At 50.6% G+C, this 71,816-nt stretch overlaps 1 protein-coding gene across 1 annotated transcript; it reads left to right on the forward strand.

Annotated features, from left to right (window-relative positions):
• The first annotated feature begins 3,463 nt into the window (after positions 1 to 3,463).
• Positions 3,464 to 41,386, forward strand: LOC144511111 (zinc finger protein neuro-d4-like). The gene is made up of 5 exons (XM_078241086.1): positions 3,464 to 3,635; positions 8,844 to 8,972; positions 29,435 to 29,547; positions 39,683 to 39,764; positions 41,316 to 41,386. The coding sequence occupies exons 1-5, from the start codon at positions 3,464 to 3,466 to the stop codon at positions 41,384 to 41,386; spliced, it is 567 nt and encodes a 188-aa protein (XP_078097212.1).
• Positions 41,387 to 71,816: the final 30,430 nt, after the last annotated feature.

Below are 71,816 nucleotides of genomic sequence, written 5' to 3' on the forward strand. Positions count from 1 at the left end.
GTGTGTCGGAGGGTGTGTGTGTGTGTGTCGGAGGGTGTGTGTGTGTGTGTCGGAGGGTGTGTGTGTGTGTGTGTGTCGGAGGGTGTGTGTGTGTGTCGGAGGGTGTGTGTGTGTCGGAGGGTGTGTGTGTGTGTCGGAGGGTGTGTGTGTGTGTGTGTCGGAGGGTGTGTGTGTGTGTGTCGGAGGGTGTGTGTGTGTGTCGGAGGGTGTGTGTGTGTGTCGGAGGGTGTGTGTGTGTGTCGGAGGGTGTGTGTGTGCGTGTCGGAGGGTGTGTGTGTGTGTGTCGGAGGGTGTGTGTGTGTGTGTGTCGGAGGGTGTGTGTATGTGTCGGAGGGTGTGTGTATGTGTCGGAGGGTGTGTGTGTGTGCGTGTCGGAGGGTGTGTGTATGTGTCGGAGGGTGTGTGTGTGTGTGTGTCGGAGGGTGTGTGTGTGTGTCGGAGGGTGTGTGTGTGTGTGTCGGAGGGTGTGTGTGTGTGTCGGAGGATGTGTGTGTGTGTGTGTCGGAGGGTGTGTGTGTGTGTGTCGGAGGGTGTGTGTGTGTGTGTCGGAGGGGGTGTGTGTGTGTGTCGGAGGGTGTGTGTTTGTCGGAGGGGGTGTGTATGTGTCGGAGGGTGTGTGTGTGTGTGTGTGTCGGAGGGTGTGTGTGTGTGTGTCGGAGGGTGTGTGTGTGTGTGTGTCGGAGGGGGTGTGTATGTGTCAGAGGGTGTGTGTGTGTGTGTCGGAGGGTGTGTGTGTGTTTCGGAGGGTGTGTGTGTGTGTCGGAGGGTGTCTGTGTGTGTGTCGGAGGGTGTGTGTGTGTGTGTCGGAGGGTGTGTGTGTGTTTCGGAGTGGGTGTGTGTGTGTCGGAGGGTGTGTGTGTGTTTCGGAGGGTGTGTGTGTGTGTCGGAGGGTGTGTGTGTATGTGTCGGAGGGTGTGTGTGTGTGTGTCGGAGGGGGTGTGTGTGTGTGTGTCGGAGGGGGTGTGTATGTGTCGGAGGGTGTGTGTGTGTGTGTCGGAGGGTGTGTGTGTGTGTGTGTGTGTCGGAGGGTGTGTGTGTGTGTGTGTCGGAGGGTGTGTGTGTGTGTGTGTCGGAGGGTGTGTGTGTGTGTGTGTCGGAGGGTGTGTGTGTGTGTGTCGGAGGGTGTGTGTGTGTGTCTCTTTGAAGGGATTCCCATGTGGTTTGGAAGGTCCAATGCATGTAGGAATTATACAGTAAATGATAGGACCCTTAGGAGTATTGACAGGCAGAGGGATCTGGGTGACCATGTCCACCGATCACTGAAAGTGGCAACGCAGGTGGATAAGGTAGTCAAGAAGGCGTACAGCATGCTTACCCTTCATCAGCCAGGGCATTGAATTGGGAGGTCATGCTGCAGCTGTACAGAACCTTAGTTAGGCCTCATTTAGAATATTGTGTACAATTCTGGTCGCCACACGACCAGAAGGATGTGGATGCTTTGGAGAGGGTACAGAAGAGGTTTACCAGGATGTTGCCTGGTCTGGAGGGTATTAGCTATGAGGAGAGGTTGGAGAAACTCGGTTTGTTCTCACTGGAGCGACGGAGGTTGAGGGGCGACCTGATAGAGGTTTACAAGATTATGAGGGGCATGGACAGAATGGAGAGTCAGATGCTCTTTCCCAGGGTAGAAAAGTCAAGTACTCGGGGACATAGGTTTAAGGTGCGTGAGGAAAAGTTTAGAGGGGATGTGCGAGGCAAGTTTTTTACACAGAGGGTGGTAACTGTCTGGAACGCGCTGCCCGGGGAGGGGGTGGGAGCAGGTACGATAGCGGCATTTAAGGGGCAGCTAGATGAATACATGAATAGGATGGGAATGGAAGGATACGGACTCTGTAAGTGCATACGGTTTTAGTTTAGGCAGGCATCATGATCGGCGCAGGCTTGGAGGGCCGAAGGGCCTGTTTCCTGTGCTGGACTGCTCTTTGTGTGTGTGTGTGTGTGTGTGTGTGTGTGTGTGTGCGTATGAGTCTGAGGGTGTGTGAGTGTGTCTTTGGAGGGATTCCCATGTGGTTTGTACCCGTGACTCCCTGCTGTGGGTGACGGGTGTGTATTTGAACCATGAGACAGGAAACACAGTAAGAAGTTTAACAACACCAGGTTAAAGTCCAACAGGTTTATTTGATAGCAAAAGCCACACAAGCTTTCGGAGCTCTAAGCCCCTTCTTCAGACTCACCTGAAGAAGGGGCTTAGAGCTTCGAAAGCTTGTGTGGCTTTTGCTACCAAATAAACCTGTTGGACTTTAACCTGGTGTTGTTAAACTTCTTACTGTGTTTACCCCAGTCCAACACCGGCATCTCCACAACAGGAAACACACCCAGTCCTGAGCTGCTGTTTTAAAAATTCCGGGATGTCCACAGTGCTTTCCAGCCAATGATATCCCGGTGAAGTGACGGGCAGTGTAGGATTTTGTCGCGTTTTTGGCTTCTTGCACAGGGCGGCTGTTTATATCCCATCCTTCCAATCCTGATTAGCCAGCGAGTGGGTTTGGAAGGAGCTTTTTATATTTGAAACTTTCTGTTAAATGGAACGCGGGGGGGAAAAAACTAACAGAAGCAGCAATGAAACGGCGCAACCTGCCCTTCATTCGCCGCAGGGGTGTTCCTGATTTGGGCCTGGCTCCCTCTCCCGTTCCGCACCCCTCCCTCCTCCACCCCCCCCCACCACATTAACCTGATCAATAAACACCGACATTTACATGAATGAAGTGGTCCCTGTGTGATTTATTCCGCGATTGCCACGGTGCTGCTGTGTCAGAACGGAGAGAAAGGCTTCCATTCTTTCCTCTGTGTTGCAAAGGGATGTCAGGGTCATTTTAAATTGACCCAGGCGAGCGGCACGGGCCTTTGAGTAATGCAGAGTAGAGTGGGAGCTGCGTGTGACTGAGATACCCAGCCTGACAGTGAGTGTGTGTGTGTGTTTATAAAGTGGAAATAAGATATAGGAGCAGAATTAGGCCACTCGGCCCATCGAGTCTCCTCCGTCATTCAATCATGGTGATACTTTTCTCATCTCCATTCCTTTTCCCCATAACCCCTGACCCTCTTATTAATCAAGAACCTATCTATCTCTGTCTTAAAGACACTCAATGACCCGACCTCCACAGCCTTCTGCGGCAAAGAGTTCCACAAGTCCAATTTGAGACAACCGGGATCTGACCCACGCCTCGTTCTTCTCCTTGGTGCTGGGCTTTGCGAGGGTGTCTGTAACACTCTCCAAACTCGCCAGAGCGGAGCCTGTAACCTTTTGGACTCGCTCCAAATAAACAAAATCAAATTAACCGAGGGCCAAACTAAAAGGGGCGACTCCCCAAAAACAGAAGGGAACCGCCCGAAACTTAAAAGCAAATCAGAAAGGAGACTTAGAACGTCAAATCAAAATGCGGCTAAAGGGGTTGATAATGCACCCCAGCCCCTGCGGTGCCCAGGGGGCACGGAAGGCCTCACTGGTGCCCTCGGGCACTGCATGCTCCTTCTCCAGGGACACCCAGCCGCGAATATAGCCGAGGTAGAGGAGCAGACAACCCCCTCGGTCGCCCTGGACCCGTTGATGGCGAGTTTTGCCAGGACCAGGTTCACGGGGAGGTTCTCTGGATCCAAGCAACTAGGACTGGGGCTAACAATCCATGATGGGAAAGGCAAACCAAGATTTGGCCTCAGTGGGGTTCGAGTGCGCCCCTTCCCCTCGCCTCCGCCCCCTCCGAAGATTCACGCAGAGCTATGGCACCCTGGGGCACCTCCAGTGCCTCACATAGAAATGGACATTCCCATCCTTTCCCCCCCACTCCACACCCCCGCCCGTGTCTGCTATCTGGTGGGTATCCATGGGCTATTGCACTGCAGAGGCGTCACACAACGCCCTGTACGCAGCGGAAAGCACGCGAAGCAGAGATCCACTCTCTGATTGGCTATCCACATAGATGCACATAGCCCAGAATAAATCTCACAAAATCCACCCCAGAAGAGGGTGACTCCCAGTTCAATTCCACCTCCAACCCTTAACTGACTCCACAACAGCAAAGGAGGCGATGGCCTAGTGGTATTATCACTAGACTATTAATCCAGAAACTCAGCTAATGTTCTGGGGACCCGGGTTCGAATCCCCGCCACGGCAGATGGTGGAATTTGAATTCAATAAAAAAAATCTGGAATTAAGAATCTACTGATGACCATGAAACCATTGTTGGAAAAACCCATCTGGTTCACTAATGCCCCTTTAGGGAAGGAAATCTGCCGTCCTTACCCGGTCTGGCCTACATGTGGCTCCAGAGCCACAGCAATGTGGTTGACTCTCAACTGCCCCTCCAAGGGCAACTAGGGATGGGCAATGAATACTGGCCCAGCCACATCCCGTAAATGAACCCAAAAAATGTATAGGAGTGCTGAGGCCAACTATGGCTCCTCTTGACAAAACAGAATGTACAAACACTGGAGAGGGCGCAGAAATAACAGATCAGCAAGGATGGTATGAGACCTGAGGTGGTGGAATATCAGGAAAGGTTGAATAGGCTGTGGCTTTTCTCATTGTGGTCAAATCATAGAATCCCGACAGTGCAGTAGGAGGCCATTCAGCCCATCGAGAACAATCCCACCCAGGCCCTATCCCCGTAAACCCAGTCTATTTACCCCAGTAATCCACACATCTTGGGACACTAAGGGGCAATTTAGCATGGCCAATCCACCTAACCTGCACATCTTGGGACTCTAAGGGACATTTAGCATGGCCAATCCGCCTAACCTGCACATCTTGGGACTCTAAGGGACATTTAGCATGGCCAATCCACCTAACCTGCACATCTTGGGACTCTAAGGGACAATTTAGCACGGCCAATCCACCTAACCCGTACGCCTTTGGAGTGTGGGAGGAAACCAGAGCACCCGGAGGAAACCCACACAGACACGGGGAGAACGTGCAGACTCCGCACAGACAGGGACCCAAGCCGGGAATCGAACCCGGGTCTCTGGCGCTGAGAGGCAGCAGTGCTAACCACTGTGCCACCGTGCCGCCATCATAAATTATGAAGCAGTTTGATAGGGTAAACGTAGAGAAGATGTTTCCACTTGTGGGGTTAAAGCAGAACTTAGGGGACCATCAGTGTAAGAGAATCAGGAATAAATCCAATCGGAGATTCAGGAGAAACATCTTTACCCAGAGTATGGGAAGAATGTGGGATCCACTCCCACAGGGAGAGGGGAGAATGTGGAACTCGTTTCCATGGGGAGTGGGGAGAATGTGGGACTCGCTCCCCACAGGGAGTGGGGAGAATATGGGACTGGCTCCCATGGGGAGTGGGGAGAATGTGGGACTCGCTCCCACAGGGAGTGGGGAGAATGTGGGACTCGCTCCCACAGGGACTGGGGAGAATGTGGGACTCGCTCCCCATGGGGAGTGGGGAGAATGTGGAACTCGCTTCCACAGGGAGTGGGGAGAATGTGGGACTCGCTCCCACAGGGAGTGGGGGGAATGTGGGACTCGCTCCCACAGGGAGTGGGGGGAATGTGGGACTCGCTCCCACAGGGAGTGGGGAGAATGTGGGACTTAAATGTGGAACACGCTCCCATGGGGAGTGGGGAGAATGTGGGACTCGCTCCCCCAGGGAGTGAGGAGAATGTGGAACTCGCTCCCACAGGGAGTGGGGAGAATGTGGGACTCGCTCCCACAGGGAGTGGGGAGAATGTGGGACTCGCTCCCACAGGGAGTGGGGAGAATGTGGGACTCGCTCCCACAGGGAGTGGGGAGAATGTGGGACTTAAATGTGGAACTCGCTCCCATGGGGAGTGGGGAGAATGTGGGACTCGCTTCCACAGGGAGTGGGGAGAATGTGGGACTCGCTCCCACAGGGAGTGGGGGGAATGTGGGACTCGCTCCCACAGGGAGTGGGGAGAATGTGGGACTTAAATGTGGAACTCGCTCCCATGGGGAGTGGGGAGAATGTGGGACTCGGTCCCATGGGGAGTGGGGAGAATGTGGGACTCGGTCCCATGGGGAGTGGGGAGAATGTGGGACTCGCTCCCACAGGGAGTGAGGAGAATGTGGAACTCGCTCCCACAGGGAGTGGGGAGAATGTGGGACTCGCTCCCACAGGGAGTGGGGAGAATGTGGGACTCGGTCCCATGGGGAGTGGGGAGAATGTGGGACTCGCTCCCACAGGGAGTGGGGAGAATGTGGGACTCGCTCCCACAGGGAGTGGGGAGAATGTGGGACTCACTCCCACAGGGAGTGGGGAGAATGTGGGACTTAAATGTGGAACTCGCTCCCATGGGGAGTGGGGAGAATGTGGGACTCGCTCCCCCAGGGAGTGAGGAGAATGTGGAACTCGCTCCCATGGGAAGTGGGGAAAATGTGGGACTCGCTCCTCCAGGGAGTGGGGAGAATGTGGGACTTGCTCCCACGTGGAGTGGGAAAGAATGTGCAACCCGCTCCAATGGGGAGTGGGGAGAATGTGGGACTCGCTCCCACGGGATGTGGTTGGGGTGAATGGTGTTGAGATGTCTCAGTAGAAACTGGATAAAGATGAGGAATAGAAGGATTTGGGGATAGAGTGAGATAAAGACTCCTGGAGGAGACTTGATTGGTGCAGGAAACACCAACACAGACAGGGTGGGCCGAATGGCCTGTGTTTGTGCTGTGAATTCGATGTGATAGGGGGAGAACATTGTTCCTCATGAACTCTGGAGTTAGGATCTGGGATCGATGTAATGGCTGCACGACCCGGCGATGTGGGATTTAAACTCTGGGTGGGCACTAACACTGCAAGGGGTGGCATGGTGGCACAGCGGTTACCACTGCTGCCTCACGGCACCAGAGACCCGGGTTCAAATCCGGCTTAGGTCACTGTCTGTGTGGAGTCTGCACATTCTCCCTGTGTCTGCGTGGGTTTCCTCCGGGTGCTCCGGTTTCCTCCCACAGTCCAAAGATGTGCGGGTTGGATGGATTGGCCATGCTAAATTGACCCTTAGGGGGGGCTAGCTAGGGTGAATGCATGGGGTTATGGGAATAGGGTTTGGGTGGGATTGTGGTCGGTGCAGACTCGATGGGCCAAGTGGTCTCCTTCTGCACTGTAGGGTTTCTATGAACGCTTTATCCCCCCCCCAATGAGGATATACAAACATAAGAAATAGGAGTAGGCCACTCGGCCCTCTCCAGCCTGCTACCCCACCAATAAGGTCATGGCTGATCTGATTGCAACCATAACCCCACATTCTCACCCACCCCTCGATAACCTTTCACCCTCGATAACCTTTCACCCCCGATAACCTTTCACCCTCTCGTGAATCAAGAATCTTTCCACCCCGCCTTAATAATGTTCAAAGACTCTACTCCAACTGCCTTTAGAGGAAGATGGTCGCAGAGTTTTCCTTATCTCCGTCCTAAACGAGTGACTCCTTATTATTAAACACTGACCCTCCCCAAGTTCCAGATTCTCTCACAAGAGGAAATCTCCTCTCCACACCCACCCTGTCCAGGCCCGCCCTCAGGATCTGAAAGCTTTTGATCACCCTTCTAACCTCCAGCAGATACAAGCCCAACCTCTCAAACCCGTCCTCATAAGACAACCCCCACATTCCGGGTTTAGCCCAGCCAGTCATCACAGGTTGATGAACTGAACTTAAATTCCACCAGCGGCAGTGGTGGGATTTGAATCCAGGTCCTCCAGAGCCTTAACCCGGGGCCTCGGGGTTTCGAGCCCAGGGACAGCCCCACGGCACCCCCATCTCTGTCCCTCGAGAGCAAAGCCAGCAGGAGTGCGAGCAGTCAGTGACTCGGAGAGCCTGTCGCAAAAAAACATGGCATCCTTGGGTCCTGCCCCACTGCCAGCCCTAACCCCTGCCCCTCCCACACTGCCAGCCCCCCAGCTCCTCCTCAGTCACCCCCTCCCCTCCCCTCCCCCACACCACCTCCTTTCCCCCCCCCCCCCCCCACCCAACCCCCACCCTGGCGGAATTTGCATTTATATAGCACCTTTCACAACCTCGGGATGTCCCGGGGCAGGTTGCAGTCACCGGAGGGCTTTTTTCTGAAGTGTAGTCACCGTTGCGATGTAGGCGGCGCGGAAGCTAATTTGCGCACTGCAAGATCCCACAATCCGCAATGACCCAATCACCCCCCCCCCCCCCCTTCATCGAATCATGGAATCCCTACAGTGCAGAAGGAGGCCATTCGGCCCATCGAGTCTGCACTGACCATAATCCCACCCAGGCCCTATCCCCGTAACCCCACCTATTTACCCTGCTAGTCCCCCTGACACTAAGGGGCAATTTAGCATGGCCAATCCACCTAACCCGCACATCTTTGGACACTAAGGGGCAATTTAGCATGGCCAATCCCCTTAACCTGCACATCTTTGGACACTAAGGGGCAATTTAGCATGGCCAATCCACTAATCTACACATCTTTGGACACTAACAACATAAGAACTAGGAGCAGGAGTCGGCCATCTGGCCCCTCGAGCCTGCTCCGCCATTCAATAAGATCATGGCTGATCTTTTCGTGGACTCAGCTCCACTTACCCGCCCGCTCACCATAACCCTTAATTCCTTTACTGTTCAAAAATTTATCTATCCTTGCCTTAAAAACATTCAATGAGGTAGCCTCAACTGCTTCACTGGGCAGGGAATTCCACACATTCACAACCCTTTGTGTGAAGAATTCCTCCTCAACTCAGTCCTAAATCTGCTCCCCCTTATTTTGAGGCCATGCCCCCCCTAGTTCCTTTCCCGGAACATGTGGCCGGGAATCTCCCGAGGACATTCCATCGGGCTGGGGATTGACAGGAAGCTTTTTGCATCTCTCTCTCTCTCTCTCTCTCTCGCCGCCATATTGACTCTTGCGTAATGTCCTTTAGCACGGAAAGCTCCCGACGGATCCATCATCCCGAACACGTATTGCGATTTCTGCCTGGGTGGGATTTCGGGGAACAAGAAGACAGGGTCTCCCGAAGATTTGATATCCTGCGCAGACTGTGGCCGCTCTGGTGAGTTTGTTTCCCCGTTTACTCCAGAGCTGTGAAGTCATTTTGTTTTCCTGTCCTTCCCCCCCCCCCCTCCCCCACCCCCCGCCATCACCGTCTCCTTCAACCCCCCCACCCCACCTCCCACCCCCCCCCCCCTCACCGTTGGACCACGCCATTTCCCCACCTCCTTCTCCTAACTGGAGGTGGTTTCCCGTACATCCCCTTGGGATGCGAAGGACTTATCTCAGAAACCCCCGAGGAGTCAACCCCAGAAATAAGACTTTAAACCTCCCCCCCACCCCACCCCCCCAACCCCTCAGCCAGTGCCAGAAGCCCCTCCCTCACCGGAACCAGTCTCTCCGGAGAAAGGCGGAGGAACCAAATTCGAGGAGACGCATCGGTTCATTGGAACGTGGGAATTAGGAGCAGAAGTAGGCAAATCCAGCCCTTCCGATCCTCGGTCGGAGGCTTGCGGCCTGTTCTGGGCACCGCAACTTGGGAAAGATATGAAGGCATTGGAGAGGGAGCGCAGGGGAGATTCGCAGGGGAGATTCACGAGAACGCTTCCAGGGATGAGGAACTTCAGTAAGGAGGACAGATTGGAGAGGTTGGGACTGTTCTCCTTGGGGAAGAGAAGGGTGAGAGGAGATTTGATCGAGGTGTTCAAAATCACGAGGGGGTCTGGACAGAGCGGATAGGGAGGAACCGTTCCCATTGGTGGGACAATGGAGACCAGGGGGCGCAGGTTTAATCCGATTGAGAAAAAAAGCAATGGGGACACGAGGAGAAGCTTCCCCCCGCAGCGAGTGGTTAGGATCTGGAATGCGCTGCCTGAGAGAGCGGTGGAGGCAGATTTGATCAATGTATTCAAGAGGGAGTTGGCTATGTATCTTATGATTTGATTTGATTTGATTTATTATTGTCACATGTATTAGCATACAGTGAAAAGTATTGTTTCTTGCGCACTATACAGACAAAGCATACCGTTCATAGAGAAGGAAAGGAGAGAGTGCAGAATGTAGTGTTACAGTCATAGCTAGGGTGTAGAGAAAGATCAACTTAATGCGAGGTAGGTCTATTCAAAAGTCTGATGGCAGCAGGGAAGAAGCTGTTCTTGAGTCGGTTGGTACGTGACCTCAGACTTTTGTATCTTTTTCCCGACAGAAGAAGGTGGAAGAGAGAATGTCCGGGGTGCGTGGGGTCCTTAATTATGCCGGCTGCTTTTCCGAGGCAGCGGGAAGTGTAGACGGAGTCAATGGATGGGAGGCTGGTTTGCGTGATGGATTGGGCTACATTCACGACCTTTTGTAGTTCCTTGCGGTCTTGGGCAGAGCAGGGGCCCATACCAAGCTGTGATACAACCAGAAAGAATGCTTTCTATGGAGCATCTGTAAAAGAAAGAGAGTCAAAGCGGACATGCCAAATTTCCTTAGTGTTCTGAGAAAGTAGAGGTGTTGGTGGGGCTTTCTTAACTATAGTGTCGGCGTGGGGGGACCAGGACAGGTTGTTTTGATCTGGACACCTAAAAATTTGAAGCTCTCGATCCTTTCTACTTTGTCCCCGTTGATGTCGACAGGGACATGTTCTCCTTTATACTTCCTGAAGTTGATGACAATCTGGAAAGGGAGAAGGTGCAGGGTTACGGGGGGGAGAAGGTGAGGTCTGGCCACGTTGCTAGCTCAGTGATCTGGCGCAATGGGCCGAATGGCCTCGTTGTGTGCTGAAGGCTCTTTGCCGTTCTATGCGTGTGTCTCTGCACACACTGTCAAAGAATGTCGCTGGAGACCTGGGACCCTCATCACCCCTCCCCACCCACAGTGCTGAGAAACCTGCCTCCACTGTGGCTCTGTGTGTGTGTGTGTGTGTATCTGGGTGTGTGTGTGTGTGTCTGGGTGTGTGTCTGTGTGTGTGTATCTGGGTGTGTGTGTGTGTGTGTGTGTATCTGGGTGGGTGTGTGTGTGTGTGTGTATCTGGGTGTGAGACAGAGTGTGAGAGACCCTTTAACATCTTCATACAATCCAATGTGTAAACAAAAAGGACTTGCATTTGCATAGCACCTTTGACAACCACGGGCTGCCTAAGAAGGGGGCTTTTTTCAGCCAATGACGTGATTTGTTTTTGAATGTGGTCGCTGTGGTAAGAAACATAGCAACCGATTTCTGCACAGCAAGATCACATGTATTAACATACAGTGAAAAGTATTGTTTCTTGCGCGCTATACAGACAAAGCATACCGTTCATAGAGAAGGAAAGGAGAGAGCGCAGAATGTAGTGTTACAGTCATAGCTAGGGTGTAGAGAAAGATCAACTTAATGCGAGGTAGGTCCATTCAAAAGTCTGACGGCAGCAGGGAAGAGTCGGTTGGTACGTGTTTTCAGACTTTTGTATCTTTTTCCCTAACGGAAGAAGGTGGAAGAGAGAATGTCCGGGGTGCGTGGGGTCCTTAATTATGCCGGCTGCTTTGCCGAGGCAGCGGGAAGTGTAGACAGAGTCAATGGAGGGGAGGCTGGTTTGCGTGATGGACTAGGCTATGTTCACAACCCTTTGTAGCTCCTTGCGGTCTTGGGCAGAGCAGGAGCCCATACCAAGCTGTGATACAACCAGAAAGAATATTTCTATGGTGCATCTGTAAAAGTTGGTCAGAGTTGTAGCTGACATTCCAAACTCGAAACGTTAGCTCTATTCTCTCCCCACAGAATCAGACCGGCTGAGATTTTCCAGCATTTTCTCTTTTAGAACAGTACAGCATGGGAACAGGTCCCTCAGCCCAACATGACGCCAAATTAGACTAATCCCTCCTGCCTGCCCTTGCTCCATATCCCTCTATTCCCTGCATAGTCATGTGCTTATCTAAAAGCCCCTTAAACGCCCCTATTGTATCTGCCTCCACCCCCACCACCCCTGGCAGCGCACTCCAGACACCTACCGCTCTCTGTGTAAAAAACCTGCCCCTCACATCTCCTTCAAACTTTCCCCCTCTCACCTAAAGTGCGTGCTCCGATTCCATGGAAGACGAAGCGGTAGAATTTTGGCCACTCTCTTCCACCTTCTTCCGTCAGGAAAAGGATACAAAAGTCTGAGGTCACGTACCAACCGACTCAAGAACAGCTTCTTCCCTGCTGCCATTAGGCTTTTGAATGGACCTACCTCGCATTAAGTTGATCTTTCTCCACACCCTAGCTATGTCTGTAACGCTACTTTCTCATAGAATCTCCACGGTGCAGAAGGAGGCCATTTGGCCCATCGAGTCTGCACCGACCACAATCCCACCCAGGTCCTATCCCCATAACCCCATGCATTTGCCCTGGCTAGTCCCCCTGGCACTTAAGGGGAAATTTGGCACGGCCAATCCACCTAACCCGCACATCTTTGGACTGTGGGAGGAAACCGGAGCACCCGGAGGAAACCCACGCAGACACGGGGAGAATGTGCAAGCTCCACACAGTCTCCAAGCAAGGAATCGAACCCGAGTCCCTGGCGCTGTGAGGCAGCAGTGCCAACCACCGTGCCACCATGCCACCCCATGCTTGCCCCTCACATCTCCTCTGAACCCTCCCTCTCTCACCTTAACTGCGTGCCCCCTGATATTAGAACCTATTTTGTGGCCCTCCCTCGTTTCCCTGATGGAGGCGTTCGCCCAGAGTTAAGCTTGCAAAGAAAAGTGTTTGAACGGGCGGATTGCGGAGCCGCACTCGGTGGGGTGGGCTGGAAGCGAGGGGCACAGGGTGATCCCGGGGGAATGGCCCCGTGGTATGGGGGACCCCGGGTTGTAGGAGTTAATCCTCCCGCTGTGATACGGTTCGAATGCCCCCTCAATCCATTTCCACTTCTCATCTGATCTGCCACCGTCGAGAGGACGATGTGATTTATGAAGTTTCAGCTGCAGAAAGTCTGTTTCAGCAATAAACTCACGGAGGAAACGCAGCAAAGCGGCAGAGATGAGCAAACTCACTCAGCCGCAATAATTGAAACAAGGGCTCTCCGAGCAGTTTGAGATTGGAAAATGATTGCAAGGCATAATCCTCACTATGCAAAAAAAAAACCAAACTCCTCTCCCTGGGCCCAACCTCCAGGTTTCCCTGATGGACGGGTTCCCCCAGGAACAAAGGAAGTTTTTCCTCGTCCATTTAGATTGGGAAGAGGCAGAGAGGATCTTCCCACTTGCGGCAGGGACACTGTGGGTGGGATTTTCCAGCTTCACTCACCCTCAAAGCTGAACATTCCCGAGATCAACGGACCTTTCCTCCCCCCTCACCCTCTGCGATTCCCATGGCGGGCGGGACAGGAAGATTCCCCCTCTCCCGCCCCCCGAGGCAAGACTAGGAATCTTCGATCGAAGATAGAGTCAGACAACGCAGAGAAGTCCCTTCGGCCCATCACTAGTATCCACTGATCCAATTGGGAAGACACCTCTGTTACTCGGAGAGTGGGGAGAATGTTAGCACGGCTGCCTCACAGGGACCCGGGTTCGATTCCGGCCTTGTGGAGTTCTCCCCGAAGGGCCTGTTTCCTGTGCTGTAGTTTTCTTTATTCTTTATGAGGCAAGTTTTTTGACACAGAGGGCGGTGGGTGCCTGGAACTCGCTGCCTGGGGAGGAGGGAGTGGAAGCGGATACGATAGTGAGTTTTAAGGGGCGTCTGGACAAATACATGAATAGGGATGGGAATAGAGGGATACGGGCCCCGGAAGGGTAGGGGGTTTTAGTTCAGTCGGGGGCAGCATGGCCGGTGCGGGCTTGGAGGGGCCGAAGGGCCTGTTCCTGTGCTGTAATTCTCTTTGTTGTTCGTACTTCTTTGTCTGTGTGAAATGGCCAAGCGAGGTGCTCAGTTCAAGGGGAAGTTAGGGATGGGCAACAGATGCTGGCCCAGCAGGCGCCGCCCGTGTCCCATGAATGAATTGTAATAAAGTCCAGTAACTACCCTATTCCCATCTTAGAATCACAGTGTTATTATAGTGCAGAAGAGGCCATTCGGCCCATCAAGTCTGCACTGATGCTCTGACAGAGTATCTTTATATTAAGTATTCTTAATTATGTATATTAAGTATATTAAGAGTATATTAAGTATCCTTAATTATGCTGACAGAGAACTCCCACTCACCTGAAGAAGGGGCTTGGAGCTCCGAAAGCTTGTGTGGCTTTTGCTACCAAATAAACCTGTTGGACTTTAACCTGGTGTTGTTAAACTTCTTACAGAGTATCTTACCCAAGCCTTCCCTCCCGCCTTATCCCAAAACACCCCCCACACATTTACCATGGCTAATCCATCGAACCTACATATCTTGGGACACAGGAGAAGGTGATGGTATTATTGCCAGACTATTAATCCAGAAACTCACCGGATGTTCTGGGGGACCCGGGTTCGAATCTCACCACAGCAGGTGGTGGAATCTGAATTCAATAATTTTTTTAAAAACCTGGAATTAAGAATCTACTGATGACCATGAAACCATTGTCGATTGTTGGAAAAATCCATCTGGTTCACTAATGTCCTTTAAGGGAAGGAAATCTACCGTCCTTGTTGCCAGGGCTCAAGGGACTGAGTTATCGGGAGAGATTGGACAGGCTAGGAACTTTTTTCTCTGGAGCGTAGGAGACTGAGGGGTGATCTTATCGAGGTGTATCAGATCATAAGAGGCACGGATAGGGTGAATGCACTCAGTCTTTTTCCCAGGGTTGGGGAATCGAGAACGAGAGGGCGTAGGTTTAAGTTAAGAGGGGAAAGAATTAATGGGAACCTGAGAAGCAACCTTTTTACACAGAGGGTGGTACGTGTGTGGAATGAGCTGTCGGAGGAAGCGGTTGAGGCAGGGACATTGACAACATTTAAAAGGCATTTGGACAGATACATGGATAGGACAGGTTTAGAGGGATATGGGCCAAATGCAGGCAAATGGGGTTAGCTTAGATGAGCATTTTGGTCAGCATGGACCAGTTTGGGCCGAAGGGCCTGTCTCCGTGCCGTAGATTCTATGATTCTTACCCAGTCTGGCCTACATGTGAGGCCAGAGCCACAGCAATGTAGTTGACCATCAACTGCCCTCGGCCAACTAGGGATGGGCAATAAATGGGACTGATGTGTGAGGAGAGATTGACTGGGTTAGGATTGTTTTCACTGGAATTCAGACAAATAAGGGGGGGATCTCATAGAGACTTATAAAATTCTAACAGGACTGGACAGGGTAGATGCAGGGAGGATATTCCCGATGGTGGGGGGAGTCCAGAACCAGGGGTCACAGTCTGAGGATTCAGGGTAGAGCATTTAGGACTGAGATGAGGAGACATTTCTTCACCCAAAGAGTGGTGAGCCTGTGGAATTCATTACCACAGGAAGTAGTTGATGCCAAAACATTGAATGTATTCAAGAGGCGGCTGGATATAGCACTTGGGGCGAATGGGATCAAAGGTTATGGGGAGAAAACAGGATCAGGCTATTGAGTTGGATGATCAGCCATGATGGTGATGAATGGGGGAGCAGGTTCGAAGGGCTGAATGGCCTCCTCCTGCTCCTATCCTCTATGTTTCTATGTAAATGCTGACCAGCCAGCGACACCCATGTCCCACAAATGGATAAAAAAAAACTAGGGGGCAGTTTGATTTGATTTGATTTATTATTGTCACATGTATTAACATACAGTGAAAAGTATTGTTTCTTGCGCGCTATACAGACAAAGCATACCGTTCATAGAGAGGGAAAGGAGAGAGTGCAGAATGTAGTGTTACAGTCATAGCTAGGGTGTAAAGAAAGATCAACTTAATGCGAGGTAGGTCCATTCAAAAGTCTGGCGGCAGCAGGGAAGAAGCTGTTCTTGAGTCGGTTGATACGTGACCTCAGACTTTTGTATCTTCTCCCGACGGAAGAAGGTGGAAGAGAGAATGTCCGGGGTGCATGGGGTCCTTAATTATGCTGGCTGCTTTGCCGAGGCAGCGGGAAGTGTAGACGGAGTCAATGGATGGGAGGCTGGTTTGCGTGATGGATTGGGCTACATTCACGACCTTTTGTAGCTCCTTGCGGTCTTGGGCAGAGCAGGAGCCCATACCAAGCTGTGATACAACCAGAAAGAATGGTTCCTAAGGTGCATCTGTAAAAGTTGGTGAGAGACGGTAGCTGACATGCCAAATTTCCTTAGTCTTCTGAGAAAGTAGAGGTGTTGGTGGGGCTTTCTTAACTATAGTGTCGGCATGGGGGGGACCAGGACAGGTTGTTGGTGATCTGGACACCTAAAAACTTGAAAACTTGAAGTGGAGCGGATGCTCCCTCTTGTGGGGCATTCTAGGACGAGAGGTCACAGTCTGAGGCTAAGGGACAGCAAATTTAAAACAGAATGGAGGAGAAACTACTTCTCCCAAAGGGTTGTGAATCTGTGGAATTCGCTGCCCCAAAGTGCGGTGGATGCTGGGACAGTGAGTACATTTGCGATTGGCCAATCCAACTAACTTTTACAACTTCCCCCTAATTTGACCCAGATAACTGAACTCCCACACCCATTCCCATAACTCTCTCCTGCGCCCTCTCGGATCCTTCCTAAAGTGCAGTGTTGGGAATCAGACACGGGATCCTCGGAGGTTGAAAGTGTTTTGTGAAGTTTCGCCAAAGCGTCCTTATTCTTAACGAAAATCAGCCTGGGGGAAAGGGCTGGTGACAGCAGGGGGATTAAGTGAGCCATTGCAGGGGATTAATCTGATTAGCAAGGGCAGCCCAGGAAACATCAGTAAGTCAATCAGTTAGCTGTGACATTTGGACCTTCCATCCCATCACAGGGGAGGGACTTCGGGACGGCACGGTAGCACAGTGGTTAGCACTGCTGCTTTACAGCTCCAGGGACCTGGGTTCGATTCCCGGCTTGGGTCACTGTCTGTGTGGAGTTTGCACATTCTCCTCGTGTCTGCGTGGGTTTCCTCCGGGTGCTCCGGTTTCCTCCCACAGTCCAAAGATGTGCAGGTTAGGTTGATTGGCCATGCTAAAAATTGCCCCTAGTGTCCTGGGATGTGTAGGTTAGAGGGATTAGTGGGTGAATATGTAGGGATATGGGGGTAGGGTCTGGGTGGGATTGTGGTCGGTGCAGACTCGATGGGCCGAATGGCCTCTCTCTGTACTGTAGGGTTTCTATGATTCTAGCTCCGGTGCAGAGGGATCTGGGTGTCCTTGTTCATGAGTCACAGAAAACTAGCATGCAAGTACAGCAGATAATAAAGAAAGTGTATGGACTGTTGGCATTTATAGCTAAAGGAATAGAATATAAAGGTAAGGAAGTATTGTTGCAACTATACAAGGCATTGGTGAGGCCGCACCTGGACTATTGTGCACAGATTTGGTCCCCGTATAAGACGATAAGACATAGGAGCAGAATTAGGCCACTCGGCCCATCGAGTCTGCTCCGCCATTCAATCATGGCTGATTTTTTTTCCCATCCCCATTCTCCCGCCTTTTCCCCATAACCGCTGATCCCCTTATTAATCAAGAACCTGTCTATCTCTGCCTTAAAGACACTCAATGACCTGGCCTTCACAGCCTTCTGCGGCAAAGAGTTCCACAGATTCACCACTCTCTGGCTGAAGAAATTCCTCGTCATCTCTGTTTTAAAGGATCGTCCCTTTAGCCTGAGGTTGTGCCCTCTGGTTCTAGTTTTTCCTACTAGTGGAAACATCCTCTCCACGTCCCCTCTATCCAGGACTCACAGTATCCTGTAAGTTTCAATAAGATCCCCCCTCATCCTTCTAAACTCCAACGAGTACAGACCCAGAGTCCTCAATCGTTCCTCATACGACAAGCTCTTCATTCCAGGGATCATTCTTGTGAAGCTCCTCTGGACCCTTTCCAAGGCCAGCACATCCTTCCCTAGATACGGGGCCCAAAACTGCTCACAGTACTCCAAATGGGGTCTGACCAGAGCCTGAAACAGCCTCAGAAGTATTTGAGGAAAGGTGTGGTGGAATTGGAGGCAGTTCAGAGGAGTTTCACCAGATTGATTCCAGAGATGAGGGGTTTGTCGCATGAAGAGAGGTTGAACAGTTTGGGCCGATACTCTCTGGAATTGAGAAGATTGAGGGGAGATCAAATTGAGGTATACAAGATGATAAAAGGTATGGATAAAGTAGACGTGGAGCGGATGCTTCCTCCTGTGGGGCATTCTAGGACGAGAGGTCATAGCTGAGGATAAGGGGCAGCAAATTTAAAACAGCGTTGAGGAGAAACCACTTCTCCCAAAGGGTTGTGAATCTGTGGAATTCGCTGCCCCAAAGTACGGTGGATGCTGGGACAGTGAGTAAATTTGAGGAGGAGTTGGACAGATTTTTAATTGGGAATGGGTTGAAGGGTTATGGGGAGAAGGCAGGAAAATGGGGATGAGGAGCATATCAGCCATCGAATGGGGGAGCAGACTCGATGGGCCGAATGGCCTAATTCTGCTCCTATATCTTATGAAGGATTGAACAGGGAACGACACCCGCAGTCGCACCTCTCCGCCACCAGGTGGCACACTGAAGATCCACACCCCCATATTTGTCGCTGCAACAACTTTCATTTATATAGCAACCTATAGGCTGCAACATGCCCCGCGGCATGTCAGACTCAAATCAAACCATAGAGGCTTTGACACTGGGCTGGATTTTACAGCCGCGCTCGCCCCGAAACTGGAAAATCCCGCCCGAGGTCAGTGGACTTTTCCCATGGTCCGCCCCCCCCCCCCCACCCGTTCCGATTCCCGGGGCCGGCGGAACGGGGAATTTCACCCCCGCGGTGACAGGTGAGGACACATTAGGACCAGTGAGCCAAAGGCTTGGTCATGATGTAGGTTTTAAATGCGGAGAGAGAGAGGCTTTGATTTGATTTATTATTGTCACATGTATTAGTATACAGTGAAAAGTATTGTTCCTTGCGCGCTATACAGAGCATACCGTTCATAGAGAAGGAAAGAAGAGAGTGCAGAAGGTAGTGTTACAGTCCAAAGATGTGCGGGTTAGGTTGATTGGCCATGCTAAAAAAAAATTGCCCCTTAGTGTCCTGAGATGCATAAATTAGAGGGATTCGTGGGTAAATCTGTAGGGATATGGGGGTAGGGCCTGGGTGGGATTGTGGTTGGTGCAGACTCGATGGGCCGAATGGCCTCTTTCTGCACTGTAGGGTTTCTATGATTCTATGAAAGTCATAGCTAGGGTGTAGAGAAAGATCAACTTAATGCGAGGTAGGGGTCCATTCAAAAGTCTGACAGCAGCAGGGAAGAAGCTGTTCTTGAGTTGGTTGGTACGTGACCTCAGACTTTTGTATCTTTTTCCCGCCGGAAGAAGGTGGAAGAGAGAATGTCCGGGGTGCGTGGGGTCCTTGATTATGCTGGCTGCTTTTCCTAGGCAGCGGGAAGTGTAGACAGAGTCAATGGATGGGAGGCTGGTTTGCGTGATGGATTGGGCTACATTCACGGCCCTTTGCAGTTCTCTGTGGTTTTGGTAAGGGGATCAAAGGTTAGGGGGGAAAGGGCAGGAGAATGAGGTTGAGAAATTTATCAGCCATGATCGAAAGATGGAACAGACTCAATGGGCCGAATGGCCTAATTCTGCTCCTATGTCTTCTGGTCATGTGGTTATGGTCTAAGCTTGATCATGATGTAGGTTTTATGGAGAATCATAGAATCCCTACATGGCAGAAGGAGGCCATTCAGCCCATCGAGTCTGCACCAACAACAATCCTACCCAGGCCCTATCCCCGTAACCCCACATATTTAACCTGCTAGTCCCATTGACACTAAGGGGCAATTTAGCATTGCCCAGTCAGCCTAATCTGCACATCTTTGGACTGTGGGAGGAAACCGGAGCACCCGGAGGAAACCCACGCAGACACGGGGAAAATTTGCAAACTCCACACAGACAGTGACCCAAGCCGGGAATCGAACCCGGGTCCCTGTGAGGCAGCAGTGCTAACCCACTGTGCCACCCTGCCACAATTTTTATTGCGGAGAGAGAGAGATGGAGAGGTTTAGGGAGGGAATTCCAGTGCTTGGGGCCTCCTGGCAGCTGTAGGCACGGCCGCCAATGGTGGAGGATTAAAGTCGGGGACGTACAAGAGGCCAGAATTAGAGGGTTGCAGAGATCTCAGCGGGATCACTCGGTTGATCCCGGGAATGGAGGGATTTTCTTATGAGGAGAGGTTGAGTAGGCTGCGTCTGTACTCAGTGGAGTTTGGAAGAATGAGAGGCGACCTTATTGAGACATATCGGATTCTCAGGGGGGATTGACAGGGTCGAGGCTGAGAGGTTGTTTCCCCTTGTTGGAGAGTCGGGGACCAGAGGGGGTGATCTCAGTGTAAGGGGGTCACCCACTGAAGACAGAGATGAGGAGGAATTTCTTCTCTCGGGGGGGAGTGAATCTGTGGAATCCTTTACTGCAGAGAGTTGTAGAGGCCGGGTCACTGAGTATGTTCAAGGCTGAGATAGACAGATATTTAATCGGTAAGGGAATCGAGGGTTATGAGGATAAGGCGGGAAAGTCGGAGTTGAGGATTATCACATCAGATCAGCCATAAATGGTGGAACGGACTCAATGGGCTGAATGGCCTGCTCCTGCTCCTACATCTTGTGTCTTTTTTAATTCATTCGTAGGACATGGGCGTCGCTGGCTGGGCCCAGCATTTATTACCCATCCCTAGTTGCCCCTTGAGAAGGTGGTGGTGAGCTGCCTTCTTGAATCGCTGCAGTCCACGTGCTGTGGGTTGACCCACAATGCCGTTAGGGAGGGAATTCCAGGATTTTGACCCAGCGACTGCGAAGGAACGGCCGATATATTTCCAAGTCAGGATGATGAGTGGCTCGGAGGGGAACTTGCAGGTGGAGGTGTTCCCCATGTATCTGCTGCCCTTGTCCTTCTAGGTGGAAGTGGTCGGGGGTTTGGAAGGTGCTGTCTAAGAATCCTTGGCCAGGTGGGCTGGCAGAGGTCACGGAGACGGGGAGGGAGTGAGATTTGAGAATGGGGATGAGGGCTTTTAAAAATTTGACAGGAGCGCCAATAATTCTTTCTGGGAGAAACTTCACCTGACTGTTCATGAGCAAAGCAAGGAGTCTCACAACACCAGGTTAAAGTCCCAACAGGTTTATTTGGTAGCAAACGCCACTAGCTTTCGGAGCGCTGCTCCTTCGTCAGATGGAGTGGAAATCTGCTCTCAGACAGGGCACCTAAGCACAGAGGGAATTGGTCTGGCTGAGTAATATTCTAGGTAATATCCTGGCGTCTCCCTCCCCTTTAAGAATTTCTTCTGTAAGAATGTGATTTAAAACATAAGCCTGTTAGACCAAGAGGACATGCTGAAATACTTAAAGGGTTATTGTTTCATGATCATTAAATGCAGAATGACTGATCAAAGCTCTGGTTGCTGTAAGGAATCGGAATCCCTGGAATAAAATAATTCTTGGCTTTTCCTCCCGCTTTTCTGGAGTCAATTATGTGAGATTAAATCTATTTGTTTTTCTTTAAATAATTATCAGAGAAAGCCCAGTAAGGGACCAGCAGCGAGCGACGGTGCAGAATCTGTGGAGAGGGTTAGTTCCTGTAACGGTTACAGGTCGGATCAGCTGGACATTGTGAACAGAGCTTCCTTTGTGTTCTGTCACAGAACAAGGCATCTCCAGCGAGGTAGAAAGCGTCCCTGAAACCTCCACCCAAACTCCTCGGAGGGGTCGTGTCAGGAGCTGATTCCAGTCGCCAAATGGTCGAGAGCTTCATGTTTTTAGGTGTCCAGATCACCAACAACCTGTCCTGGTCCCCCCCATGCCGACAACTATAGTTAAGAAAGTCCCACCAACGCCTCTACTTTCTCAGAATTTGATTTGATTTATTATTGTCACATGTATTACAGTGAAAAGTATCGTTTCTTGCGCGCTATACAGACAAAGCATACCGTTCATAGAGAAGGAAAGGAGAGGGTGCAGAATGTAGTGTTACAGTCATAGCTCGGGTGTAGAGAAAGATCAACTTAATGGGAGGTAGGTCCATTCAAAAGTCTGACGGCAGCAGGGAAGAAGCTGTTCTTGAGTCGGTTGATACGTGACCTCAGACTTTTGTATCTTTTCCCCGATGGAAGAAGGTGGAAGAGAGAATGTCCGGGGTGCGTGGGGTCCTTAATTATGCTAATTAGCTAAGGAAAAGGAAATTTGCCATGTCCGCTACGACTTGCACCAACTTTTACAGATGCCCCATAGAAAGCATTCTTTCTGGTTGTATCACAGCTGGGTATGGGCTCCTGCTCTGCCCAAGACTGCAAGAAACTACAAAATGTTTAAGTTTGAAGTTTATTTATTAGTGTCACAAGTCAGCTCACATTAACTGCAATGAAGTTACTGTGAAGATCCCCAAAAAGAGTTGTGAATGTAGCCCAGTTCATCTCGCAAACCAGCCTCCCATCCATTGACTCTGTCTACACTTCCCGCTGCCTTGAGAAACCTGTGTGTGTGTGAGTGTGGGTGAGTATGTGTGTGTGTGTATGTGTGTGGGGGTGAGTGTGTGTGTGGGTGAGTGTGTGTGGGTGAGTGTGTGTGGGTGAGTGTGTGTGGGTGAGTGTGTGTGGGTGTATGTGTGTGTGTGTGTGTGTGTGGGTGTGGGTGAGTGTGTGTGGGTTAGTGTGTGTGGGGGTGAGTGTGTGTGTGTGTGGGGGTGAGTGTGTGTGTGTGGGGGTGAATGTGTGTGTGAGTGTGGGGGTGAGTGTCTGTGTGTGTGTGTGTGGGTGTGGGTGAGTGAGTGTGTGTGTGGGGGTGAGTGTGTGTGTGTGTGTGTGTGTGGGTGTGGGTGAGTGAGTGTGTGTGTGTGTGGGAGTGAGTGTGTGGGGGTGAGTGTGTGTGTGGGTGAGTGAGTGTGTGTGTGTGTGTGAGTGTGTGCGTGTGAGTGTGTGGGTGTGGGTGAGTGTGTGTGTGAGTGTGTGTGTGGTACATCCACAGGTGTTGCTGAGAGTAGGGTTGGTCCGTGATGCTGCTTTAGTCGAATAGCTCGGTGTTTAGTCCACAGGCAGCAGGGATTGGCCCTTGGCTGAGGGCGGAAGGAGATAGGGGGGGTGGGGTGGGGTGGGGGGGGGGGGGGGGATCCAGCAGTGGAAGGGGAGAACATCTGGGGGAGATTGATGGAAAGGTGCACTGGGAAGCCAGTGACATCAGGCCTGTCAGCGCTGAGTTGCGGCTTTAACTTTTTAAACAGTGAGTGGATTTGAGTTGAGTGTGAGTAGCGAGTGTAAGTCCTCAGCAGCGAGGCTGAGTGAGATTACAACGCGGCCCCTTTGAATTTGGGAAAGGTTTATCCTCCTGGGGAGGTTGGACTGAGCCGGGAGAGAGCGCGGAGTTAAACATTCCCAGTAACTGCTCCCAGCTGCCCCAGATGTGGAACCTTTACTCCGAGCTGATGAGGAAAATCCTCCGATTTTCAGGCCCCTCGAGCCTGCGCCGCCATTCACTTTGATCTCGGCTGATTCAATATCCTGATTCCCCCCCTTCCCCCCATATCCATCGTTCCCTCGGGATTATCCAAACACCTTTCAGGCGATTGGCTCCCGCCCTCAGACTCGCTCAGTCAGCGATAAATATCCCGGAACGTTCCCGATCCATCTCCCCATATTGGCTTCCACATGATTCCCTCTTCCCGTTGCGCCGTTCTACTCGGGAACAATCTCGCCGAGGACCAGAGCTCTGTCCCGCGCATCACCGTGTGAGGCTGGTCGCTGGGTTGATATTCGCCTCTGGAAGGCATCAGCACCTGGCTCAATCCCACCAGCACCTGTCGCTGCAGTGCAGGGAAGGAGGCCATTCGGCCCATCGAGCCTGCACTGACCACAATCTCACCCAGGGCCCTATCCCCATAACCCCATGCATTCACCCCGCCTATCCCCCTGAGACTAAGGGGCAATTTGGCACGGCCAATCCACCAAACCTACACATCTTTGGACACTAAGGGGCAATTTAGCATGGCCAATCCACCTAACCTGCACATCTTTGGAGTGTGGGAGGAAACCGGAGCACCCGGAGGAAACCCACGCAGACACGGGGAGAACGTGCAAACTCCACACAGGCCGGGAATCGAACCCGGGTTCCTGGCGCTGTGAGGCAGCAGTGCTAACCCACTGTGCCACCGTATCACCCCTGCCAGTCCTGCTAAGGGCCACTGAAGCATCTCCCAATGTTGCCCTGAGACTGCGGTGAACTAAACTCAGGATTGAGGGCCAGGGGTGGGGGGGGGGGGGGGGGGGGGGGGGGCGGGATGATCAGAACTGGGATCTTGCTGTGCACAACTCCGTGCTGGGATCTCCTCTTCTCATCCGACCAGGGGAGAGCTCCTGTTCCGATTGCTTCCTGATTCCGAACATTGGAATGTGTGGACCTCATTAAACTGTGTCTGAGTGATTATAATCACCTCAAATGTAAAGTTCTCAGCCGTTGTTTCCATATCCCGCCCCCCCCACTCCCCACGCCCCCCCACTCCCCACGCCCCCCACTCCCCACGTCCCCCACTCCCCACGCCCCCCACGCCCCCCACTCCCCACGCCCCCCACTCCCCACGTCCCCCACTCCCCACACACCCCACGCCCCCCACTCCCCACGCCCCCCACTCCCCACGTCCCCCACTCCCCACGCCCCCCACTCCCCACGTTCCCCACTCCCCACGCCCCCCACTCCCCACGCCCCCCACTCCCCACGCCCCCCACTCCCCACGCCCCCCACTCCCCACGCCCCACACCTCTGTAATCACCTCCAGCCCTACTGCCTTCCCGGAAATCGTACCTCTCCCAACTCTGTCCTCTTCCCAATTCCTGATTCCAGCCACTTTGCCATTGGTTGCCTGGGCCCCAAACTCTTAGTCAGAATCCTGGAACTCCGTCCCTAACAGCACTGTGGGTGTACCTACACCACACGGACTGCAGCGGGTTCAAGCCGACAGCTCACCACCCCCCCCAAGGGGTAATAAATGCTGGGGCGGCCAGCGACGCTCACATCCCAGGTACGAATGAATAAACAGACTCCTTCCCTAAATCTCTCCGCTTCTCTCTCCTCCTGTAAGACGCTCCTTAAAACCAGCCTCTTTGTCCAAGATTTTGATTACCTGTCCTAATTGGCACAGTGGTTAGCACCACTGCCTCACAGCGCCAGGAACCCGGGTTCAATTCCGGCCTTGGGTCACTGTCTGTGTGGAGTTTGCACGTTCTCCCCGTGTCTGCGTGGGTTTCCTCCGGGTGCTCCGGTTTCCTCCGGTACTCCAAAGATATACAGGTTAGGTAGATTGGCCATGCTAAATTGCCCCTTAGTGTCCAAAGATGTGCAGGTTAGGTGGATTGGCCATGCTAAATTGCCCCTTAGTGTCCAAAGATGTGCTGGTTAGGTGGATTGGCCATGCTAAATTGCCCCTTAGCGTCCAAAGATGTGCTGGTTAGGTGGAATAGCCATGCTAAATTGCCCCTTAGTGTCCAAAGATGTGCTGGTTAGGTGGAATAGCCATGCTAAATTGCCCCTTAGTGTCCAAAGATGTGTAGGTTAGGTGGATTGGCCATGCTAAATTGCCCCTTAGTGTCCAAAGATGTGCAGGTTAGGTGGATTGGCCGTGCTAAATTGCCCCTTAGTATCCAAAGATGTGTGTGTTAGGTGGATTGGCCATGCTAAATTGCTCCTTAGTGTCCAAAGATGTGCAGGTTAGGTGGATTGGCCATGCTAAATTGCCCCTTAGTGTCCAAAGATGTGTAGGTTAGGTGGATTGGCCGTGCTAAATTGCCCCTTAGTGTCCAAAGATGAGTGGGTTAGGTGGATTGGCCATGCTAAATTGTCCTTTAGTGTCCAAAGTTGTGTAGGTTAGGTGGATTGGCCGTGCTAAATTGCCCCTTATTGTCCAAAGATGTGTGTGTTAGGTGGATTGGCCATGCTAAATTGTCCTTTCGTGTCCAAAGTTGTGTAGGTTAGGTGGATTGGCCGTGCTAAATTGCCCCTTAGTGTCCAAAGATGTGTGTGTTAGGTGGATTGGCCATGCTAAATTGCCCCTTAGTGTCCAAAGACGTGCAAATCAGGTGGATTGGCCGTGCTAAATTGCCCCTTAGTGTCCAAAGATGTGTAGGTTATGTGGATTGGCCATGCTAAATTGCCCCTTAGTGTCCAAAGATGTGCGGGTTAGAGGGATTAACGGGGTAAATACATGGGGTTACGGGGATAAGGCCTGGGTAAGATCCTCTGTTGGAGAGTTGGTGTCAGGCTTGATGGACCGAATGGCCTCCTCCTGCACTGTATGGATTCTGTGATGATCAATAGGACCCACAGTGGGCGGCTTTGGGGAAATCTGGTTCCCGGAGCCATGACTCCACATTGGGCTGGGCCCAATTTTAACTCTGTGAGGACACGGGGCTTGAATAGAGGGCAGTGAGTCTCACCTAGTGGAGAGGTCCCAATTTCACAGCAAGAGACGCTTCAGTGGCCACAGAGTTAATTTGGAATATTCGACTGCCTGCTGCTAGTTACAAAATTCCCACCATCCCATCTATCCCCTGCTGCCCCCCACCCCGTCCCCCCAACCCCGTCCTACAACTAAAACGGGCTATCCGCTCATTTATCTGCTTGCTTGGAGGTTTTTTTGGGATCTTGCTGTGTACAAATTGGTTGCCGCGTCTCCTGCACTCCAACAGTGACCACGCTTCAAGAACAACTTCATCAACTGGGAAGAGCTTGGGGGTGGGGGGTGGGTTGGTGTGGGTGTGGGGGGTGGGGGGGGGGTGGTTTTGCCCTGGGAGGTGCTATACAAATGCAAAGCATTTCTCATTGCAGAACAGATGGGCCCTGAATGTGGTCTCTGGGGGAAGGGGGGGGCGGGGGGGGGGGGGGGGGGGGGGGGGCTCCGTGGCACATTCGCTGATCTCGGTGAAGAGGCAGATGGGGGTAACAGGCTGCATCCCTTGCCCAGGGAGCAATGACGGGCACACAGATGTTAGGTCATTGCAAAGAGAGAGCTCAGGGTCTTTTTCTGATTGGCAGTCAGTGACCAGTGGGGTTCCGCAGGGATCTGTGCTCGGACCCCAGCTGTACACATTACGTATTAATGATTTGGAAGCGGGAACTGAATGCATTATCTCCAAATTGCAGATGGTACAAAGTTGGGTGGGAGGGTGAGCTGTGAGGAGGATACAGAGATGCTTCAGGGTGATTTGGACAGGCTGAGTGTGTGGGTACCTGCATGGCAGATGCAGCATAATGTGGGTAAATGTGGGGTTATCCACTCTGGCAGCAATAATAGGGAGACAGATTATTATTTGAATGGGTGTAAATTGAGAGAGGCGGATACTCAGTGAGACCTTGGAGTCCTCGTGCATCAGTCGCTGAGAGTAAGCGCGCAGGTACAGCAGGCAGTAAAGAAGGTGAATGGTATGTTGGCCTTCATAGCGAGAGGATTTGAGTATAGGAATAGGGATGTTTTGCTGCAATTGTATAGGGCGTTGGTGAGGCCACATCTGGAGTATTGTGTGCAGTTTTGGTCTCCTTATCTGAGGAAGGATGTCCTTGCTATAGAGGGAGCGCAGCGAAGGTTTACCAGGCTGATTCCTGGGATAGCAGGTCTGTCATATGAGGAGAGGCTAAGTGGGTTAGGATTATATTCACTGGAGTTTAGAAGAGTGAGAGGGGATCTCATAGAAACTTATAAAATTCTGACAGGATTAGACACGGTAGATTCAGAAAGAATGTTCCCGATGGTGGGGGGGAGTCCAGAACTAGGGGTCATAGTTTGAGGATAAGGGGTAAACCTTTTAGGACTGAGGTGAGGAGAAATTTCTTCACCCAGAGGGTGGTGAATGTGTGGAATTCACTCCCACAGAAAGTAGCTGAGGCCAAAACATTGTGTGATTTCAAGAAGAAATTAGATATCGCTCTTGGGGCTAAAGGTATCGAGGGATATGGGGGGAAGGGGGGGATCAGGATATTTAATTTGATGATCAGCCATGATCAGAATGAATGGCGGAGCAGGATTGAAGGGCCGAGTGGCCTCCTCCTGCTTCTAGTTTCTGTGTTTCTAAGGGCCATCCACACTTGAAGCGAGGCCACTTGCGCAAAGCTGGCATCGTGACAGGGTCCAGGACAAGGTGGGTGGGTGGGGAGGGGGAGGGGGGGGGGGGGGGGTTGGGCGGGGCATCACCTTTAACTTCAAATTGTCTGGTGTAGAGGTGAAGACAGCAGGCCTCCTCACAAGAATCTAAATCAGAAACTCTCTCCCTCAAGAAAACAAAGAACCAAGAAAATTACAGCACAGGAACAGGCCCTTTGGCCCTCCAAGCCTCCACCGACCATGTTGCCCGACTGAACTAAAACCCCCTACCCTTCTGGGGACCGTATCCTTCTATTCCCATCCTATTCATCTATTTGTCCAGACGCCCCTTAAAAGTCACTATCGTATCCGCTTCCACTATCTCCCCCGGCAGCGAGTTCCAGGCACCCACCACCCTCTGTGTAAAAAACTTGCCTTGTGCATCTCCCTTAAACCTTGCCCCTCGCACCTTAAACCTGTGCCCCCCTAATAATTGACTCTTCCACCCTGGGAAAAATCTTCTGACTATCCACTCTGTCCAAGCCTCTCATAATCTTGTAGACTTCTATCAGGTCACCCCTCAACCTCCGTCGTTCCAGTGAGAACAAACCAAGTTTCTCCAACCTCTCCTCATAGCTAATGCCAGGCAACATCCTGGTAAATCTTTTCTGTACCCTACAAAATTGAGGTTGTAACATTGTGACTGGCTTAGGGGGTAGGGGACCAAGGAAGGCAGTTGGAGTTAAGATTCAGAGCATCCATCATCTGATTGAATGGGCCGAATGGCCTCTTCCTGTTCCTCTGGGCAGCATCACCCCCATATTCAGGCAGTCGGAGTGGTTTTTTTATTCGTTCGTGGGACATGGGCATCGCTGGCTAGACCCAGCATTTATTGCCCATCCCTAGTTGCCCCTTGAGAAGGTGGTGGTGAGCCGCCATCTTGAAGCGCTGCAGTCCGCGTGCTGTGGGTTGACCCACAATGCCGTTAGGAAGACTTTATAACCAACTGAGAGTCTCGCTCGGCCATTTCAGAGGGCATTTGAGAGTCAACCGCATTGCTGTGGCTCTGGAGTCACATGTAGGCCAGACCGGGTAAGGATGGCAGATTTCCTTCTCTAAAGGGACATTAGTGACCCAGATGGGTTTTTCCAACAATGGTTTCATGGTCATCGGTAGATCCTTAATTCCAGATATTCTTAAATCGAATTCAAATTCCACCATCTGCCGTGGCGGGATTCGAACCCGGGTCTCCCAGAACATTAGCTGAGTTTCTGTCGAGCGATGATACCACTAGGCCATCGCCTTCCCTTGGCGGGCAACATGTCCCCCCTTCCCCCCCCCAGCAAGTTGAGTTCCCCAGACAGGAAGGTTGACCCTAGACCTTGAGGGATGATGCAGGTCAGAGACAGACACTGAGCTTAACAGAGTCTTATCCAGGGTGTTTGACTGCATCTCTCTCGTCCTCCCTCCCCAGGCCACCCCTCGTGTCTGCAGTTCACGGTGAATATGACCGCCGCTGTGAGGACCTATCGCTGGCAGTGCATTGAGTGCAAATCCTGCAACCTCTGTGGCACTTCAGAGAACGATGTAAGTTACCGAGGCAACGCGATGAGGGGGAAGGAGAAGCCAACTTCATTGAGCTGGGTTTGGTGGAGTGGGGGAGGGGGGGACAGATGCCAACCTGGTGCGTTGGTGGGGTCGGGTTGTGGGTTTGGGAAGGGATATTCCAATTCTTCATGGGGTGGGGGTAGATGGAAGGGCAGACTATACCCGATTGCAGTGGTCCCCAACTGGTGGCTTGGTGGTGTTCTGTGGAGACACCTCCCCCGCAAGTGTTCCACAAAAAAAAAATTCAAAATGACCCAAACTTCACGTCATTAAACTAAAACTAATCTTCGTCATCAGCGCTGTGACTCCATGAACCTGACATTGGCCACACAAGGGGTGGCACGGTGGCACAATGGTTAGCATTGCTGCCTCACAGTGCCAGGGACCCGGGGTCACTGTGTGGAGTCTACACGTTGTCCCCGTGGGTTTCCTCTGGGTGCTCCGGTTTCCTCCCACACTCCAAAGATGTGCGGGTAGAGTGGACGTGGAGAGGATAGTTTCCACTAGTCGGAAAAACTAGAACCAGAGGGCACAACCTCAGGCTAAAGGGACGATCCTTTAAAACGGAGATGAGGAGGAATTTCTTCAGCCAGAGAGTGGTGAATCTGTGGAACTCTTTGCCGCAGAAGGCTGTGGAGGCCGGGTCATTGAGTGTCTTTATGACAGAGATAGATAGGTTCTTGATGAAGAAGGGAATCGGGGGTGATGGGGAAAAGGCAGGAGAATGGGGATGAGAAAAATATCAGCCAAGTTTGAATGACGGAACAAACTCGATGGGCCGAGTGGCCTAATTCTGCTCCTATGTCTTATGGTCTTTGGTCTTGTGGGTTAGATGCATTGGCCGTACTAAATTGACCCTTAATGTTAGGGTAAATGTGTGGGGTTATGGGAATAGGGCCCGGGTGGGATTGTGGTCGGTGCAGATTCGATGGGCCGAATGGCCTCCTATACTGTAGGGATTCTATGATTCTATAAGTCGATAGGGGTGGTAAAGAATGCATCCGGCACTCTTGCCTTTATTGGTCAGGGTATTTTGTACAAGAATCAGGATGTCATGTTGCAGCTTTATAAAACTTTGGTTAGGCCGCACCTTGCGTTCAATTCTGGTCGCCACATTACAGGAAGGACATGGAGGCTTTGGAGAGGGTGTAGAAGAGGTTTACCAGGATGCTGCCTGGATTAGAGGGTTTGAGTTATAAGGAGAGGCTGGACAAACTGGGGTTGTTTTCTCTGGAGCGGCGGAGGCTGAGGGGAGACCTGATAGAAGTCTATAAAATTATGAGAGGCACAGATAGGGTTGACAGTCAGAATCTTTTTCCCAGAGTTGAATACTAGTGGGCACGCACTTAAGGTGGGAGGGGGAAAGTTCGAAGGAGATGTGAGGGGCTAGTTTTTTACACAGAGAGCAGTAGGTGTCTGGAACACGCTGCCAGGGGTGGGGGTGGAGGCAGATACGATCGGGGTGTTTAAGGGGCTTTTAGATAAGCACATGAATATGCAAGGAATAGAGGGATATGGAGCAAGGGGAGGCAGAAGGAATTAGTTTAAATTGGCGTCATGTCCAGCACAACATGGTGGGCCGAAGGTATTCCTGTGCTGTTCTATGTTCTAAGACCTGATTAATCTTGGGCCTCCTGCGTATGAGCCGGTGAGAAAGGAGATACGCGTACGCGGTTTAGATTATTAACGCTGGTCAGGCCCATGCGCGATGACCAATGGGACTTGGAGCTGAAGACAAAGACCCCGTGCGCCCGCACAAAATGGGGAAAACTCCAAAAGGACACAAAACCCCCGGGAGAAGCGAGAGAGATAGGGCGAGGTTTAAAAAAACACTGGCAAGAGGAGAGGGACAAGTTAAAAATCAAGTTTCCCCAGTCAGGAAGAAGGCAGAGAAAACAAGAGACCTGCCTCAAAAATTCTCTATACTATAGGAGGCACGGTGGCACAGTGGTTGGCACGGCTGCCTCACGGCGCCAGGGACCGGGGTTCGATTCCCGGCCGCGGGTCACTGTCTGTGTGGAGTTTGCACGTTCTACCCGTGTCTGTGTGGGTTTCTTCCGAGTGCTCCGGTTTCCTCCCACAGTCCAAAGATGCGTAGTTTAGGTGAATTGGCCACGCTAAATTGCCCCTTAGTGTCCAAAGATGTGCAGGTTAGGGGGATTGGCCATGCTAAATTGCCCCTTCGTGTCCAAAGATGTGTGGGTGAGATGGACTGGCTATGCTAAATTGCCCCTTAGTTTCCAAAGATATGCGGGTTAAGTAGATTGGCCATGCTAAATTGCTCCTTAGTGTCTAAAGATGTGCAGGTTAGGTGGATTGGCCATGCTAAATTGCCCCTTAGTGTCCAAAGATGTGTGGGTGAGATGGACTGGCCATACTAAATTGCCCCTTAGTTTCCAAAGATATGCGGGTTAAGTAGATTGGCCATGCTAAATTGCTCCTTAGTGTCCAAAGATGTGCAGGTTAGGTGGATTGGCCAAGCTAAATTACCCCTTAGTGTCCAAAGATGTGCAGGTTAGGGGGATTGGCCATGCTAAATTGCCCCTTAGTGTCCCAGGATATATAGGTTAGCGGGATTAGCAGGGTGGGGTTACTGGGGTATGCCTGGGTAAGAGTAGTGCAGACTCGATGGGTTGAATGGCCCCCTTTTCTGCACTGTAGGGATTCTATGATTCTTGTTGTGTGCCGCGACGCATCAAAGCTTGCAACCATTGCCCAATGGGCAGAGAGAGACAGGGACACATTAATCTTTGAAAGTACAGGGGTGAGCTGATCAGGTCATTGGTCGTTAGGATCAGAAGGAGGCCAATCAGCTCATCAACTTCCTGCCTGGTTGTTTATAAAAAATGGAAATTATTTGCTTTGTTTGACAAAGGCACAAGAGTACACCGGGTTTTGTTAAATCTTTTCTGAAGCACTGATTAAGCCTCAGCTAGGCCTCACACTTTAGGAAGGATGTTTGAGGCCTGGAAGCGGGATTTACTGGAATGTCCCGAGGGACTTCAGTCAATGTGGGGAAGCTGGAATTGTTCTCAGAGCAGAGACGGTGAAGGGGAGATTCGATTAAGGTGTTAAAATTCATAAAGAGTTTGGATAGAGCGAACAAGGAGAAACGTTCGCAGGGAAGAAACATAAAAACTAAGAGCTAGGAGCAGGAGTGGGCCATCCGGCCCCTCGAGCCTGCTCCGCCATTCAATAAGGTCATGGCTGATCTTTTCGTGGACTCAGCTCCACTTACCCGCCCGCTCACCATAACCCTTAATTCCTTTACTGTTCAAAAATCTATCTATCCTTGCCTTAAAAACATTCAATGAGGTAGCCTCAACTGCTTCACTGGGCAGGGAATTCCACAGATTCACAACCCTTTGTGTGAAGAAGTTCCTCCTCAACTCAGCCCTAAATCTGCTTCCCCTTATTTTGAGGCCATTCCCTCTCGTTCTAGTTTCACCCGCCAGTGGAAACAACCTCCCTGCTTCTATCTTCTCCATTCCCTTCATAATCTTATACGTTTCTCTAAGATCTCCCCTCTTTCTTCCGAATTCCAATGAGTATAGCCCCAGTCTACTCAGTCTCTCGTCATAAGCCAATCCTCTAAATGCGAGGTGATGCATTTTGGTAGATTGAACCAGGGCAGGACTTACTCAATTAATGGTAGGACGTTGGGGAGAGTTACAGAACAAAGAGATCTAGGGGTACATGTTCATAGCTCCTTGAAAGTGGACTCACAGGTGGACAGAGTGGTGAAGAAGGCATTCGGCATGCTTGGTTTCATCAGTCAGAACATTGAATACAGGAGTTGGGATATCTTGTTGAAGTTGTACAAGACATTGGTAAGGCCACACTTGGAATATTGTGTACAGTTCTGGTCCCCTATGATAGAAAGGAGATTATTAAACTAGAAAGAGTGCAGAAAAGATTTACTACGATGCTACCGGGGCTTGATGGTTTGAGTTATAAGGAGAGGCTGGATAGACTGGGACTTTTTTCTCTGGAGCGTAGGAGGCTGAGGGGTGATCTTACAGAGGTCTATAAAATAATGAGGGGCACAGATCAGCGAGATAGTCAATATCTTTTCCCAAAGGTAGAGGAGTCTAAAACTAGAGGGCATAGGTTTAAGGTGAGAGGGGAGAGATACAAAAGGGTCCAGAGGGGCAGTTCTTTCACACAGAGGGTGGTGAGTGTCTGGAACGAGCTACCAGAGGTAGTAGTAGAGGCGGGTACAATTTTGTCTTTTAAAAAGCATTTAGACAGTTACATGGGTAAGATGGGTATAGAGGGATATGGGCCATTGGGACCAGCTGATGGGATAAAAAAAAGGGCGGCATGGACAAGTTGGGCCGAAGGGCCTGTTTCCATGCTGTAAACCTCTATGACTCTATGACTCTCTCAACTCTGGAATCAACCTAGTGAATCTCTTCTGTGCCCCTCCAGTGCCAGTATATCCTTTCTCAAGTAAGGAGACCAAAACTGTACACGGCCTCACCAGCACCTTTTCCAGCTAAGTCAGTGAGCTGATTGGAAATACGCAGCTAAAGAACGGAATGAGGCGAAACGCAGCGAGTTGTTGTGATCTGGAAGGCGCTGCCTGAAAGGGCGGTGGAAGCAGATCCAATCAGAACTTTGAAAAAGGGGGGAGTTGGATTCGTAATTGAAGGGAAAAGGTGGCAGGGCAATAGGGAAAGGAGGAGAGGGAGAAAGAAAGAAAGACTTGCATTTGTATAGCACCTTTCCCAACATCATTTCATTTTCTTTTATTCATTCATGGGACATGGGCGTCGCTGGCTGACCAGCATTTACTGCCCATCCCTAGTTACCCTTCGAGGGCAGTTGAGAGTCAACCACATTGCTGTGGTTCTGGAGTCACATGTAGGCCAGACCGGGTAAGGACGGCAGATTTCCTTCCCTAAAGGATCCAGATGGGTTTTTCCAACAATCGACAATGGGTCATCAGTAGATTCTTAATTCCAGATCTTTTTATGGAATTCAAATTCCACCATCTGCCGTGGCGGGATTCGAACCCGGGTCCCCCAGAACATTAGCTGAGTTTCTGGATTAATAGTCTAGCGATAATACCACTAGGCCATTGCCTCACCTTAATGTCAACCTGTTTTACAACCAATGGTTGCTTTTGAAAGTGCGTTCACTGCGTTAATGTCGGCAACGACACAGCCAATTCACGCATAGCAAGATCCCACAAACAGCAACGATGCAAACGATTGGCTTCATCTGTTTGAGATGCTGATTGACGGATATTTATTGGCCAGGACTCCACTGCTGTCCTTCGAATGGAGACCAAGGGATCTTAACCATCCATCAGAGAGGGCAGACGAGTGTTTAATATCCCCCCGAGAGGAGAGTTCACAGCTACAGGGGCGGCACAGTGACACAGTGGTTGGCACTGCTGAACCACAGCGCCAGGGACCCGGGTTCCATTCCTGGCTTGGAGACTGCACGTACTCCCCGTGTCTGCGTGGGTTTCCTCCGGGTGCTCCGGTTTCCTCCCACAGTCCAAAGATGTGCAGGTTAGGTGGATTGGCCATGGTAAATTGCCCCTTAGTGTCCAAAGATGTGCAGGTTAGGTGGATTGGCCATGCTAAATTGCCCCTAGTGTCCAAAGATGCGCAGGTTAGGTGGATTGGTCATGCTAAATTCCCCCTTCGTATCCAAAGATGTGTAGGTTAGGTGGATTGGCCATGGTAAATTGCCCCTTAGTGTCCAAAGATGTGCAGGTTAGGTGGATTGGCCATGCTAAATTGCCCCTTAGTATCCAAAGATGTGTAGGTCAGGTGGATTGGCCAAGCTAAATTGCCCCTTAGTGTCTGTCCTAAGATGTGTAGTTTAGGGGTATTAGCAGGGTGGATGCATAGGGTGACAGCGATAGGGCAGGGGGTGGGATGCTCTGTCAGAGAGTCAGTGTAGACTTGATGGGCTGAATGGCCTCCTTCTGCACTGTAGGGATTCTGTGATCTACTCTACAACATTTGATTGGTTTCATTCATTGAGTGCAGGAAGGGTGCAGACGCAGGGCAGGCTGCTGTCGGTTGATGGAGGGAATACGCTACGAAATGTGAATATTGAATCCTGTCCCTTCTTGAATTTCGCCCGAGACTTTCCAATCCCGTCTGCTCCCGCCAGCGAGAACGGAGAATATGGCGCTTAGTCCGAACTCCGTTCACTGCAGTGGGACTGGAGAATCCTGGCAGCGGGCGGGACTGGAGAATCCCGGCAGCGGGCAGGACTGGAGAATCCTGGCCATGGGCGGGGCTGGGCAACCCTGGCCATGGGCGGGACAGGTGAATCCTGGCCGTGGGCAGGACTGGAGAATCCCGGCTGTGGGCAAGGCTGGGGAATCCCGGCCGTGGTCGAGGCTGGAGAATCCTGGCCAGGGGTGGGACTGGAGAATCCTGGCTACGGGCGGGTCTGGAGAACCCTGGCTGTGGGCGAGCCTGGAGAATCCTGGCAGCGTGCGGGGCTGGAGAATCCTGGCCGTGGGTGGGACTGGAGAATCCCAGCCGCAGCTGAGCCTGGAGAATCTTGGCCGTCGGCGGGACTGGAGAATCCTGGCTGTGGGCGGGACTGGAAAATCCCAGCCGTGGGCGAGGTCAGAGGTTTTCTGAGCTCGTGTTAAAATAAAAGTTTGCTGTCTTTCTCTCACGGGAGTGTTTACTAGTTCATTGTGTGAGGAACAAAATAAATGCAGCCAACATCAGGGGTGAGGTTACATGATCCAGAATATTGAGCAGGGAGATTTCCAGTCCCATTTCCAGCAATAACTTACATTTGGAGAGCATCTTGAATGCAGTTTATCATTGCAAGGTGCTTCACACCAGGGCTATCAGATAACATTGGTTATCAGATATTATTAATGGACAGCAAGGTGGCACAGTGGTTAGCACTGCTGCCTCACAGCGCCAGGGACCCGGGTTCAATTCCCGGCTTGAGTCACTGTCTGTGTGGAGTTTGCACGTTCTCCCCGTGTCTGCGTGGGTTTCCTCCGGGTGCTCCGGTTTCCTCCCACAGTCTGAAAGATGTGCTGGTTAGGGTGCATTGGCCGTGCTAAATTCTCCCTCAGTGTACCCGAACAGGCGTGTGGCGACTAGGGGATTTTCACAGGAACTTCATTGCAGTGTTAATGTAAGCCCACTCCAGCGCCTGTTCGGGTACACTGATGGAGAATTTATCATGGCCAATGCACCTAACCTGCACATCTTTGGACTGTGGGAGGAAACCGGAGCACCCGGAGGAAACCCACGCAGACACGGGGAGAACGTGCAGACTCCACACAGACAGTGACCCAAGCTGGGAATCGAATATGGATCCCTGGCGCTGTGAGGCAGCAGCGCTAACCACTGTGCCACCATGCCGCCCATTCCCAACTGTGCGGGAATATATTCCTGGAAGTCCCATTGCATGATTCCACCTTTCCATGGATTCCATGATCCCCTTTTCCCCAAAACGCTCCAGCCATTAGTCGGCCAACACATCCATCCATGTGACGTACGGCCTCCCTGCACCAATCGGGAAGCACGAAGGCTCTTTACCCAATTGGATGATGGTTAACTTGTCCACCAATCAGCCTTCTTCCCCATTTTCAATATTCTGATATCTGGCAAAGAGAAATAGTCAACAAAAGTTAAAAAAAACACAATTCTTGTCGAATATCCCAATGATTTTGTCTCCAAGGCCGTGTGTCCTGGAGATGGATATGAAATTCTGGGAGACTCCAGGCCGGCCTTGGAAGAGTTGGCAACCCTCGCTGCAAGAGGCCACAATCTCCAGATCTCAACCCTAAGGACAAGCTGCACAGTTTTAGATTTGTAATTCCCTCGAGAATTGGAAGATTAAGGCCTGATTGTAATTGAGATGATTAAAGGAGTTCATGGAAATTAACTGTTTCTTCTGGTGAGCCGCAGTGATTGGGTGGGGGTGGAGTTGGGGGGGGAAATGAGTGGAGTCCAGAACGTGTGAGGCGGGGAGGGGGAACCTGAAGGTTAGAGCCAGGCCTTTGAGATGTCAGGAAGCACTTGGCCGTTCAGTTGTCAAGAGCGCTTCTCCACACAAAGTGGGGAGGGTGAAAGTCTGGAACTCTCTTCCCCCAAAGGCAGTCGAACATTTCAGAAGTAAGATTACTCCATTTTTCTGTTGGGTAGGGTTTATGGAAATAAGCTGGATGACCTAGAATATCGTGTGTAGTTTTGGCCTCCTTTTCTGAGGAAGGATGTTCTTGCTCTCGAGGGAGTGCAGCGAAGGTTTACCAGGCTGATTCCGGGGATGGCGGGACTGATGTATGAGGAGAGATTGACTGGGTTAGGATTGTTTTCAGAGGGGAGGATCTCATAGAGACTTATAAAATTCCACCAGGACTAGACAGGGTAGATGCAGGGAGGATGTTCCCGATGGTGGGGGAGTCCAGAACCAGGGGTCACAGTTTGAGGATTCGGGGTAGACCATTTAGGACGGAGATGAGGAGACATTTCTTCACCCAAAGAGTGGTGAGTCTGTGGAATTCATTACCACAGGAAGTAGTTGATGCCAAAACATTGAATGTATTCAAGAAGCGGCACTTCTTAGATACAGCACTTGGGGTGAATGGGATCAAAGGTTATGGGGAGAAAGTAGGATGAGGCTATTGAGTTGGATGATCAGCCATGATCGTGATGAATGGCGGAGCAGGCTTGAAGGGCCGAATGGCCTCCTCCTAGCTCCTATGTTTCTATGAGCGGAATCAAGATATCGGCGTGCCCTGATCTGATCGAATGGTGGAACATGTTTGAGGGGTTGAATGGCCTCCTTCTGGCCCTATATGCCAGCAGTGAGCAAAGTCTTTGAGATTATGAGACGTTTAAGCTGCTGTTCGGGGTTTAAAAGATTGCGTACTTTGAGAAGCGCAGAATTAGGGTTAGGGTTAGTTTTTAAACTTAAAGCACCGTAGGAGTGACATTGTCCACAACCAGTCACCTGGTAATACGGAACTCTGCATATTTCACAAAAGACGTTGCCAAATCTTTTCATCTTATACTCATCAGGACAAACACAAGAATACCAAATTTCAAACAATCTCATCAATCTCCACTACAGGAGAAAAGGACGCTGATTCTTTGGGGAGTAAACAATCCTGAGTGCGCTTGTAGCAACGCTAACGACTAATTTCAGACAATCAGTACGACTCGTAACGTGGCTCATTTACATTTGCACATAGCGACACACATTCAGACATAAAAACCCGTCCTCTGCAAACAAAAGGAATATGTTCAAACCTTGTGCCTTTTTTAATTACCCAGGAACTTGGGGAACCAATAGTTCCCCGTTGCTTTCTCCATAGCAACTCCTCAGCCAGTCAGATTCGACTTGCACAGTGGCCCAGTGGGTTAGCACTGCTGCCTCATGGTGCCAGAGACCCGGGTTCGATCCCGGCCTTGGGTCACTGTCTGTGTGGAGTTTGCACATTCTCCCCGTGTCTGCGTGGGTTTCCTCCGGGTGCTCCGGTTTCCTCGCACAGTCCAAAGATGTGCGGGTTAGGTGGATTGACCATGATAAATTGCCCCTTAGCGACAGGGGGACTAGCTAGGGTAAATACGTGGGGGGGATGGGGATAAGGTCTGGGTGGGATTGATGTGGGTGCAGGCATGATGGGCCAAATGGCCTCCTCCGCACTATAGGAAATGTAGAAACTAGAAGCAGGAGGAGGCCATTCGGCCCTTCGAGCCTGCTCCCCCATTCATTTTAATCATGGCTGATCATCAAATTCAATGACCCTGCTCAGGTGAGGCTCGTAAAATCCAGCCCGGGGCCAACAGAGAATTCCGTTCCGCGAGCCTCGCCCACCCCGATTCCGGAGTGGACGTCACGGTAAAATTCCGGATAATATCTCCCCTTCCCCCCATGTCCCTTAATCCCTTTAGCCCCCAGAGGTATAGAAACATCAGGATTCTATGATTCAGTCTGCTTCCTTTTCTCCCGCAGTATAAATGGTTGCGATTGTCTGAAATTTGGTATTCTTGTGTTTGTCCTGATGAGTGGGAGGCGGAAAACTTCAGCAGCACGTTCCCATTTGCAGCGAATGATGTCTTGCTGGGACCGGATGTAACATTTGACTATCCACTCATTCCCACAGGATCAATTACTGTTCTGTGACGATTGCGATCGGGGTTATCACATGTACTGCCTGAACCCACCGATGTCGGACCCCCCTGAAGGTAAGAACCCTTCCTCCGAGTTTGTCACTGGCATTAACCCACGGGCAGGTAATCTATTACAAAATAATCTCTGTCTCATTCATACGCTTCCTGCCTGCAAAACCTCGCTTTCTTTGTGGGCCTTGGCACAGCAACTTTTCCCACTCTAAATTCTTGTCCCCACATTAGGCTGGCACGGTGGCACAGTGGGTTAGCGCTGCTGCCTCACAGCGCCAGGGACCCGGGTTCGATTCCCGGCTTGGGTCACTGCCTGTGTGGAGTTTGCACGTTCTCCCCGTGTCTGCATGGGTTTCCTCCGGGTGCCCCGGTTTCCTCCCACACTCCAAAGATGTGCGGGTTAAGTGGATTGGCCATGCTAAATTGCCCCTTAGTGTCCAAACATGTGCAAGTTAGGTGGATTAGCCATGCTAAATTGCCCCTTAGTGTCGAAACATGTGCAAGTTAGGTGGATTGGCCATGCTAAATTGCCCCTTAGTGTCCAAACATGTGCAGGTTAGGTGGATTGGCCATGCTAAATTGCCCCTTACTGTCCAAACATGTGCAGGTTAGGTGGATTGGCCATGCTAAATTGCCCCTTAGTGTCCAAAGATGTGCAGGGTAGGTGGATTGGCCATGCTAAATTGCCCCTTAGTGTCCAAAGATGTGCAGGTTAGGTGGATTGGCCATGCTAAATTGCCCCTTACTGTCCAAACATGTGCAGGTTAGGTGGATTGGCCATGCTAAATTGCCCCTTAGTGTCCAAAGATGTGCAGGGTAGGTGGATTGGCCATGCTAAATGAGTGAGGTTACAGGAATGGAGCGGGGCAGGGGGTCTGGGTGAGATACTCTGTTGAAGAATTTGTGCAGACTTGATAGGCCGAATGGCCTCTTCAGCACTGCAGAGACTCTATGATTCTATGGGGCGGCACGGTGGCACGGTGGTTAACACCGCTGCCTCACAGCGCCAGAGACCTGGGTTCGATTCCCGGTTTGGGCGACTGTGTGGAGTTTGCACGTTCTCCCCCGTGCCTGCGTGGGTTTCCTCCGGGTGCTCCGGTTTCCTCCCGCAGTCCGAAAGACGTGCTGGTTAGGGCGCACTGGCCGTGCTAAATTCTCCCTCAAGCGTAACCCGAACAGGCGTGTGGCGACTAGGGGATTTTCATTGCAGTGTTAATTGAGGCGTTGAGCGTCTTCAGAGACGTTGAGCGTCTTCAAGACAGAAATTGATAAATTCTTGATTTCTCGAGGAATTAAGGGCTATGGGGAGAGAGCGGGTAAATGGAGTTGAAATCAACCATGATTGAATGGTGGAGTGGACTCGATGGGCCGAATGGCCTTACTTCCGCTCCTATGTCTTATGGTCTTAAGCCTTGTGACACTAATAAATAAGCTAAACTAATGACTGTGGAAATGTTCTATGTCAACGTGTCACGCTGTAATTGTGCCCTCCTGCCAGTGGTGGCGCTCCGATCCCCAGCTCTGTCGTTCTGCCATGTCGGCAGTGACTGAATTCTGCTTGTGTGAAGTGTTTAACGAGCCCAATGGGTTTTGTTTCTTGTTTCCCACTCACAGGCAGTTGGAGCTGTCACTTGTGTTTACAGCAACTCAAAGAAAAAGCCTCTGCCTACATAACTTTGACCTAAAGAGAAAAAAGCTCAGAAAGTTGTTACGGGACACTGCCGGCGACCGCGACGTTTCCAAGCCCCTCGTCCAGCTGAGGTGACCGTGTTTGTGACACAAGGCACCGAAACGTTGCAAGATCGCGACCTTGGACTTGCGGAGGTCAGAGTTGCTGCTATTTTGGGGCAATTTCTACCCTTGTACCTTGATTGTAAACAGGTGTTTTACACGTGACATTTTAACGACGGAGGAGGGGGGGGGGGTTTAATTTTACTTACTAAAGCAAATGTCTTCGAATACTCCTTCAACAATTCCAAGCGGAGGAAGGCAAATCTAACAACGGGCAGCTCCAGCCAGCTTTGAGGGAATAATCTCGCTGCATTTGATTTGGGTTTTAGCCTCACAGTGGGCACAAACTGTCAGCGGACGGCCCCCCCCGGTTACAGCTCAGACCTGTCTGGTCAACAGATCTTGACAGCCACGTTTTTCTGTTCTTCGTTCAACTGAACTAACTATTGGTCAACATCCTTCTGAGCGGGAGCCAGTTACAGCAGTAACCGCGCCCCTAACCCTTCGTCAAAAAGGAGTTGATTTTTGTAAAAAGGAAATGCATGTTGTGATATATTTGGTACTCTCTCCCGCCCTCCCTTCCCCCCCCCCACCATTGCTCCTTGACGGCCAAGAAGGAATGCAGCAAAGGCAAGAGAGGAGATTGACTTAGTCGCGATTGGATTCGGGAATCCTTTGTAAATCTGAGTGGAAATCCAGCCCACATTCCCCGATTTCCGTGGCTCCCGGGAACCCTGTCGTCAGAGGCAGCGCCTTCCTCAACAAGAACATCAACAAATCTTCCCTCTTGAAAAAAAAACCCCAGCGTTCTTCGTCTGAGGATGTTGCCCAGGCTGAATGATTGGAAACTTCCTCTTGCGAAGAGGAACCAAGATCTTCAGCTGCCGTCGATGTCTTGCGAGAATATCTAAGATATTGCTTTGGGACTATTTTCATCAGCGGATGTGTACATACGTAAATGGGACCGGCAATAGGCTCACCCTCCTCATTGGTTAACACTGGTGAACGGCGATCACTCTTGTAAGATTCCAAACGTCTCGTCCAATTGCTTGCCCTCCAACTTGGCCCAGTCACTTCCTGAAGGCACCAGTTGGCATCCCTTCCCGATTCCAAGAACCCCCCCCACCCCACCAACCACCCCTCATCCAAAGGAGCTCAGCATGTGGGGAACATTCAAGTGCAGCTCCAGAACGTTCCGTCACCTGGGCGGCCGCAGGGAAGGAAAGAGCAACGTGTGTGACAGCCAACTCCATTGGGGCATAGAACTGGGGCACCGCCCCAACACCAGCTCAAGGCAACCCTTCCCATCTTCCCCCTCTGGAGAAGAGGCCGATACAGTTTAAGTTCTGTCAGGAATGGGCCCTGCTTTCGGGTTAGGTCGATTGGCTGTGCTAAATTGACCTTAGTGACAGGGGGACTAGCTAGGGTAAATATATGGGGTTATGGGGATAGGACCTGGGTTGGGTGCAGACTCAATGGGCCGAATGGCCTCCTTCTGCACTGTAGGGATTCTATGATTAACCTGGGTTCCACGAATAAAGCAGTTGAATTTACCGTGGAGAGTTCATTTCATAAAGGGAGATTTGCCGAGTAGAATGTTCCAGCAAAAGCAACACGCCATTCAGCCCATCTAGCCTGTGCAGCCTCATGAGATGCCTGCTCTATCCCCGTTCTCCTGCTCCCCGCACACTTTAATATTTCTTTTTAACTCTTTAATTCACTTCTCAAAGAACTTATTCTGCTTCTGCACTGATCTACAACAGAGAATTCGAACCACTCTTTGCGGAAAAAGGTTTTCGAACTCGTTGGTCCTTTTCTTTTGAGTGATTATCTTAAACCCTTTTATCAGTAAAAAGTCGTGGCCACAGTCCCAGACGACCATAGAGGGTCATAGTATGAGGATGAAGAATCAACCTTTTAAAGTTTAAACCTTGGGTCACTGTCTGTGTGGAGTTTGCACATTCTCCCCGTGTCCGTGTGGGTTTCCTCCGGGTGCTCCGGTTTCCTCCCGCAGTCCGAAAAACTCCACTTTGGGTTGACTGGTGCTGATTTAACCCGAGAGACAAGGTTGAGAAGGCAGGGCCTTCATGAATAACTTCAGCCGATATGGGACTTGAACCCGCACTGTTGGCATCTCTCACCAGCCGTCCAGCTAACGGAGCTAAACCAACCCCCAACTGCCCAGTCGAATCAACCCATCATTGTTCGCCATTTATAATCCTTCATGATTCGAACAAATTAATCCTGAACTTCTGAGCTAGTGTGAAAAAAACATTCCAACACAGATTTAATTAGCAGATTGGGGAGAAATATTTTTAACACAGCGAGTGATTGGGCGGAACGGCGGCACAGTGGTCAGCACTGCTGCCTCACAGCGCCAGGGACCCGGGTTCGATTCCAGCCTCGGGTCACTGTCTGTGTGCAGTCTGCACGTTCTCCCCGTGTCTGCGTGGGTTTCCTCCGGGTGCTCCGGTTTCCTCCCACAGTCTGAAAGACGTGCGGGTTAGGCGGATTGTCCATGCTAAATTGCCCCTTCGTGTCAGGGGGACTAGCTAGGGTAAATGCATAGGGATAGGGTGGGATTGTGGTCGGTGCAGACTCGATGGGCCGAATGGCCTCCTTCTGCACTGTAGGGATTCTATGATTTGAATTCTATGATGATTATGATCTGGAAGGCACTGCCTGAAAGGGCGCTGGAAACAGATTCCATAGGAACTTTCAGAAGGGAATTGGATAAAGAGTTTAAGGGGTAAATATTGGAAGGCAATGAGGAAAGGAGAAGGGGGAGTGGAACTAATGGGCTAGCATTGCATGATGGGCTGAATGGCTCCCTCCCATGGCGGTTAGCTTCTATGATTCTTCGATCTCCCTTTGTAACTGTGACCCTTCATCCCTGCTATTCTCCGAGTGAATCTCAACAGCCCCCGCCGTGCGTAAGAAAATGACCCAAAGTGCAAAAAACAAAACTATTTAGTAGCATTTTGCTTCAAGATGCGAATTGAGAGAGAAAAACGTGCATTTATATAGCACCCTTTATTAAGGACACAGGTCAAAAACGGGAGAGTTTGAACAGAAACTTCCGGAGGGAATCTGGATGGGAATAGGTCTCAGCTGAAGACACGGCCACCATTGGGGGAAACCAGCCACACTCAAGAGGCCGGAATTGGAAGAGAAACATAGAAACTAGAAGCAGGAAGAGGCCATTCGGCCCTTCGAGCCTGCTCCGCCATTCATTTTGATCATGGCTGATCATCAAATTCAATATCCTGACCCCCCCTTTCTATCCCGATATCCCTCGATCCCTTTAGCCCCAAGAGCTATATCTAATTTCTTCTTGAAATCATGCAATGTGGTAGTGAATTCCACGCATTCACCACCCTCTGGGTGAAGAAATTTCTCCTCACCTCAGTTCTAAAAGGTTTACCCCTTATCCTCAAACTATGACCCCTAGTTCTGGACTCCCCCCACCATCGGGAACATTCTTTCTGAGTCCACCCACTTTCCCGTGTCTGCGTGGGTTTCCTCCGGGTGCTCCGGTTTCCTCCCACAGTCTGAAAGATGTGCTGGTTAGGTGCTAAATTCTCCCTCAGTGTACCTGAACAGAGTGTGGCGACTAGGGGATTTTTCACAGTAACTTCATTGCAGTGTTAATGTAAGTCTACTTGTGACACTAATAAATAAACTTGAAGTTCCAAGTGTATTTATTAGTCACAAGTAAGGCTTACATTAACACTGCAATGAAGTTACTGTGAAAATCCCCTAGTCGCCACACTCCGTTCGGGTTACACTGAGGGAGAATTTAGCACCTAACCAGCACATCTTTCGGACTGTGGGAGGAAACCGGAGCACCCGGAGGAAACCCACGCAGACACTGGGAGAAGGTACAGTCTCCACACAGACAGTGACTGGAGCCAAGGTTTAAACTTTAAAAGGTTTACTCTTTATCGTCAAGCTATGAGCCCCTAGTTCCGGAGATATCGCAGTGTTGGGGGAGGCGGGGGCAGGGGGGGGGGGGGGTGGGGGCGGAGGCAGGGGGAGTGGGGGGGGGGCATTGCAGGAGATCTCAGTGATAAAGAGAAGTCTGAGGCCATGCAGAGATTTGTGAACAGGTCGGGGAGAAGTTTTAAATGGAGGTGTTCCTTAACTGGGGGCTACTGTAGGTCACCAAGCACATTGGGTTTTGCTGCGAGTTAGGATTCAGAGCGTCATTTTGGATCTGTTCAGCTGCAGAGAGGGTGGGTGGAGGGGGGGATGGGGAACAGTTAGAATAATCAAACTCTCGAGGCAACTACTAAAAAAAACGGCTCAAAATCGAGTTTCAGCAGCTGTGGGAACAGAGGCACTGTAAAGCACTAAGGAGAGGTTGGAGAAACTCGGTTCGTTCTCACTGGAACGACGGAGGTTGAGGGGCGACCTGATAGAGGTTGACAAGATTATGAGGGACATGGACAGAGTGGATAGTCAGATGCTCTTTCCTAGGGTGGAAAAGTCAAGTACTCGGGGACACAGGTTTAAGGTGCGTGGGGGAAAGTTTAGAGGAGATGTGCGAGGTAAGTGTTTTTTACACAGAGGGTGGTGAATGTCTGGGACGCGCTGCCCGGGGAGGTGGTGGGAGCGGGTACGATAGAGCGGGCAACTAGATGAATAGGATGGGCACAGTAAGAAGTCTCACAACGCCAGGTTAAAGTCCAACAGGTTTATTTGGAATCACGAGCTTTCGGAGCGCCGCTCCTTCATCACTCGCCTGATGAAGGAGCAGCGCTCCGAAAGCTCGTGATTCCAAATAAACCCGTTGGACTTTAACCTGGTGTTGTGAGACTTCTTACCGCCTCCAATCCAATGCCGGCATCTCCACATCATGGAGAGGATGGGAATGGAAGGATACGGACTCCGTAAGTGCGTGCGGTTTTAGTTTAGGCAGACATCATGATCGGGGCAGGCTTGGAGGGCCGAAGGGCCTGTTCCTGTGCTGGACTGTTCTCTGTTCTAAAGTTATAGTTAACGTGTTGCCAGAGCAAAATCTCCTCCAAATCTCCCTCTTACCCTCCCGCCAATTCCTGGCTTCGTTTGGACGTCCTTGTGTTATTTTGCAGGGTGTGGGTTTACAAGTTGCAGATAAAGCACGTGGATGCTAAGGGACAGAGTGGCTTTGAACCCTGTGTTGTTGTGATTGAGCCTGGATTGGAGAGAATGCGATCATTTCACCAGTGTTTTTGCCATTGTGTTGTGTGTGCCGTCACCTGCAATGTGGAACTGGTTTGTGTTTTGAACTGGCTTGCTGCTGTTAACTTGCCGGTATCTCTCTCTCTCTCTCGTAGGGCAGAATGAATTGGATATGTGTTTTTTTTAAAAGATTGATCGTAACATACCTGGCTCCCTCAGTCACTTCCCAATGGCAACGGGCTCTTGACATTGTTAATCCAGTCAGGCCTCCCTCTATCCCCCGGTTCCCAAATCTCTGTCCCTGTCTACAGGACCTGAGTGAAAGATTCCAGCTGTTCCCACCTTCCAAACATTTCCCCGACCCATCACCACGCCCTCACCTCGGATCCCCTGGAAAAACCTTTGATTCTTGTCTGAACTGCCTTGGATCCAGAGACTCCCTGTTGATCCGGAGATTCCCTGTGGATCCACAGATTACCTGTTCTGTGGATCCGGAGATTCCTGTCGATCCAGAGATTCCCCGCAGATCCGGGGATTTCCTGAGATCTGGAGATTCCCCGTAGATCCGGAGATTCCCTGTGGATCCGGAGATTCCCTGTAGATCCGGAGATTCCCTGTGGATCTAGAGATTCCCTGTGGATCTAGAGATTCCCTGTAGATCCGGAGATCCCCTGTGGATCCGGAGACTTTCTGTGGATCTGGGACTTCTCTGTGTATCTGGAGTCTCTCAGTGGATCCAGAGATTCCCTCTGGATCCGGAGATTCCCTGTAGATCTGGAGACTCTCTGCTGATCCAGAGATTCTGTGTAGATCTGGAGACTTTCTGTGGATCTGGAGACTTTCTGTGGATCTGGAGACTTTCCGTGGATCCAGAGATTCCCTGTGGATCCGGAGACTCGTATGGAGTCTCGAGCCTTCGGGCAATGTCCAGATGTTGAGTTTACTCAGGCAGCTGCAGAGGCCACTGGCTGCCCCTGTGAAGCACATCTGGATGTGGTTGTGACTTTCCCCTCAGTGAGTTGAGGCGAGCTTGGGGAGGAACAGTGGCCGATTTGGAACCTTCAGAGATGTTGCCTCAAAGGCTTATTTTGAGTTTTAAAAATTCTTTCATGGGATGCGGGTGTCGCTGACAAAGGCAGCATTTATTCCCCATCCGCAGAACCATAGAATCCCCACAGTGCACAAGGAGGCCAATCGGCCCATCAAGTCTGCCCTTGCTCTCCAAAGGAGGATCTTACCCAGGCCCCACCCTCTGCCCTATCCCCGTAACCCCAAGCATTTAGCATGACCAATCCCCTTAACCCGCACATCTTTGAACACTAAAGGGATATTTAGCATGGCCAATGCACCTAACCCGCACATCTTTGGACATTAAGGGACAATTTAGCACGGCCAATCCACCTAACCTGCGCATCTTTGGACACTAAGGGGCAATTTAGCATGGCCAATCCACCTAACCTGCGCATCTTTGGACATTAAGGGAGAATTTAGCATGGCCAATGCACCTAACCTGCGCATCTTTGGACATTAAGGGAGAATTTAGCATGGCCAATGCACCTAACCCGCACATCTTTGGACACTAAGGGGCAATTTAGCATGGCCAATCCACCTAACCTGCGCATCTTTGGACATTAAGGGAGAATTTAGCATGGCCAATCCACCTAACCTGCACATCTTTGGATACTAAGGGGCAATTTAGCATGGCCAATCCACCTAACCTGCGCATCTTTGGACATTAAGGGAGAATTTAGCATGGCCAATGCACCTAACCTGTACATCTTTGGACACTAAGGGGCAATTTAGCATGGCCAATCCACCTAACCTGCGCATCTTTGGACATTAAGGGAGAATTTAGCATGGCCAATGCACCTAACCTGTAAATCTTTGGACACTAAGGGGCAATTTAGCATGGCCAATCCACCTAACCTGCGCATCTTTGGACATTAAGGGAGAATTTAGCATGGCCAATCCACCTAACCTGCACATCTTTGGATACTAAGGGGCAATTTAGCATGGCCAATCCACCTAACCTGCGCATCTTTGGACATTAAGGGAGAATTTAGCATGGCCAATGCACCTAACCTGTACATCTTTGGACACTAAGGGGCAATTTAGCATGGCCAATCCACCTAACCTGCGCATCTTTGGACATTAAGGGAGAATTTAGCATGGCCAATGCACCTAACCTGTACATCTTTGGACACTAAGGGGCAATTTAGCATGGCCAATCCACCTAACCTACTCATCTTTGGAACTAAGGGGCAATTTAGCATGGCCAATCCACCCTAACCTGCGCACCTTTGGACATTAAGGGAGAATTAAGCATGGCCAATCCACCTAACCTGCACATCTTTGGAGTGTGGGAGGAAACCGGAGCACCCGGAGGAAACCCACGCAGACACGGGGAGAACGTGCAGACTCCACACAGACAGTGACCCGAGTCCGGAATCGAACCCGGGTCCCTGGCACTGTGAGGCAGCGGTGCTAACCACTGTGCCGCCGTGCTGCATCAGTGCCACAGGGAATACGAGTCCAGTGACAGTATCATTGTCTCCCACCTCTCTTTAGCAAATCTGAGCTCCGAGGAGGACAAAGCCACGTTTTCCGGATCTGAATTCAGGAACGGGGGCCCAGTTGTGAAAGACCTGGGGGCAAATCCTAGAGTCAGTTTGGGCGATTTCTCTGTGTTCAGAGGAGTGCAGAGAGCTGGGATCTCTCAATCCCACAATCCAGAGACAATCAGAGAGAGGACAGAGTCACTGCAGCTCAAATCTAGGCCAGGCTCACACAGGAAGTGAAGTAATTTAGGCCGATTCCAACGCAACTCCGAACAGACCCAAAAAATCCAGGAATGTTTGGGGAGAGGGAGCCGGGAAGGATGCCAGTGGAGTTCTTGGGACAGAAATAATTATATATTCAGCCAGGGACATGTAGAATTTGAACCCATGGGCAGCACGGTGGCACAGTGGTTGGCACTGCTGCCTCACAGCGCCAGGGACCCGGGTTCGATTCCCGGCTTGGGTTACTGTTTGTGTGGAGTTTGCACGTTTTTTCCATGTCTGCGTGGGTTTCCTCCGGGTGCTCCGGTTTCCTCCCACACTCAAAGGGGTGTGGGTTAGGTTGATTTCCCATTGCCTGGTCATGTTGGTGGAGGGATGATCTTTGCCCAGATCCCATCTCGAGGAACCCCTGAGTCTTTCTGAAAGATGTAGCGGAATCTCACACATGCAACAAAGCTCACTGTAAATCCAAAAAGGAACTGTAGGGAACGAAGAGATAGAAATATAGAAACTAGAAGCAGGAGGAGGCCATTCGGCCCTTCAAGCCTGCTGCACCATTCATTTCGATCATGGCTGGTCATCAAATTCAATATCCTGATCCCCCCCTTCCCCCCATATCCCTCGATCCCTTTAGCCCCAAGAGCGAAATCTAATTTCTTCTTGAAATCACACAACATTTTGACCTCAACTACTTTCTGTGGGAGTGAATTCCACACATTCACCACCCTCTGGGTGAAGAAATTTCTCCTCACCTCAGTTCTAAAAGGTTTACCCCTTATCCTCAAACTATGATCCCTAGTTCTGGACTCCTCCTACCATCAGGAACATTCTTTCTGAATCTACCCTGTCTAACCCTGTTAGAATTTTATAAGTTTCTATGAGATCCCCTCTCAGTCTTCTATACTCCAGTGAATATAATCCTAACTGATTTAGTCTCTCCTCATGTGACAGACCTGCCATCCCAGGAATCAGCCTGGTAAACCTTCGCTGTACTCTCTCAATAGCAAGGACATCCTTCCTCAGATAAGGAGACCAGAACAGCACACAATACTCCAGGTGTGGCCTCACCAACGCCCTACACAATTGCAGCAAAACATCCCTATCCCTATACTCAAATCCTCTTGCTATAGAAACATAGAACAGTACAGCACAGAACAGGCCCTTCGGCCCACGATGTTGTGCCGAGCTTTATCTGAAACCAAGATCAAGCTATCCCACTCCCCATCATCCTGGTGCGCTCCATGTGCCTATCCAATAACCGCTTAAATGTTCCTAAAGTGTCTGACTCCACTATCACTGCAGGCAGTCCATTCCACACCCCAACCACTCTCTGCGTAAAGAACCTACCTCGGACATCCTTCCTATATCTCCCACCATGAACCCTATAGTTATGCCCCCTTGTAATAGCTCCATCCACCCGAGGAAATAGTCTTTGAACGTTCACTCTATCTATCCCCTTCATCATTTTATGAACCTCTGGCTATGAAGGCCAACATACCATTTGCCTTCTTGACTGCCTGCTGTACCTGCGCGCTTACTCTCAGCGACTGATGCACGAGGACACCAAGGTCTCGCTGAGTATCCGCCTCTCTCAATTCACAGCCCCTTCTGCAAACCCAGTTCTGCTGCAGAATCATACGGGCTTTGGACGGTAACTCCAGCGTTCCTCTCTCGGCAGACGCTGCCAGACTTGCTGAGTTTTGTTTTTTCCCCCCCGGTCCTTTCCTGGTTTTCATTTCAGACTTCCAGCGTTTGACTTTCGCTGAAGGGACGTTGACGGGGTTGACGGAGCCTGCGGGAGAGATGCGGACAATTTAACAGCAAATTTAAAAAGAAAACATTTTCAGAGAAAAACAGAGTAAATAATTGCTGTAAAAAAAAATGTTAATGTTGTAAAACCGATTGCAACCTTGTGAAAGGAAAACAAAATGTAAAGTTTTTAGACATGAAATTATCGCTTTATTTTTCTTGTTTGATACGCTCCAGTACTGAAGCTGCAAAGTGTTAGCGGCGTCTCAGCGTAGGATATCTAGTCGTGACTGTGGGAGTGAACTGGGGTTCCAGGACCTGCGTTCTGGGGACAGTGAACAAGATGGTGTGGTAGCAAAGATGGATGACTTCTCTGGGGGTAAATGGCTTCATTCTTGGGCAAGGGCTATCTCTGATGTCAGAAATGTTGGTCACCCGGTCTCGAGAACCTCCCTCGCACCCCATGCTTGACCAGCTTGAGGTGCGTGTGCCCGTCTGAGGGAGGAGGGGTGGGCCGCAGGAGAGGCTGACACTCCCAGTCCCCCACTGCAATGCCAGTCTAAGGCCTTCCCGGGGGTAGCGGGGTTACGGGCAAAAGCTCGCCACCCTTGGCGGCTGGTGAAGGAGCAGCGGTGGTCAGACGACGTGGTTTGGTGGTGAATTCCCAGTGTCCGAGCACCAGTCTCACCTGTCCAGAGGTGTTCCTTTCTCAATAATGTTCTCAGACACTAAAGCACAAAGTTGAAAGGACTATTTTCCCCTCTGTTTTCACTCACCCACTGATTTATGGCCATTATCCAGATTTAGTAATAATCCTTAAAGCCACTGGAGACCCAATGGTGTCACTCCCAGAGCACTCTCTACGGAAACCTGAACGCATGAAGCGTCAGAGGTCAAAGGGCAGGCGAAGCCAAACAAGATTCCACGCATTTTTTTAAAAACCTCCAGAGGTTTGATCAGATGACGGAGAGAGGCCATTCAGCCCATTCTGCGTCATTCCAGCAGGGAAGAGATGAGGAGGGTAGATGATCTCAGGATAAGAGAGGGGGGGCGGGGGGTAGGGTCGACCCTTGAGGACTGAGATGAGGAGAGATTTTTTCACTCAAGGCGTTTGGTGTTCTCCATTCCAGTGAGGGATGTGGAAGCTCAGTTGTTGAGGCCGAGATTGATAGACTTTTGGACACTTAAGAGAATGAAGGGGTAAAAGAGAAAATGCTGGAAAATCTCAGCAGGTCCGGCAGCATCTGGAAGGAGAGAAAGGAGCTGACGTCCAGTTAACCCTTTGTCAAACCTCTGGACTGGAAACGTCACATCTTTTCTCTCCTTACAGATGCTGCCAGACCTGCTGAGATTTTCCAGCATTTTCTCTATTGGTTTCAGATTCCAGCATCCGCACTAATTTGCTATTAATCCAGGGATAAGGGTTGTGACCAGGAATGTAAAGTTGCAATAGACCATTAAATTACGTATTGAATAGTAGAGCAGGTCCGAGGGGCCAAATGGCCTACTCCTGTTCCAATTCCCTGCCAGAACGAGGACACAAGAACTTTTATTATTGAGGAGAATCTTGTTAGATCCAACGATGGCTTTCTCTGATAGGTCATCCGTCGAGCTCCTCACCACATAAAAGGCCTAGTGTTATTATCGCTAGACTATTAATCCAGAAACTCAGCTAATGCTCTGGGGGACCCGGGTTCGAATCCCGCCACGGCAGATAGTGGAATTTGAATTCAACAAAAAATATCTGGAATTAAGATGACCATTGTCGGAAAAACCCATCTGGTTCACTAATGTCCCTTTAGGGAAGGAAATCTGCCGTCCTTACCTGGTCTGGCCTACATGTGACTCCAGAGCCACAGCAATGCGGTTGACTCTCAACTGCCCTCCAAGGGCAACTAGGGATGGGCAATAAATGCTGGCCCAGCCAGCGACGCCCATGTCCCACAAATTAATTAAAAAAACACTTTGGCAAATTTGTAAAGGGGCAGATACCAGAATCCCTGACAACTTGAAGGTCAAATAGATTTCTCGGGGGGAGATAGGAAGCGGGAGCTGTTCCCGAGGCTAATCAATGCACACTCGGAGTCCCCATCAGCCAGAGTGGGGAAATGGGCCTCCAAAGCCGACTAAACTGGGAGTAATCCACATGTCCCGCCTCGGACAGGGGTCCGTTTTAAACGTAGCACCCAACCCAGCGGTGAGACATTGCAATCTGACCTCAGTGTTGCCTTCTCTCCTGGGTGCGTGTGTGCGTGTGCAGGCCACCGGAACGAAAATAATTTACTCGTGATTGTCAGGGAGAGAAAAACAAAATGCCGCAATAAACCTATTGTAGCTTCACGTGATATTAACAGGAGAATGACTGTACTGGTTAACTTTGTCTTTTGGTAGTGTTATTGCTGTACTTGTGTTGCGTAGGTGATGTGTCTATTAAACTGCAGTGTGCCAGGCAAGTTCCAAGAATAATAATAATAAAGAATTTTGGATTTGATTATTGCTGTGGACGGAAAAGCCACGGGACATCCTGCGTCCTGAGTCTGTGAGTCCTTATTTTAATCAAAACCTCTCGCCGGCTCCTTCTCGGATTTGCCGGGACAATGTCAAAGCGTTCTGCGGTCGATGAAACTCCGACTGACGTGTTGTCGTGCAAGGAAGGCGCCGGCCCAACCGCGCACAGCAAGATCCCACAACCCGACCCCACGTTATTTCGTCACCGGCACGCCGCTGCCGTTGGTGGGACCTTACTGCGCGCCCACTGGCCCGCCCGCGTCTGTCGGAACGTCACTGCTGCAGGAAATGCGGCAGCCGCACGTTTGCGCACAGCAAGATCCCACGGTCTTGATGGTCTCTCTTTGCGACATCGCTTGAGGGTAAATCATCCCAACACCGACCCCTACCCCGGCCAACCCAGCTCTTCCTCAGAATAGTGACCCGAAGTTTTACATTGGATTTTGGCATCAGGGTGAATATAAGGTATTTCACTCCAGGTATGATTCAAGTGACTCACTCGGGAGCTTTAACCGAAACAAACTTTATTTAAGAACCCAGTTAGAACATAACAAGAAGAATTGGCATAACTTTTATCAATTAAAATACATGCCAAAATATAATTCTTAACAGCTATCCAGCTCTATAGTTCCAATTTAAGCAATATCCCCATAGATATAAATCCCTTCTTCAGAACCAATTAGCACCTAAAAAACCAATGTGCTCACATGGATGCTACATTTCCTGCCTTTTAACACCTCTGGGCAGAGATCCAGACAGCCACCTGTCCTCTGATCCTCATACAGCAGATTCTCAGAGAATCAACAGGTGGTGGAGTTGGCTTACATTAACGCTGCAATGAAGTTACTGTGAAAATCCCCTAGTTGCCACACTCCGGCGCCTGTTCGGGTACACTGAGGGAGAATTTAGCACGGCCAATGCACCCTAACCAGCACGTCTTTCGGACTGTGGGAGGAAACCGGAGCACCCGGAGGAAACCCACGCAGACACGGGGAGAACGCGCAGACTCCCCACAGACAGTGACCCAAGCTAGGAATCGAACCCAGGTCCCTGGCGCTGTGAGGCAGCAGTGCTAACCACAATGCCACCGTGCTGCCCACAGATATATCTTCAAACAGCAGAACTTCAGAGAAAGAGACTTATTTTCTGGCAGATTCCAGTCTCCAACTTCAGAGAGGGGAAGTGAGAGGCCCTGTTCTCCAACAACTCCAAACAGCACCAGACTTGAATATTCTGCGTAAGCCTAGCTCCACCTGGTCACTTGATCTTTCCTGTCAATCCACCCAAAGACATGCAGGTTAGGTTGATGTTAAATTGCCCCAAGATATGTAGGTTACCGCTGTAAATACGTGGGGTTACAGGGTAAGCCTAGGTAAGAGTCAGTACAGACTTGATGGGCTGAATGGTCTCCTTCTGCACTGGAGGGATTCTATGATTTAATTAAACCCCACTCTGCAAAATCCCAGGGGAACACTAAAAAAAACCCCAGGACAGCATTAGTCCAGATTAAAACTAACATTCCAGCAACTAAGATCAATTATTCTGCTGCAGTAACAATGGAGACATTTGCGTACAGGCAAAACAGCACCGATAATCAAAGAAATCGCTCAAACAACCCTGCACAAGAAACATGACCCAAATACACTCTTAAAGGCACAGTATCGTCACACCTGGGAGGATGATAGGGATGCAAGGATTGGCCAGAGGGCAACCAATCACACAGTGTGAGGTGGGAGGAGCCTCAGGTAACTGTTAGGCCACTTATTTGCATATGCAAATGTCAGTTCTGGCTGTTTCAGGCCTGCCCACTCTGCACCCATTTATCGATCTTTCCATGCGGCCATAAGGCAGCCCAGTGGTTTATTAATTATAGTAAATTTTAAATGATATAAATTTTAACCTTCCCATCTCACGCTCTCCTAGAATCATAGAATCCTACACTGCAGAAGAAGGCTATTCGGCCCATCGAGTCAGCACCGACCACAATCCCACCCAGCTCCTATCCCCATAACCCCATGCATTTACCCTAACTAGTCCCCCTGGCACTAAGGGGCAATTTAATGGCCAATCCACATGACCCACACATCTTTTGGATTGTGGGAGGAAACCGGAGGAAACCCACGCAGACACGGAGAGAATGTGCAGACTCTGCACAGACAGTGACCCGAGGCCGGGAATCGAACCCGGGTCCCTGGCGCTGTGAGGCAGCAGTGCTAACCCACTGGGCCACCGTGCCGCCCACATAGCAACAGGAGTAGGCCATTCAGCCCATCAGGCTTGCTTCGCTATTCAATATGATCATTTCTGATTGGACACTTTTCCATCCACTATCCCCATAACCCTTTACATTCTTGGGGATCGGACATCGCTCAATCTCTACTTTAAACATACTCAATGACTGAGCTTCCTCTGGGGTAGAGAATTCCAAAGATTCACAACCTCCTCCTAACCCCCGTCGCAAGTGGCTTCCTCCCTCTGTTGCAATTGTGCCCCCTGGTTCTGGAATCCCCAACCAAGTGAACCTTCTTACTCACATCTCCCCTGTCCATTCCTTTCGATATTTTGTAGGTTTCAATGTGATCACCACTCATTCTTCGGAACTCTGGAGAATACGCGTCCAGTTTGTCCCAATCTCTCTTCATAAGAAAGTAGAAGCAGGAGGAGGCCATTCAGCCCTTTGAGCCTGTCCCACTATTATAGAATCATAGAATCCCTACAGTGCAGAGGGAGGCCATTCGGCCCATCAAGTCTGCACCGACCACAATCCCACCCAGGCCCTATTCCTGTAACCCCACATATTTACACTGCTAATCCCTCTGATGCTACGGGGCAATTTAGCATGACCAATCAACCTAACCCACACATCTTTGAACTTGGGAGGAACCAGAGCACTCGGAGGAAACCCACGCAGACATGGGGAGAACGTGCAAACTCCACACAGACAGTGACTTGAGGCCGGAATTGAATCCGGGTCCCTGGCATTGTGAGGCAGCAGTGCTAACCACTATACCACCATGCCGCCTTGATATGAATATTGTTCTGGATACCCATATAGCCTTTATACCACAAAGACTTATTAATTTTCCTTAATTTTTTTTTTTCATTTTGATCATGGCTGATCATCAAATTTAATATCCTGACCCCCCCTTCACCCCCCCCCCCCATATCCCTTTGATCCTTTTAGCCCCAAAAACTATATCTAATTTCTTCTTGAACTCACACATAGGGGTGGCATGGTGGCGCAGTGGTTAGCGCTGCTGCCTCACAGCTCCAGGGACCCGGGTTCGATCCCAGCCTGGGTCACTGTCTGTGTGGAGTTTACACATTCTCCCCGTGTCTGCGTGGGTGTCCTCCGGGTGCGCCAGTTTCCTCCCACAGCCCAAAGATGTGCGGGCTCGGTGGATTGGCCATGCTAAATTGCCCCTAAGTGTCAGGGGGATTAGCTAGGGTAAATACATGGGTTTACGGGGAATAGGGCCTGAGTGGGATTGTTGTCGGTGTAGGTTTGATGGGCCAAATGGCCTCCTTCTGTACTGTAGGGATTGTATATATATGTACAGAAGGAGGCCATTCGGCCCATCGAGTCTGCACCAACAACAATCCTACCCCCATAATCCCACATATTTATCCTGCTAATCCCCCTAACATTAGGGTAAATTTAGCATGGCCAATCAACCTAACCCGTACATCTTTGGCCTGTGGGAGGAAACCGGAGCACCCGGAGGAAACCCACGCAGACACGGGGAGAATGTGCAGATTCCGCACAGACAGTGACCCAAGCTGGGAATCGAAAGCGGGTCCCTGGCGCTGAGAGGCAGCAGTGCTAACCACTGTGCCACCCCCTGCACTGCGGAGATTCTATGATTTTAATGTTTTGATCTCAACTACTTTCTGTGGGAGTGAATTCCACACATTCACCTCCCTCAGGGTGAAGAAATTTCTCCTCACCTCAGTCCTAAAAGGTTTACCCCTTATCCTCAAACTATGACCCCTAGTTCTGGACTCCTCCCACCATCGGGAACATTCTTTCTGAATCTACCCTATCTAATCCTGTTAGAATTTTATAAGTTTCTACGAGATCCCCTCTCACTCTTCTAAACTCCAATGAATAGAATTCCAACCGACTTAGTCTCTCCTCATATGACAGACCTGCCATCCCAGGAATCAGCCTGGTAAACCTTCGCTGCGCTCCATCTATAGCAAGGACATCCTTCCTCAGATAAGGACACCAAAACTGCACACAATACTCCAGGTGTGGTCTAACCAAGCTCTGATACAATCCCTGTCCTATACAGCGACTGTATATGAGTCACTTATCAACATTACAGAGATAAAATGAAATCTATTTTCATTGTTCCTTTAACCAGTCAACCAGCAGGTTTTAAAATAGGAAATAAGTTGATAAATCTGTGACACTTGAATCGTCCCGTTGGCAGGAATATGTGTTTTAAATTAATTTGTTCAGCGTGGGAGATTGGCTGGTTGGCTGGGCCAGCATTTATTGCCCATCCCTGACTGTCCCTTGAGAAGGTGGTGGTGAGCTGCCTTTTCAACCCACTGCAGTCCCAGTGGTGTAGGTACACCCTCAGTGCTGTTAGGGAAGGAGTCCCAGGATTCTGACCCAGCGACAATGAAGGAACGGTCGATATATTTCCAAATCGGGATGGCAAGTGGCTGGAAGGGGAAGCTCCAGGTGATAGTGTTCCTCTGTGTCTGCTGTTCTTATAGAACAGTTTCAGAGAATCCCTGCAGTGCAGAAGGAGGCCATTCGGCCCATTGGGTCTGCACCGACTTTCCAACAGAGCATCCTACCGTCATCACCCCACACATTTACCCTCCTAATCCCCCTAACCCTACACATCTTTGGGCTGTGACATCGCATTGACCCTCAGTATCCCAGTGTACAGTTCATTAACCCTCAGTATCCCAGTGTACAGTGCATTAACCCTCAGTATCCCAGTGTACAGTACATTAACCCTCAGTATCCCAGTGTACAGTGCATTAACCCTCAGTATCCCAGTGGACAGTGCATTAACCCTCAGTATCCCAGTGGACAGTGCATTAACCCTCAGTATCCCAGTGTGCAGTGCATTAACCCTCAGTATCCCAGGGGACAGTGCATTAACCCTCAGTATCCCAGTGTACAGTGCATTAACCCTCAGTATCTCAGGGGTCAGTGCATTAGCCCTCAGTATCCCAGTGTACAGTGCACTAACACTCAGTATCCCAGTGTATAGTGCATTATCCCTCAGTATCCCAGTGTACAGTGCATTAACCCTCAGTATCCCAGTGTACAGTACATTAACCCTCAGTATCCCAGTGTACAGTGCATTAACCCTCAGTATCCCAGTGGACAGTGCATTAACCCTCAGTATCCCAGTGGACAGTGCATTAACCCTCAGTATCCCAGTGTGCAGTGCATTAACCCTCAGTATCCCAGGGGACAGTGCATTAACCCTCAGTATCCCAGTGTACAGTGCATTAACCCTCAGTATCCCAGTGTACAGTGCACTAACACTCAGTATCCCAGTGTACAGTGCATTAACCCTCAGTATCTCAGGGGTCAGTGCATTAACTCTCAGTATTCCAGTGCGCAGTGCATTAACTCTCAGTGCCCCAGTGCACAGTGCATTAACCCTCAGTGTCCCAGTGTACAGTGCATTAACCCTCAGTATCTCAGGGGTCAGTGCATTAGCCCTCAGTATCCCAGTGTACAGTGCATTAACCCTCAGTATCCCAGTGCGCAGTGCATTAACCCTCAGTATCCCAGTGTACAATGCATTAACCCCCAGTATCCCAGTGTACAGTGCATTAACCCTCAGTATCCCAGTGTACAGTACATTAACCCTCAGTATCCCAGTGTACAGTGCATTAACCCTCAGTATCCCAGTGGACAGTGCATTAACCCTCAGTATCCAAGTGGACAGTGCATTAACCCTCAGTATCCCAGTGTGCAGTGCATTAACCCTCAGTATCCCAGGGGACAATGCACTAACCCTCAGTATCCCAGTGGACAGTGCATTAACCCTCAGTATCCCAGTGTACAGTGCATTAACCCTCAGTATCCCAGTGTACAGTGCACTAACACTCAGTATCCCAGTGTATAGTGCATTATCCCTCAGTATCTCAGGGGTCAGTGCATTAACTCTCAGTATTCCAGTGCGCAGTGCATTAACCCTCAGTGTCCCAGTGTACAGTGCATTAACCCTCAGTATCCCAGTGTACAGTGCATTAACCCTCAGTATCTCAGGGGTCAGTGCATTAACCCTCAGTATCCCAGTGTACAGTGCATTAACCCTCAGTAGCCCAGTGTACAGTGCATTAACCCTCTGTATCCCAGTGTACAGTGCATTAACCCTCAGTATCCCAGTGTACAGTGCATTAACCCTCAGTATCTCAGGGGTCAGTGCATTAGCCCTCAGTATCCCAGTGTACAGTGCATTAACCCTCAGTATCCCAGTGTACAGTGCATTAACCCTCAGTGTCCCAGGGGACAGTGCATCAACCCTCAGTGTCCCAGGGGACAGTGCATTAACTCTCAGTATTCCAGTGCGCAGTGCATTAACCCTCAGTGTCCCAGTGTACAGTGCATTAACCCTCAGTATCCCAGAGGACAGTGCATTAACCCTCAGTATCCCAGTGTACAGTGCATTAACTCTCAGTATCCCAGTGTACAGTGCATTAACCCTCAGTATCTCAGGGGTCAGTGCATTAGCCCTCAGTATCCCAGTGTACAGTGCATTAACCCTCAGTATCCCAGTGTACAGTGCATTAACCCTCAGAGTCCCAGGGGACAGTGCATCAACCCTCAGTGTCCCAGGGGACAGTGCATTAACTCTCAGTATTCCAGTGCGCAGTGCATTAACCCTCAGTGTCCCAGTGTACAGTGCATTAACCCTCAGTATCCCAGAGGACAGTGCATTAACCCTCAGTATCCCAGTGTGCAGTGCATTAACCCTCAGTATCTCAGGGGTCAGTGCATTAGCCCTCAGTATCCCAGTGTACAGTGCATTAACCCTCAGTATCCCAGTGTACAGTGCATTAACCCTCAGAGTCCCAGGGGACAGTGCATCAACCCTCAGTGTCCCAGGGGACAGTGCATTAACTCTCAGTATTCCAGTGCGCAGTGCATTAACCCTCAGTGTCCCAGTGTACAGTGCATTAACCCTCAGTATCCCAGAGGACAGTGCATTAACCCTCAGTATCCCAGTGTGCAGTGCATTAACCCTCAGTGTCACAGGGGACAGTGCATTAACCCTCAGTATCCCAGTGTACAGTGCACCAGCCCTCAGTATCCCAGTGTACAGTGCATTAACCCTCAGTATCCCAGTGTACAGTGCATTAACCCTCAGAGTCCCAGGGGACAGTGCATCAACCCTCAGTGTCCCAGGGGACAGTGCATTAACTCTCAGTATTCCAGTGCGCAGTGCATTAACCCTCAGTGTCCCAGTGTACAGTGCATTAACCCTCAGTATCCCAGAGGACAGTGCATTAACCCTCAGTATCCCAGTGTGCAGTGCATTAACCCTCAGTGTCACAGGGGACAGTGCATTAACCCTCAGTATCCCAGTGTACAGTGCACTAACCCTCAGTATCCCAGTGTGCAGTGCATTAACCCTCAGTATCCCAAGGGACACATTCCCCTCAGTGTCACAGGGGACAGTGCTTTAACCCTCAGTATCCCAGTGCACAGTGCATTAACCCTCAGTGTCACAGGGGACAGTAATTAACCCTCAGAATCCCAGTGCACAGTGCATTAACCCTCAGTATCCTAGTGGACTGTGCATCCTTGAAAATATCTCATGTTTCCTGTATCCCCAAACGAGCTGGTCTTTCTATCCGGAAGAATCAAATACGAGGGTTCATTCTTCATCTTTCCATTCTCTTCTATTTACACATTGGGGCGGGTACGGTAGCACAGTGGTTAGCACTGCTGCCTCACAGCGCCAGGGACCCGGGTTCGATTCCCGGCTTGGGTCACTGTCTGTGTGGAGTTTGCACATTCTCCCCGTGTCTGCGTGGGTTTCCTCCGGGTGCTCTGGTTTCCTCCCACAGTCCAAAGATGTGCAGGTAGGGAGATTGGCCGTGCTAAATTGCCCCTTAGTGTCCCAGGGTGTGTGGGTCAGAGGGATTAACGGGGTAAATGTGTGGGGTTGTGGGGATAGTGCCTGGGGTGGGATTGTTGTCAGTGCAAACTAGATGGGCCGAATGGCATCTTTCTGCACTGTAGGGATTCTATGATCTTTACAAAGTCCTGGTTAGACTATACCCTCAGTCACTGTGCACAGTTCTGGGCATCACCCCTTAGGCAGGATAGATTATTTGTTAGTGTCACAAGTCGGTTTACATTAACACCGCAATGAAGTTATTGCATTGGAAAGCGTGCAGAAGAGATTTACCAGGACGTTGCCTGGTTTGGAGAATATGGACTGTGAATCACCTAGTCGCCACACTCCAGCGCCTGTTCGGGTACACTGAGGGAGAATTCAGCACGGCCAACGCCCCTAACCAGCACATCTTTTGGAGGAAACCGGAGCACCCGGAGGAAACCCACACAGACACGGGGAGAATGTGCGGACTCCGCACAGACAGTGACCCGAGGCCGGGGATCGAGCTGGGTCCCTGGCGCTGTGAGGCAGCAGTGCTAACCGCTGTGCCAATTGTCATTGGAGGGAGTTCGCGCAGATTTACCAGAATAAGACCGGGATTCCAACGGTTAAGGTACAAGGAGAGATAACGCAAGCCAGGATTCCCTGGAATTTCAAAGACTAAGGGGTGAATTGATGGAATTTTTCAAGATATTAAGCGGTTGGAGATTGGAAGGCTATTCCCGGTAGTTTGGGGTGGGGGAAGGGGGGAAGGGAGGGGGAAGGTTGGGGGGGGGGTGGAGTGTGAGTCTAAAGGTAAGAGGCAGATTTATTAGGAGTGAAGTTAGGGAATGCTTTCACACACAAAAGGTGGGATTTTCCACACCCACCCCACCGACCATGGCGTCTTTTCCGGCAGTGTAGGTGGCTCGCTATTGGCCGCTGGCAGGATCTTGTGACGCTTTGCAGGGGTCGCCAGGGATGTGGGGGAGGTCACAGGTCAGCCATGTTGGATTGGCAGAGCAGGTTCAAGGGGTCATATGGTCTCCTCACAAGACCCTGAACAACATCCTCCCCCCCGCCATCGCCCAGCGTTCCCAGTCCTCAGCAATATCCTGGGACGCTTTGCGAAGCCGGCTCAATAGGTTGCCAGGGAAAGTGTTTGAAGTGTTCTCCGGATTGTCTCCTGGCTGTAAGAGGTGTGAATCAGTGTGAAGTGAGAGTGCGGAGGTGTCTAACCCTCCTGCCAAGACACTCTGATCCCTGCTGGGCCTGTGTGAAAGATTGGAAAAGTCCAACGCTTTCAAAAGAGCAAACATTTTTACATCGGATCCTGGAATGTGGGATCGTCCCCTGATTGAATAGATTGGACCGCTTCCACCCTGGGGTTTAGCAGAATGATCATAGAATCCCCACAGTGCGGAAGGAGGCCATTCAGCCCATTGCATCTGCACCGACCACAATCCCACCCAGGCCCTATTCCCATAACCCCTCATATTCACCCTGCCATAGGCCGAGACTCTCTGGAATTTAGAAGAATGAGGGGAGATCAAATTGAGGTATACAAGATGATAAAAGGTATGGATAAAGTAGACGTGGAGCTTCCTCTTGTGGGGCATTCTGGGACGAGGGGTCATTAGGATTAGAAGGGTAAGTACGTAGGGTTACAGGGATAGGGCCTGGGTAAGATGCTCGGTCGGAGAGTCAGGGCAGATAGGCGGAGCTGAATGGCCGCAGTGCAGGAATTCCGCGTCAATGATGCTTCTGTGAAGCATTTTGGGACATTTCACTACACTGACGGGGCTATATAAATGCATCCTATTTTTTTGAGCCATGTTGGGGGCCATTGTTTCAGAAATCAGTGCGTTCCCTCTCGGGAAACAGGAGTGGGAGAGAAATGTTTGATATAGGAGGGAGGCGGAGTGCTTGGGACTGTGAGCTTATAGAGGCCTGTGAACCTGAGCAAGGACCAAGCTATTGAGGTGACTTGTACCCTGCTCCTGATCGGACTAGGCCTTGGGAACAGGGGCCCCATTGTATGTAGGAGGCGTAAAGGAGAACATGCCCCTGTCCACATCAACAGGGATGAAGTGGAAAGGGTCGAGAGCTTCACGTTTTTAGGTGTCCAGATCACCAACAACCTGTCCTGGTCCCCCCCATGCCGACTCTATTGTTAAGAAAGCCCCACCAACGCCTCTACTTTCTCAGAAGGCTAAGGAAATTTTGCATGTCCGCTACGACTTTCACCAACCTTTACAGATGCACCATAGAACGCATTCTTTCTGGTTGTATCACAGCTTGGTATGGCTCCTGCTCTGCCCAAGACCGCAAGGAACTACTAAAGTTCGTGAATGTAGCCCAATCCATCACGCAAACCAGCCTCCCATCCATTGACTCTGTCTACACTTCCCACTGCCTCGGCAAAGCAGCCAGCATAATCAAGGACTCCCACGCACCCCGGACATTCTCTCTTCCACCTTCTTCCTCCGGGAAGATAAAAAAGTCTGAGGTCACGTACCAACCGACTCAAGAACAGCTTCTTCCCTGCTGCTGTCAGACTTTTGAACGGACCTACCTCGCATTAAGTTGATCTTTCTCTACACCCTAGCTATGACTGTAACACTTACATTCTGCACTCTCTCCTTTCCTTCTCTATGAACGGTATGCTTTGTCTGTATAGCGCGCAAGAAACAATACTTTTCACTGTACACTAATACATGTGACAATAATAAATCAAATCAGATCAGATTAAGTTGATCTTTCTCTACACCCTAGCTATGACTGTAATACTTACATTCTGCACTCTCTCCTTTCCTTCTCTATGAACGGTATGCTTTGCCTGTATAGCGCGCAAAAAACAATATTTTCACTGTACACTAATACATGTGACAATAATGACTCAAATCAGATCAAGTTGATCTTTCTTTACACCCTAGCTATGACTGTAACACTACATTCTGCACTCTCTCCTTTCCTTCTCTATGAACGGTATGCTTTGCCTGTATGAACATAGAACATAGAACATAGAACATTACAGCGCAGAACAGGCCCTTCGGCCCACGATGTTGCACCGACCAGTTAAAAAAAAACTGTGACCCTCCAACCTAAACCAATTTCTTTTCGTCCATGAACCTATCTACGGATCTCTTAAACGCCCCCAAACTAGGCGCATTTACTACTGATGCTGGCAGGGCATTCCAATCCCTCACCACCCTCTGGGTAAAGAACCTACCCCTGACATCGGTTCTATAACTACCCCCCCTCAATTTAAAGCCATGCCCCCTCGTGCTGGATTTCTCCATCAGAGGAAAAAGGCTATCACTATCCACCCTATCTAAACCTCTAATCATCTTATATGTTTCAATAAGATCCCCTCTTAGCCGCCGCCTTTCCAGCGAAAACAATCCCAAATCCCTCAGCCTCTCCTCATAGGATCTCCCCTCCATACCAGGCAACATCCTGGTAAACCTCCTCTGCACCCTCTCCAAAGCCTCCACATCCTTCCTGTAATGTGGGGACCAGAACTGCACACAGTACTCCAAGTGCGGCCGCACCAGAGTTGTGTACAGTTGCAACATAACGCTACGACTCCTAAATTCAATCCCCCTACCAATAAACGCCAAGACACCATATGCCTTCTTAACAACCTTATCTACTTGATTCCCAACTTTCAGGGATCTATGCACACATACACCTAGATCCCTCTGCTCCTCCACACTATTCAAAGTCCTCCCGTTAGCCCTATACTCAACACATCTGTTATTCCTACCAAAGTGAATTACCTCACACTTCTCCGCATTAAACTCCATCCGCCACCTCTCGGCCCAACTTTGCAACCTGTCTAAGTCTTCCTGCAAACTACCACACCCTTCCTCACTGTCTACCACACCACCGACTTTGGTGTCATCAGCAAATTTGCTAATCCACCCAACTATACCCTCATCCAGATCATTAATAAATATTACAAACAGCAGTGGCCCCAAAACAGATCCCTGAGGTACACCACTTGTAACCGCACTCCATGATGAATATTTACTATCAACCACCACCCTCTGTTTCCTATCCGCTAGCCAATTCCTGATCCAATTTCCTAGATCACCCCCAATCCCATACATCTGCATTTTCTGCAGAAGCCTACCATGGTGAACCTTATCAAACGCCTTACTAAAATCCATATATACCACGTCCACTGCCTTGCCCCCATCCACCTCCTTGGTCACTTTCTCAAAAAACTCAATAAGGTTAGTAAGGCACGACCTACCTGCCACAAAACCATGCTGACTATCACCTATCAATTCATTACTCTCCAAATAACTATAAATCCTATCCCTTATAATTTTTTCCAACATCTTGCCGACAACAGAAGTGAGACTCACCGGTCTATAATTCCCGGGGAAGTCTCTGTTCCCCTTCTTAAACAATGGGACAACATTCGCTAACCTCCAATCTTCTGGTACTATACCAGAGGCCAACGACGACCTGAAGATCAGAGCCAGAGGCTCTGCAATCACTTCTCTTGCCTCCCAGAGAATCCTTGGATAAATCCCATCCGGACCAGGGGATTTATCTATTTTCAGACCCTCCAGAATATCCTGTGCCTGTATGACCCTCCAGAATATCCTGTGCCTGTATGTGCCTGTATGGCCAGTGAAGAAACAATACTTTCCACTGTATGTTAATACATGTGACAATAATAAATCAAATCAAGTTGGAAATAAAATCAAGTACATTGCAGCGACACAGTAAAGGGTTAAACGCAATAGAAGGTGTGGTCGCACAGATTTCATTCCTGATAACTTGACAATGTTGTTGAGGGAGGGACTAAGGAATGGATTCTGGTGTCTTTAATTTGCGGGGGTATAAGGTACTGTCTGTATTTATAGAGAGAGAGCAAACAGCAGAGTCATTCCAACTTCACCGGTTCAAACATTCCAATCACCTCCGTCTGATAAACCCCCCCCACACACACACACAGCAACAGAAGAAAAACGAGAGAGAGAAAACCTGATGGAAGTCGAGAAATAAATTCTAACAGTCTCACGCAGTAGGAAGGGGTTGTCATGGGAACCAGTTGCGAGCTCATAGTTGAGGCATGAATGATTGATGCGGGCTGACATTGTTACAGAACTCGGTATGGAAATGGTAGAAGAGGCAGCCCAGCGTCGCAATTTAATTAGGCTTTATCACACTGCGCTCAGAAAAGGATGAGCTTTTCCATTTGGACGCTTTTATCAAGCCGCTTGTGTGGAAATGAGCATTTCAGCAGGAGGTACGGACGCAATGCTTCACTCCTTCAATCCCCTGATTGCATACTTACCCATTCCTCCAGTTATAAACCACACATCCTCTGTTTTTACCCCCCCCCCCCCCCCGTCTCCGAATTCCCTCCGTTTGGACTGCACAGGGAGCTGGATTGAGGGTGTTTCTGGATGAAGGTTCGAGATTAGGATCATAGAATCCCGACAGTGCAGAAGGAGGCCATTCAGCCCATCGAGCCTGCACCGACAACAATCCCACCCAGGCCCCTATTCCCGCAACCCCATGTATTTACCCTGCTAATCTCCCTCTGACACTAAGGGGCAATTTAGCATGGTCAATCCACTTAACCTACACATCTTTGGACATCAAGGGGCCATTTAGCATGGCCAATCCACCTAACTACACATCTTTGGACATTAAGGGGCAATTTAGCATGGCCAATCCACCTAACCTGCACATCTTGGGACACTAAGGGGCAATTTAGCACGGCCAATCCACCTAACCAGCAGATCTTGGGACACTAAGGGGCAATTTAGCACGGCCAATCCACCTAACCTGCACATCTTTGGACACTAAGGGGCAATTTAGCACGGCCAATCCACCTAACCAGCAGATCTTGGGACACTAAGGGGCAATTTAGCATGGCCAATCCATCTAACCTGCACATCTTTGGACACGAATGGGCAATTTAGCATGGCCAATCCAACTAGCCTGTATATCTTAGGAGTGTGGGAGGAAACCGGAGCACCCGGAGGAAACCCACGCAGACACGGGGAGAACATGTAAACTCCACACAGACAGTGACCCAAGGCCGGAATCGAACCCGGATCCCTGGCACTGTGAGGCAGCAGTGCCAACCACTGTGCCGCCACGCCGCCCAAAAAGTAGTGGATATACTTCTCCGTTGGCCCCCTCTAACCCTCCCCCCCACAGCACTCACCCGGTCTCTCCACGACCATTTGCTCCAATGACGCACAGCCCCTCCGCAGTGTAAGAGAAACTTTGTCATAATAACCTCTGACCTGCCACCTTCGCTCGGGGCAGACTCAACGGGTCACTTAACATTCAGGAGATGGAGAAGAAAGGTTTGCATTGTTATAGCGCCTTTCAAGATCAGAAGACATCCCAAAGCGATCCGCAGCACGTTCCGAAGTTGCGAAGTGGGAAACGGCAGCCTGTGCACAGCAAGATCCCACAGACAGCAATGAGGAAATGAAGGGTCGGGTTCTCCGACCTCGCCCCCCCCCCCCCCCCCCAAGCTGGGATTCTCCAGTCCCGCTGGGGCGAATGGCGTTTGGGCTGAGTTGGCAGCGGGGGTGTCCGGGAGTGGAGAATCCTGGCTACACTGGGGACATCGCTCTTGTTGTTACAGTAAATTTGTTCGCTGGCGTGAACATCTCTGACAAGGCCGGTGTTTGGTGGTGATGGTTATTGCCTGGCGTTTGTGTGGCGCGAATGTTACTGCCACTTGTCAGCCCAAGCCTGGATATTGTCCAGATCTTGCTGCATCTGAACATGGACTGCTTCAGTATCTGATGTGGAGATGCCGGGGTTGGACTTGGGCACAGTAAGAAGTCTCACAACAGCGCGCTCCGAAAGCTCGTGATTCCAAATAAACCGGTTGGACTTTAACCTGGTGTTGTGAGACTTCTTACTGTGTCCACCCCAGTCCAACGCCGGCATCTCCATCTCATGGCTAAGCAGAACAGTGTTGGATTTATGTCACATTATCAGTAACCCCCACAGCTTGCCCCTGGTCTTGCAGAATCTCACTAGCTGTTCTGTCTGGAGACAATACACATCTCTTTAACCTGTGTTTAATGTTCCCTCCAACCACATTGTCTGTACCTTTTAAGACCTGGCTGGCTGTAGAGATTTGCATTCTAATCAGTATTCTGTAACTTGATTTCTGTGTCTGTGCCCTGTTTGAGAACAGATTTCCACTCCATCTGACGAAGGAGCAGCGCTCCGAAAGCTTATGGTATTTGCTACCAAATAAACCTGTTGGACTTTAACCTGGTGTTGTGAGACTTCTTTCGGCATCTCACGAGTCGCGAATGGTGCTGAACATTATGCAATCCTCGGCAGACATCCTCACTTCTGAGGGAGGGAAGGTCACTGATGAAGCTACTGAAGATGGTTGGGCCAAGGACATCACCCTGAGGGACTCCTGCAGAGATGTCCTGGAGCTGAGATGACTGACCCTCCACAACCACCACCATCTTCCTATGTACCAGGTGTGACTCTAACCAGCGGAGAGTTTGTCCCCGATACCCATTGATCCCAGTTTCGTTAGGAGCGATGCCACACCCAGTTGAATACTGCCTTGATGTCAAGGGCTGTCACTCTCACCTCACCTCTTCTTTAAGTTGGTGCCACAGGAACCACCTGAGCGCGCTTCGCTTTAGGATGTCATCTGATGGACCTCAGCAGTGGCAGTGCGGCACTCCCTCAGTACTGACCCTCTGACAGTGTGGCACTCCCTCAGCACTGACCCTCTGACAGTGCGGCACTCCCTCAGCACTGACCCTCTGACAGTGCGGCACTCCCTCAGCACTGACCCCCTGACAGTGCGGCACTCCCTCAGCACTGACCCTCTGACAGTGCGGCACTCCCTCAGCACTGACCCTCCGACAGTGCGGCACTCCCTCAGGACTGACCCTCTGACAGTGCGGCACTCCCTCAGCACTGACCCTCTGACAGTGCGGCACTCCCTCAGCACTGACCCTCTGACAGTGCGGCACTCCCTCAGCACTGACCCTCTGACAGTGCGGCACTCCCTCAGCACTGACCCTCTGACAGTGCGGCACTCCCTCAGCACTGACCCTCTGACAGTGCGGCACTCCCTCAGCACTGACCCTCTGACAGTGCGGCGCTCCCTCAGCACTGACCCTCTGACAGTGCGGCACTCCCTCGGTACTGACCCTCTGACAGTGCGGCGCTCCCTCAGCACTGACCCTCTGACAGTGCGGCACTCCCTCAGCACTGACCCTCTGACAGTGCGGCGCTCCCTCAGCACTGACCCTCTGACAGTGCGGCACTCCCTCAGTACTGACCCTCTGACAGTGCGGCACTCCCTCAGCACTGACCCTCTGACAGTGCGGCACTCCCTCAGCACTGACCCTCTGACAGTGCGGCGCTCCCTCAGCACTGACCCTCTGACAGTGCGGCACTCCCTCAGCACTGACCCTCTGACAGTGCGGCGCTCCCTCAGCACTGACCCTCTGACAGTGCGGCACTCCCTCAGCGCTGCACAGGGTGTGTCGGCCTCGATTTATGTGCTTCAGATGCAGGAAGAGGACTTTGAACGTTCAGACATGGTGGCGTTGGAGCGACTAACTGAGACAGTTACAAGGGTGTGTGCTTTCTGACAATTACTGACTTGGAAGGAATGCCAAAAATATTTTGAAGGGGGGATAGCACAGAGGGGATGGAGCGAGTGGGGGAGTGGGATCAGAGCAGGTGTGTATGACAGGGAGTAAAATACCAGCACAATTTAGTCTGTTCCCATGCGCGGATATACCGTAAGGGTGAATCTTTCTGGCTGTGTGGCTGGGATATTGCACCCTGAAGGGCAGCACCTTCCCTGGGCCGGCACGGTGGCACAGCGGGTTAGCACTGCTGCCTCATGGTGCCAGGGACCCGGGTTCGATTCCCGGCTCGGGTCACTGTCCGTGCAGAGTTTGCACGTTCTCCCCGTGTCTGCGTGGGTTTCCTCCGGGTGCTCCGGTTTCCTCCCACAGTCCGAAAGACGTGCTGGTTAGGGGGCGTCGGCCCTCAGTGTTACCCGAACAGGAGTGTGGCGACTGGGGGATTTTCAAGGGAGATGGGTGGGAGAGAGGTAAAACTGAGGAAAAAGGGAAGCAAAGGGGAATTTGGGATTAATAGACCAGCGTTAATGGCACTAGGCCATCGCTAGACTTACTTTCTCTTCACCTCCCTGGATGTAGGCACGGTAGCACAGTGGTTAGCACTGCTGCTTCACAGCTCCAGGGTCCCGGGTTCGATTCCCGGCTCGGGTCACTGTCTGTGTGGAGTTTGCACATTCTCCTCGTGTCTGCGTGGGTTTCCTCCGGGTGCTCCGGTTTCCTCCCACAGTCCAAAGATGTGCAGGTTAGGTTGATTGGCCAGGTTAAAAATTGCCCCTTAGAATCCTAAAATGTGTAGGTTAGAGGGATTAGTGGGTAAATATGTGGGGGTAGGGCCTGGGTGGGATTGTGGTAGGTGCAGACTCGATGGGCCGAATGGCCTCCTTCTGCACTGTAGGGTTTCTATGATTTCTATGTTAAAGTTTATTTATTAGTCACAAGTAAGGCTTACATTAACACTGCAATGAAGTCACTGTTCTTCATCTGTCACAGCTTCCCCTCTGATTTCAGCTTCTCTGCCGGTTGGCCATTCATAGAAACATAGAAAAATTACAGCACAAACAGGCCCTTCGGCCCACAAGTTGTGCCGAACACATCCCTACCTTCTAGACCTACCTATAACCCTCCATCCTATTACGCTCCACGTACTCATCCAGGAGTCTCTTAAAAGACCCTATTGAGTTTGCCTCCACCACCACTGACGGCAGCCAATTCCACTCGCCCACCACCCTCTGTGTGAAAAACACCCTTTATTCTCTCTATGGGCTGCCATTAGCAGCCTTTCCCCTGGTTTCTGTGGCTATGACTCATCTTTCATTCCCTCCCCCTGCAGTATAAATATCTCCCACTTTCGATGCCTTTTAGCTTTGACAAAGGGTCATCCGGACTCGAAACGTCAGCTCTTTTCTCTCCTTACAGATGCTGCCAGACCTGCTGAGATTTTCCAGCATTTTCTCTTTTGGTTTTTAT

Source organism: Mustelus asterias, chromosome 24 (genome assembly GCF_964213995.1).
Source record: "Mustelus asterias chromosome 24, sMusAst1.hap1.1, whole genome shotgun sequence".
NCBI classification, from domain to species: domain Eukaryota; kingdom Metazoa; phylum Chordata; class Chondrichthyes; order Carcharhiniformes; family Triakidae; genus Mustelus; species Mustelus asterias.

Coding starts and splice junctions, on each gene's coding strand:
- LOC144511111 (XM_078241086.1), top strand. CDS start 3,464: ATGCTCCTTCTCCAGGGACACCCAGCCGCGAATATAGCCGAGGTAGAG. Junction 29,548..39,682: donor GTGGCACTTCAGAGAACGAT/GTAAGTTACCGA, acceptor TCATTCCCACAG/GATCAATTACTGTTCTGTGA. Junction 39,765..41,315: donor GATGTCGGACCCCCCTGAAG/GTAAGAACCCTT, acceptor TCCCACTCACAG/GCAGTTGGAGCTGTCACTTG.